Source organism: Lepidochelys kempii, chromosome 6, assembly GCF_965140285.1.
Source record: "Lepidochelys kempii isolate rLepKem1 chromosome 6, rLepKem1.hap1, whole genome shotgun sequence".
Lineage (NCBI taxonomy): Eukaryota > Metazoa > Chordata > Testudines > Cheloniidae > Lepidochelys > Lepidochelys kempii.
The window spans coordinates 116,989,746-117,061,834 of record NC_136385.1 but is presented as its reverse complement, the minus strand read 5'-3'; the positions used below and the strand labels follow the sequence as shown (position 1 = coordinate 117,061,834).

Genomic DNA, 72,089 nt, shown 5'->3' with positions numbered 1-72,089 from the left:
AATTCACTTTTTAAAATATATATATATTATCTATTTGTACCTCGCACCTCCCTAGGAAACCTTTGTATTAGTCCAGTCAACTTTCAACAATAGCCCCACAAATTAAGAGTTCTCCCAGTGAATCCTTTGTAACAAGGATATTCACTTCACCCACCACTGAAACACACCCACTTCTAGGGCTCTATATATCAGCTTTGCATCTTTAAAGCAAAGACCTGAACTGCTTCCTGACCTTAAAATCATCTGTTCGTCACAAGACTTTCTCCAAAGACCAGCGCACTGGGGAATGACCAATACAAATTGCACATCCCTGCCTGAGACAGTCTTTCTGGTGCTGTATTTTTTGAGAATTATGTCAGTAAAACCCTGCCTGTTTCATCCCTATTAAATTCTTTAGGACTGTTCCATAAGGGACACGACAGACAAATGTGATGTTTGTTGTTTTGGTTCTGGGACAGGTTTTTTACTTTAAAATTAAATTGGGGAAGAAACACCATGCAGAGAGACTGCATCTCTAATCATCCAGCATTACATTAGTTCTGCTCTGAGTCCATAAATACGTATTACAAGGTTGGCATCCTCTTCCATTGGGTGTATAGATCTGCCTGCTAGGTTTTTGGTTACATCTCAGTAAGTGTACTCTCTGAGCCGTGTTGCGTGGGCATAGAGAAACACTTGTTAATGCAGTTTACAATATTGAAACCATAAAACAGCCATTCATATGACCAATAACTAGGTTAATAATTTATCACTGGAATTCCCAAAGGTAGAGGAAGCTATGGATGGGTAGGGGAATAGGATGGATGAGAGTTAGGAGCCCTTCAGGTCTCAGGAGGAAAAAGGTGATCTGTTCGGGCTGGGAATGGGGATGTGTCCTTCTCTACATTTGACTGAATCTTGACAAGGTTTTGGGCTGGCTCTGAGTAAGGGCTGATTTTTATTTGCTAAGAACTGCTTCATCTATTTCCCAATGGCAATTGCTTGAATCATGGTCAAGACTGCTATTGAGAGAAGTGACCCAATGTCATCATCATCTAACAATTAATTGCGCAGTGCTCTATGTAAAATGATTTCAATCCACCTTTAAACTGTCCTTTATCCTCATCATAACTGGCTATGGAAAGGGAAGGAGATGGGAAAAATCTCCTTCACTGGGAGGTTTCAAAAAGCGGCCGGATAGCAATCTGTCTTTGATGGGTTAGACACAACAAACCCTGCATCTTGACAGGGGGTTAGACTAGATGACCCTGGTGGTCCCTGCTAACCCTGTGGTTCTATGATTCTATGATGAGAAGAGATGGGTGAGCGCTTATTTCCCTTTCTGGAAATATCCTATAGATCTTAATAGCAATAAAACCAATGGGGTGCTATAAAAGCTATTCAAAAAACCTGAAATCCTAACCCTGTTGAAGTCAATAGAAGGTTTTCCATTGACTTTAGTGGGGCCAGGGTGTCACCAGTAGTATTTAATAAAGAGAGAGGAACAAATCCTTTGGAATTCTACAGGAAATAATCTATAGGGTGGTGCACAAAACTTATCCTTTTCTATTAAGTTCTATAGGATTTTTTCGTTAGAATGAAATCACCAAACCTTGGGTTCAGATTTGGTTTGGACAATCGGTTGGACTAAGCCACTTCTGACCTTTTTCTGGAATTAGTTCTATCGTTCCTGGATGGAGTCGGTTTGGATTAAGGCCAAAACGTGTTGTTAGTGGTTGTATTTTAATTTTAAAAATCCCCAGGGCTCTCTCCTCATTCCTTGTATTTCCCGGATACAGGAGAGGCCCCCTGAAGCTCTGTGTGTGCCAGGGAAGTACTTAGCATCCTAGAAAGTGACATTGGAAGGAGCATCATTTGCAAGCCTAAGAACACCTGAATTAACAAGCTGATCCCTCTGGTGGGTAAGGGTGTGAAACTGGTCCAGGGCCACTTCTGTTGGAGGAAGGCGGAGCAAGCGTGACGGGCAGCTGGATGGAAAGCCTGGATGTGAATCCAAACCTTTTGCTATCTACCTGGGCCTCTCAGCACTAGCCTGTGCATTGTCCTCAGTTCCTGCCTTTTGATTGACAGTGTACGCATGCGTTATTTATTGATAGGGAATGATAGTAGCTCATTTCTGGCTACTACCATGTGTCACTTATACATAGATATATGTGTGGACAGTTTCTGAAGTGGGTGTCTTTTCCCAATAGACATAACAGCTCCTTGAGAGCCATTTTACTTGGTAATTGATTTACTAAGGGATGCTCAGATCAGTCACGGTATCAGTTTCTTTTTTTAATGAGGTGCTGCTGATTTTTCACCCTCATTTTCTGGATGGGTTGATTGAGACAAAAGGAGGTCAGATGCCTTTGGCCTAACGTCCACAGAGTTTTCAAAGTCAGAGTTCTATTTTTTAAACCTTATGCCAAAAGAGATTGAATTGAAGTCAATGAGACTGCACATGTGCTTACAGTTAGGCATGTGCTTAAGTACCTTCCTGAATTGGGGCTTATTTGAGAACCTTGTTCTTCTCTGCAATATGCTGCTTTAACAGTGCAACCCCCCTGACTTCAGACGACTGTCAGACCCACTGCCTATCAAATGAGCTTTGGATGGGTATAAAAAGTTAATCAGTAACCGCTGAGAGGTTTTCTACACTCCATTCTTTTTCCCTTTCCTTTGGGAAATAAAAGAAACCTGAGCTGGCTTTTTTAATGGCCCTCAGGACTACATCAAGGAGACTAAATATAAGGCCAGAATCTCTTTCATATCAACACTATAATAAACCACCGAAAAACAAGAGAGGCCTGATTCTGGTGTCATTTATATGGGTGTCTGAGTAATAATATAATGTTTGTATTACAGCAGGGTCGGGGGGCCCCAGTCATGTGCTAGCTACTGTACAAACTATAAAGCTGGAGTCACACCATAGCATAAAGCCAAAGTATAGCTTCTTTAATCAATGGGATTTTGCTGGTACAAATGAGAACAGAATCAGGCCGGCCAATGGATTTGTTTTTATTTATTTTTATTTTTTTTTACATTTTAACAAACACAGGACTATGAAGCTAAAAGTGGAGGGAAGGTAAGTTTCAAAGACAGATTCATAAACACTGTGCCGTGGACTTGACTTAATGAGAGCATCTCCTGTACTTAGAAGGGGTACCGCAGGGAGGGATTCATACTGTCTGTAGAGCGTTAAATGTTAACTTTTAATGGTGCAAAACCAAGGTCATTCAACAGAGAGAGGCAACAGCATTAAGCATAGCAAAGGGGCCCTGAGTTGCAGCGTTTGCAGACCAGAGAAACGCTTCCAGCTAAAAGAAAAAGCACAGGGTTTGCCTGCCACACTCTGGTGAAACGTGGTATAAGGCCTTCGTTTCACCTCCATCAGGCAGTGCTTGCTGCACCCATCCCTGGAGTGGCAGGAACGGATTAATTAAGTTTAAAGGTCCAGTGGGCTAATGAACTATATAGATTCACTGCAGAAGTGCCCATCAACATCATGGGCATGGAGGCAACGAAGAGCATTGGGGGGGGGAGGGGCGGGGGAGGGAGTGGAGCAATATCTGCATGAAACCCAATAACCATCAATGTCATGTCAAACAAACTTTCTGTAACAGTGTGAAATAACTTTATGGGCCGGATCCTCAGCTGCTGTAAATTGGCACAGGTGTTAGCCCAGCTGAGTAACTGGCTCAATATGTTCCACTGGCTTTTTCCTTCTGTCTTTCCTTTTACTGTTCCTAGCTTCAGCTCTTTTTTCTGTAGCTTAACACTTTCTGGCAACTAACTGTCTCTGTCTCTCTCTTTCTCCCATTCACGCCTCTCCCATCTAAGATCTGGCCAGTTCAGGTTAAAGGCACTGAAAGCGTATTATCATCTTACAGCTGGTTGGTTGCCTCAGTCCACTTCCTAGTGCAGAGGTTCTCGCCCTTTTTCTTTCTGAGATCCCCCGCCCCTGCCAGCGTGCTATAACTCGGGCTGTGATTTGGTCACGGAAGTCACGGAATCCATGACTTCCAAAGACCTCTGTGACTTCAGCTAGTGCTGGCTGGGAGCTGCAGGGGTTCCCTGTTGCCAGGGGGGACCTCCACCACTCCCAGACGCCGCAGGCACCAGAGGGGACCCCCAGAGCTCCAGGCTGCAGTGGGCGGCAGGGGGAGCCCTGCAGCTTGAAGCCACCAGCGGAGGGGGCCCCTGGAGCTCTCAGCCCACCTCCAGCTGACCAGGCTCCCCATTTTGTAATGGATATGTTTAGTAAAAGTCAGGGACATGTCACGGGCTTCCATGAATTTTTCATTATTGCCTGTGACCTGTCTCAGAGTAGCAGCCATGTTAGTCTATATCTGCAAAAAGAAAAGGAGGACTTGTGGCACCTTAGAGACTAACAAATTGACTTTTACTAAAAATGTCCATGACACAATCTTAGCCTTAGCTATAAAAACTCCACCGTCTACCTGTGCCACAACAACTGGTTTTCTGCATATAAAAGCCAGGGCCGGTGTTAGGGGGTAGCAAGCAGGTCAATTTCCTGGAAGCCCATGCCACAGGGCCCCCCACAAACCTACATTGCTCAGGCTTCGGCTTCAGCCCTGGGTGGTGAGGCTTAGAACCCCAGGCTTCACACCCATGTGGTGGGGCTTAAGGTTTCTGCCCTGGGCCCAAGTAAATCTCATCTTGGCCCTGCTTGGCGGACCCCCTGAAACCTGCTCACAGCCCCCGAGGGGGCCTTGGGGCCCTGGTTGAAAACCACTGTTCTAGGGGACATCACCAACCCTGCAATCACTATTGGTACCTGTTGGCTAGGGAACAAAAGAAAATGGAGAGAAATGAGCTATCATTTTGCCCCTAAGATTAACCCTGGGACAAAGCTGAGGCAGTGTGTGTGAGCATGTATCCTGGGTGTGAGTATTGAGCACAATGATGGAGCAGGGTGGGGAGTTTCTACCCTTCGCGTGGGTAAATTCAGGAGTTCAGTCTTGGAGCTGGCGTTTTGTACGAGCCCTGAGGCTGCAATTTTCAAAAGTGCTCAAGTCCCCTAGGCTCTTCTAAAAATCTGAGCCTAAATTCACTTCTAAAAAGCCTGCGAAACACAATGGTCGATATCTAAGAGCGAATTATCCCCAAAAGCGTTAAGGCCTATGTACATTTGCACTGAGGTCAGGGAGAGAGTAAAATAACTCATTCGCCTGACTCACTTAGTTCCTTATCCAAGTCAGCATGAAATTTCCATTGATGCTGCAAAATAACTGTAATCCATCATCCCAAATGTCACCGTGCCGAAGATTTTATGCTCAAGGAGCACCTTAAATAATGGGTGGCCGTATAGAATGCTGGGGATTGCTATTTTTCTTTGGTGATTTTGGGATGAGAAGGAGGAGCAATTAACCAATCCTGAGGTCCCTAAAAAGTCATACTTGTCTGGTAAGGGTCTAATGGAGCACAAGAGATTCCTCAGCCTACATTGGTGGGTCTTAGTCCTTTCTGGACCGTAACCCCATGTTCCAACAGCAACAACGATAATAATAACAAAAAGGCTTTGGGACTTTCTGCCCCCTTACACCCTCAACCATGTAGCCATAAAGAAATACAGGGTGTTTGCAACTCCTAGGTGGAGAGCTTGGGTTCTCTAGGGATTTGAATGGGAAGTAGGAACTCGCTTCTTTCCGACCTGGGCCAATAGTGGGTGGGAGAAACACCTCTGCTCCTTGCTCCTGGGAGGGAAAGTGAGGGTTCCATCTGGTACACTTGGGGCCTTTAGTGAGCCCCACCCACCCACCCACCAGTGAAAGCGCTACTTGTATCCCTGTTACATGACTAAGGGGACATGTAGGTCAGGAAGCCATCCTTTCTGAAGGGCCAGGACTGTGTGGTGTCAGACAGGGTCATTCCCTCGAAGGTGGGGCTCAGAACAGGGGGAACTTGGCCAAAGCTGGGAATATAGGGGTGCCCTCGTCTTAAAGACACACATGCCAAGCACTCACTGGCTTCACAGGGAGCAAGGTTGGGCGGTATGTTAGTGCAAACATTCCCAGTCATGTTGCTTTTTAATATGAGAACCTCTAAATTGCTTCTACCAGCAGCGGGGCAGCCGTTCAGCCGCCGCTGGCTGGGCATGCCTGAATCTGCCTCTTTTGGACACTCTTAGCTAACTCGCTATATCCCTGAGTAACTTCTGAATCGTTTGGATGACGAGTGACCCAGAAAAACTATTCCCGATTGCATAAGATTCACTGGGGCGGGGGTTCTCTCCCCCACCCCCATCCCTTTCAGATCAGTAAATCGCCACTGTCTTTCTGTATCACCTAGAGTTCCTCTGTGTGGAAAGGTGTGGGATGCTTTCCATCATGTAGGAACAAGAACTCTGCATGGGCAACATTCGTTTGAAGATATTTATCAAGGAAGCCAGCCTAGCATAACACACACAAAATGTAAACGAGAGCAGCTTAAACGCTCAGAGAGCGAGCAAGTCTACTCACTTGGCTGCAGGGTCTCTTTAATAAATAACCAGGTAAAAAGTACAAGCCGACTGTCATTCAACAATGAATACCTCTGGTACGCTGCTTCCACCGCTGCACACGGGCTCTTCCCCAGGGGCTTTCTAGGCAGAATTAAGCTGTTTTAGCTTTCAGGTTCCATATCCCGCAAGCCTAACAATAAAAGCAAATTTCTGCTAATGGGGAGAAAAACCTCCTAAGCCTGAGAGAGACACAGCAGCGCAGATCTGCTCAACAAGCCTTCAGTTGACAAAGTGAGGGAGCCCTTTTCTCCCAACTGGTCGCAGAGAGAGAGGGCCTGTATGGGGCCAGACAGCCAGGCAAGCAGTGTACACATGATTTGGTCAGGAATGTATTGCCTTAGTGCCCACAGATTTTGCTAATAGCAATATAAGGGCTGAAGGTGTTTTTCCTTGTGACTGCAAACAAAACAAAACAAAAAAAACGATCCTATTCAGAGTTCCTCTGATAAGATGTATAAGGGCTAGGAAAGGAAGATACTGCAGAGAAGAGAGATCCATCCAGTTAACCCGCAGGGCTGTAAAAACTGGGGCAGGAGATTACAAAAAATATTTCCCCACAAGAATTATTTTGTTAAGCCGAGGACCTTCTCATGATTAATATTTCCATGAATTAACCCTTTTCTCTAGTGCTGGCTTCCCTTGTGAAGCAGCTGCTGAGTTATTACAGAAAATAAAATCACACAACACGCTGGAGACCAAACCAACTGGGCACGGGCTAACCTCAACAAATGGGTCCTGTGTTGTGTCCTGAAGAGTGCGAGAGCTGGGAAGCCAGATCAGAAATGTCCCAACTGTGAGCAGCCCGTGAGACCACAGGGGGGCAAATGAGAAACTCTTCCTATTGTAAAAACAACAAGGAGTCCTTGTGGCACCTTACAGACTAACAAATTTAAGGACTCCTCGTTCTTTTTACTGATACAGACTAACACAGCTACCCCTCTGACTCCCTATTGTGTGGTTCCACAATGTCCCTCTGCTCCCTGGGGCTCTGCCTGGGAAAGGACACTTCTGCATCACCTGCCATGTAGGGCTTAAGAGCCACAGCCATCTTGGCATGTTCTTTGTTAGGTTCCAAAGCAAGGACTTCCCAGCTGATCTTATCTGAGATAAAGAATGAGAGAGAGGTGATTCTACACTTACCAGCCAGGGCACCTACACCTTGAATTGTGGCAGAAGCTACTCCAAAAGCTTCAGCCCCAGTTATGTGCCCCTCAGCAGGCAGGCAGCTGCATTCTCCACTGCAGTTACAGTCTCCTTTCCATGCACAGGGGTGATAAACTCTTATTGCCACTAATTGCTCGTGTTCAGTGCAGAACATGTCTATGACTATTTTGCGAACTAACTTGCAGGCTTAAGTCAACTATTTCTATCCCAAGCTCACTGAATGTCAATGGAGAACAGAACAACTAACCAAGCTGTATGTTGAAATCACTACGTGTTCTTGTTTCCCTTTGGTTGAAGTTTCTCGTGACAGGCCCATACTGACTGAGATAAATCCCCTGCCCTGACTATGAGAGAGGAATTTACGTTAGCAACACTGGTATCATGCAAAACGTTATTTCTAGTCCTTCCTAATCTAATTGCTATAATTGCCAGAGGAGGCTTCTGGCTCTTTAAATGATGTGGCACTGCATTCCGTTTCTGGGGGGAGGACATGTTCAGATTTTGGTGTATTTTTGTTATTTGGTGTTCTCTGTATTAGCTAGGTGCAAATTGAGTTTGTTTTACTGCGGATCATGTCACAAGGCCTGCAGAACTATGGAACCATGTATTGTTGATGGATGAACTTTCACAGAGAAAAACTGCTATTTTGGAGACAACTTGTTCATCTGGTAAATGGCAAAAGGTAGCCATGTCCCCATAGCAAATATAGATTTCATGGCAACACTCCATTTTTGGACATATTCATGAATTACTGCAGGCCAAAATTTGGATGAGTTTCACCAACAAACACAGTTACTTATTCTATTCTATTCTATTAAGTTTCTTATACCGCCCTCAAATCCATAGTAACTGAATACTGACAGTCATGCTCTAAGCAACATGACTAATCTCTGTTTACATATGGTTTGGTCTTTCTCTCACCCTTTCTCCGAAGGGAAGAATTGTGTGGAAGTGTAGTATTTTGGTTTGGTAAGGCTTTGTTTTTCCATTTGAGTGATGTCTTCTTGTGTTGGAAAGGATGTGACTCTGAGTCGGGAAACAACACAGTTATTCACTTGTCTGCATGGAAAATAGCACTATTCTGGACAAGAAACCATGGAGGCTATATGCGCAGAAGTGGTCAGTTTCTCTATTATTGGGGCAGGAAGAATAAAGTATTGTTACCTTGATTATGTGAATCAAAGACAGTGGAACTGTTTTATGACAGAGGGACTCACCATCAACTAAGCAGCACTCGCTAGACAAGGGACATGGGTTCCAAAACCTAGTGAATTGAGAGAGGCTGGGGACAGGCATTTGTACCTGGTGGCGTGTGCTTGTTTTGAGGGCCTGAAACACCAGTTGCACCTCCTCCTCTCTCCACTGTAGACTATCAGAGCTAATTTTGATTCCATTTAGGAGTCTAGTTACAGGCTGCTGAGCTGAATTCACTTTCGGCCAATGGTGCACCGGCACGGAGGCTCCCCTACTACAAGCTGAAATCACGAAGAGCTGAAATCACTGAGTGCTGTGTTAAGTAGTGGGGGGGCCTGAAGATATATTGCTAAGCAGCTGGCGGAGCAGAGCAGTTTGCGGGATGGCTGGAGCGGCTCACAGGATGGCTGGTGGAGCAAAGCAGCTGGCAGAGCAGCTTGCGGGATGGCTGGCAGAGCAGAGTGGCTCATGGGACGGCTGGCGGAGCAGAGTGGAGAGGCTCGCGGCAAAGGCTGCAGCAGAACCCCACAGAGAGGCAGGGCAGTCGGCCTCAGACCACGTAACGTGCCCCTTAACATTTCCACCCAGGCTAAGAGGTAAAACTCTGCAGATAAACTTTTGAACTCTTGGGCTGCACTGACTAGGGACTGCACTTTTGGGTTGTGGGACTTTGGGTGATTTTTGGGTTGCTGTACTCAAGAACCGAAGGGAAAGGACACGGCCCAATTTGCTGGGGTGGGTCTTTGCTCATCGTTTAGTTTATGAACCCTAATTGTGGTGTTTTCCCAATTTAATGCTGATGTCGTTTACCTCATGTTAGTAAAGATTTTCTGCTACACCGAGACTCTGTGCTTGCGAGAGGGGAAGTATTGCCTCTTTGTGGCACTCAGGGGTGTGTGTAAAATTTTCCCAGGTCACTGGGTCGGGGCTCGAGCCAGTTTTGCATTGCGTTGTTGAGAGGGAGCTCCTATGGACTGAACCCGGCCCTTGCTGCTATCAACTCTGCCTGGCAGAAGGGTTACATTTGAAAGCCCAGTTTGAGACACCATGAGCTAGATATTCCCAGGGTGGTGATCTCTGACAGCTCTAATTGACTTCAGCTGGGACTGTGGGTGCTCTTGCTTTCTGAGAATCAGACCCCAGATGTCTCAAGTCAGGCATCCAGAATCACTGGCCACTTATGCAAACTTTGGACCAAATATTTTGTTTCTTATGAAAGCTTCGTAACTTGTAACTGAATGATTGGTGGTGAGAATTTTTTATGTCTTTTTTAACAATAATCCCTAAACCAGGTAATCTGATACTATGAGCAGGGGGGGGATTTTGATTCCACATAATCTCTAGTGATCACATTTTTTTTCTTCCATCTATGTTGAATCCTCTAGAATCTGTGGGCCACCTTCTGCAGATCTCGCATGCCTAACTCCCGTTGAACCATATGCACTAACGGAAGGACTGGGACCTGAATGTTTAAGTAATATGACTTTGTTTCTAAATATTCAGAACCTCCAGAGACTGAATGAAAGAGAGAAAGGGATGTGGCAAAAGCTAGCGTTATTGCCATTTCAATTTCCCAGTGATCCAGACAGGAGAGTGAACCAGGAACTAAGAGGTCATTTTTGTTTTGACTACACTCCGCATTAGTTCCCTATGTTATGAATGTCAAAAATCTTTCTTTTTGCATCATGAAATGCATTTATTTCCATCAGGGTTTTGGAAAGGCTCAGCTGAGCCTAAAGGAAATAATTGTTTATAATTGTTGTGCAAATGATGGAGATGGATTTTTTTTTTTTTTTGGCTCACTGGCTGTTACAAAAAAAATTTTAAATGCTTTAGGTTCAACTCAATGTTTTTGTTTTATTTCCTCTTTTAAACACTTTTGAATTTTTAAAAATAAATTTGAAGGAAATTCAGGAATGACAAATCAAAAGGATTAATTCTGACATTTTCTGAATTTTGCGGGGACGGGAAGATTAATCAGAACAAGTTCGCAAAATCACCATGAATTTGTTAAATGCTTTGGTGGTGCTGAATCTGCATTTTTATTTATTTATTTATTTATTTTGTTCAGGAAAAAACAGTTGGTCTGAAAAATTTTGCTCTGCTATAGTGGGGAGTGTTCATGTCTGCAGCACCCTGCAATATTAATTAACAAGGTTGCAATACCCTGAATAAGCACTAGATGTCCTGCTAGGAAAGATACATTATTTGTTATAAGTTTAACATACTGTCCTAAGATCTCAGTGGTTCAGGAGTCTCATATTTAAGCCCTCCTGCAGGTGTCCCAACTTTTGTTTTAAAATGGGCAAGTTGTCCCATATTTTCTGTTCCCCTCCCCCATCAGTACTGACGGGTCCTGCTGCTGGCTGGATCGTGGCTTGCTAGCTGCTCGCCCACCGGCAGTGAATTGCGGGGCCCAGTGGCCGATGATGGGGTAGGTGTGCAAGGCTGGTGGCAGGCCGAAGATACAGTGCAAGATGCAGATACCGCTGCGTGCCGGCTCTCAGCCAGCAGGGCCCCGCCCCCTGTCCCATTTCTGGCCAGCAGATGCCAGATTTCTCAGATTTATCAGATTTCTGGCACTGTAGGCGCCAGGCGGCGGCCGGTTACATGTCACCTCTTCCGCCCATCCATCAGCTCTTTACGTGCTCCTCCTCTCGCTGTCCTCTCCCTGCCTTGCCCCTTCGTGCCCCCAGCCCCAGCCCCGCTGCGCCTCCATATATCCCGCAGCAGAGCATGTCCCGCTCCCAGTACTGTGTAGAGAACCAGCCCCTGGCCACAGCTCTCAGCTCATGATAGCCTGGCCGGCAGGCTCCTTCCTTTCTTCCCCCACTGCCTCTGGCTGGGCTGGCCCCCCAGGAAAGCCCAAGACCCTCTGGCTGGGGGCGCTGGCCAGGAGGACCCTAGCCCTGCATGTGCCAAAGCCCCAGACAGAGCTGGCACGGGGAAGTCTCTCCTTCCCTCAGCTAAGCTCTGGAGTTGGGGGGGGGGGAAGTGACTTCCAGCCTGTTCACACCCCAAACCTGCAGACACCACAGAAGCCCCTGTGGGAGAGGCTTAGCACCTGCTTCACCTGCCCCTCCCATCCTGGGTCCTGCCCCCAGGGAGCACAGGGCTGCTCCCTCCCCTAGGCACCCTCCGCTGCTGAGCCACATCTCTGGCCAGGTTTACTGAAGCCCCTGCAGTCAGGTTCCCTAGGCCCTGGTGCATAATCCATCCTTAGGGCCTAACCCCTTCCTGACCGTGCTGTAGCTGGGGGAGGGTGAGTTATGTCAGTGGCCAGCAGCAACCTGGAGGTGTTAGATGCCTTTTGACACTCTGCGGGTGGGAAGGGACAAGCTCCTTTCAGCCACAAGGGGTGGGGAGGTGGGGGGGGAGATGAATTTTGCAAAGACATGACCAGGTCATCCCTTCCCTCCCCTGCGGCTGAAAGCAGCTCCCATCCCTTCCCTCCCACACAATGCTGAAAGGCTGCTGCTGGCCACATACTGGTGTGAACCCTGCCAGAAATCTGTGGGGGGGGGGGATGTGACCCTGTGTCCATCCCCCATGTGTTGCCTTGGGAAGACATGGCGCCAGGTACCAGGAGCGGTGGGTCCGTACTGAGGATCCAACCAGGCATGGAGGGCAGAGCGCGCCAGGCAAGGAGAATCTGGTCAGTCCATCACCCCCCTCCCCCCATGTGAGAGAGGTGTATGGGAGTGTGTGTGTGTGTCACCTCTCTGTGTGTGGGGGGGGGAGGTAGGGTGTGTGTGTCACCCCTCCCCGTGTGAACCCTAAAGTCTTAAAGATAAGAAGGTAAATAAAAAGAACCCAAGTTTCCTTTCTGTTTTCTTTTTAACTATTTCTTTTTAACAGGGGCTCAGTCAACTCGATAATTTAAATGTTTGTACTGCATAGTTCTGATTGTCGTTGAACTTGCCTGAATATGAATAATTTTACCAGGTGTCCCGTATTCAGCATAAGGAAATATGGTGACCCTATTCAGGAGCCAAAGCCGTGATCAACATAATCTAAAAGAGCCACAACAGTGTGTGTGTGTGTGTGTCTGTGTGTGTTTGTGTATATAAAATATTATTCTCACAGCTAAATGACTGACTAAATATTATTATTTTATCAACTACAATTGGCTAATAGCATAGTAAAAGCGCCCTGATTTGTTAAAACCTTAGATTAGATTACCTAAATCACAGTCTTTTAATATCACGTGCTGCAAAGAGCCGCAGGAGACACATTAAAGAGCCGCCTGCGGTTCGCAAGCCGCAGTTTGAGTATCACTGCTCAAACACGTATTATGATGCTGAGTTGAGGAGAGATTTGTAATTTCTAGTAAATTAGAAATTACTACTTAACTGTCCCCTTTTAATGAATTGTTTAAAGGCTTGTTTTAATTTTTTCTCCAAAAGAATCAATTCATTCCTAAATTTCCAATTGTAAAACTATCAGAATTTCTATCCCATTTAGTACATTTGCAGATTCTTCCCACTCAGGCAGCAGGCATGGAATAGAACAATTAACTTTGATTAGGATTTTGAGTGGGGGTCACCTGCTTATCTAATACTTGTCCCCTCACCCTCCTTCCCCTGGTCTCCAAGCTCTTCCGACTGTTAACTACTCACACTGCATAAACCCTTTCTCCACAACTCCCTCCCATCAGGTTCTGCCCTCCCTACTCCACCACAGCTGTCCTGACTCACTAAGGTCAGGAATGCCCTAGTTCACTACAAAGTCTTCCTCTGTTTTTCTTCTTGATCCATCTGCTGCTTCCAGCCCACTTGAGCCTTTTCTCCTTAGCTCTTTCTGCTCTATTGGCTACTGAAGCTCTCTCCTGTTTCTCCTCTTACAGCTGCTTCTTTGGCCCATCTTGCAGCAGTACCAGTCATTTCCCACATGTCTGTGTCCGTTAAGGTTCAGTCCTCAGTCCCTTCCTTGACAAATGTCTCTGTATTCCTGATTTCAACCACCACCTCTCTGAGGATGATTCTTAAATCTACCTGATAGGCCTGACTTCTGCTTCCCTGTCTAGTTGGGCATCTAAAGCTTTGCCCTCCTGGATGTCCCAACCCTAACCCCCACCCCAAATGTGATTTTTCACAACCAAACCTGATTCTTCCCCACTACCTCCTTCTCCATCACTAGCGAGGAATCCGCTGTCCTATTTCCCAGCCTCTCCTTCCCCTTCCACCTTCGGTCTTGTTAGCTCCCGACTCTTCAGCCTGTTAAATATCCCTGAAGTGTGGCCATTGTCTTACTCTGCTCACAGTGAAATCCCTCTCCCATGCCTGCTCATCTCTCCCCTTGATTACTATAACAGCTTCCTTTCCTGCCTTCCCCACACCTCCCTTTTTGCCCATCCAAAATGCCACTGCTGAAGAAGTCTCCCATTCCCATCACCCTGTCCTTCAAATCCCTTAACTGACTGCCTGTCTCTTACTGGTTCCTTGTCCTCACTTTCAGGCCCAACATCTCTCTACTGTCTTCTCTTCTTCCTTCCCCACTTGCTCCCTAAGTTTCTCCCAGTTTTCTTCTCTAGGCTTTGCACCTCCTGCCTGGGTCTCTCTGTGCTTGGAATGGTCTCCTGCTTCTTTGGGTCCAATTGTCAATTAACCAGAGGCCCCTTCACACAGCTCTGGTAGTGTAAGAGGGCAGGAGTGGCTCTCTGCACAACAGGGTCTCTGTAACAATGTGGTCTCTGGCGGGACACTACTGAGAGTATCAACTCAGGACACATTGCTATGAGCAGGGCAGTTACAGCCCAAGGCTGGGGTTCCTCCACTACCAGGGCACACCAAACCAGCCAAACAGAGAGGACTTCGGTCTCACCCCACTGGCTAACCAGAAGTCATACAAGCAATTCCCTTAGACACTCCAGTTTCCCAGTATCACCACCAGCGCCACTCCTTATGGGGATGAATGGTTATGAAAACCAATGCTACAGTAAAAGAAAAAAGGTTCTCCCGATCCCAAAGGACCAAGCCCCAGACCCAGGTCAGTATACCAGTCAGACCTTACCCACAAATCACACTGTTGCCAATCCTTTAGAATCTAAAATCTAAAGGTTTATTCATAAAAAGAAAGAAATATGGATGAGAGCTAAAATTGGTTAAATAGAATCAATTACATACAGTAATGGCAAAGTTCTTGGCTCGGGCTTGTAGCAGTGATGGAATAAACTGCTGGCTTAAGTTAAGTTTCTGGAGTACATCTACAACTCAGATGGGTCATTCAGTCCATTGTTCAGAGCTTCAGTTTGTAGCAAAGTTCCTCCAGAGGTAAGAAGCAGGACTGAAGAAAAAATGGAGATGATACAGCTGCCTTTTATAGTCCTTTTGCCATGTGGCTTGTGGTTCCTTTGTTCCAAACACAAGCTACCCAACACATGGCATGGAAAAACCTTAGAGTTCTGTCCATAGGCATGTCCCTGCATGCCTTGCTGAGTGTATCTGCCTTCTCTCAATAGGTCAATTGTATAGCTGATGGGCCATCAAGCAGGCTAGCCAGTGCTGATGCCAAATTATCTGGGGTGTCACCCAGAAGCATAGCACATGTTTGAAATACAGACCGTATAGAGCCAATACTTATAACTTTAAATACAAAAATGATACCTGTATACAGATAGCATAATCATAACCAGCAAATCATAACCTTTTCATAGATATCTTACTTGACCTCCTTTGTTCAAGGTTTGGGGCCTCTATAGGACTGTGGTTGAAACAATGATCTGTACGGTCACAGTTCATGTAAGTAATGTCACTGTCTCCCAACCTGTGTAGGGATGGCAAAAGCTCTACCCACAGGCACCGACTCTGTAGGTGCTCCAGGGCTGGAGAACCCACGGGGGGAAAAATAGTGGGTGCTCAGCAGCCACCGGCAGCTCCCCATATCAGCTTCTCTCCCTCCCTGCAAACATCCCTAGTAATTAAAAAGAGGTGAAGACAGAGAGAAAATAACATGCAGTGTTCTCAACAGAGTATCTTCCAGTGTTTTCCATGAGTTGTCGGTGGCTCTTTCATAATACACTGTGTGATGCTGGCAGACCAGGTTCCAGCTCATGCCAAGGCCATAGGCATCCGCTAAAGACTGAAAAACTCACAGCTCAAAGTCAGGCCAATTCACTCATGTGTCAGTACAGATCAAAGTGATTGTTAAATGCAAAAGAACAAATTTGGTGTTTAAACTTCATGCACATTAATGGGAGGCTGCATTGTTTTCACTTATCCATACCTTAGAACAGTGGTTCTCAACCAGGGGTACGTGTATCCCTGGGGGTAGTCAGAGGTCTTCCACGGGGTACTCAAGTCATCTGGATCAGTGTTTCTCAACCTGAGGTTGCAGCCCCCAGGGTGGTGGGGGTCCACAGTACAGGTTTGGGAATTTGCAAGTGCCAAGCTGTCATTAGGAGGTGGCAAGCAGGGCAAATGCCTGGGGTTCCATGCCACAGGTGGCCCCATGCAGCTAAATTACATGCTTCAGCCCCGCTGCCTGGGGCTTAGGCTTCAGACAAGTCTCACAAATGAAAAACAGGCTCAGGTATCACACTGAAATGTAAGTACAATATTTATATTCCAATCAAGGTATTTTATAATTATATGGTAAAAAGAAGAAAGTAAGAAATTTTTCAGTAATAGTGTGCTGTGACACTTTTGTATTTTTATGTCTGATTTTGTAAGCAAGTATCATAGAATATCAGGGTTGGGGGGGACCTCAGGAGGTCATCCAGTCCATCCCCCTGCTCAAAGCAGGACCAATCCCCAATTTTTGCCCCAGATCCTTAAATGGCTCCCTCAAGGATTGAACTCACAACCCTGGGTTTAAGCAGGCTAATGCTCAAACCACTGAACTATCCGCACCCCCTTTTAAGTGAGGTGAGATGAGATGAGATTTGGGTTATGTAAGACAAATCAGACTCCTGAAAGGGGTACAGTAGTCTGGAAAGTAGTCTGAGCCACTGCCTTAGAATGTAATAGCGAACATTTACAATGTATATAGATACCCCTGTAACTAAATAAGCCATCACATGAGAAAGAATAGTTTTACTTTGTGTAAAAAGAAAAGGAGTACTTGTGGCACCTTAGAGACTAACCAATTTATTTGAGCATGAGCTTTCATGAGCTACAGCTCACTTCATCGGATACATACCGTGGAAACTGCAGCAGACTTTATATAAGCTAGATAAGCTATTACCAGCAGGACAGTGGGGTAGAAGGAGGTATTGTTTCATATTCTCTGTGTATATATAAAGTCTGCTGCAGTTTCCACGGTATGCATCCGATGAAGTGAGCTGTAGCTCACGAAAGCTCATGCTCAAATAAATTGGTTAGTCTCTAAGGTGCCACAAGTACTCCTTTTCTTTTTTCGAATACAGACTAACACGGCTGTTACTCTGAAACCTGTCACTTTACTTTGTGTAATGACCCATCCACTCCCAGTCTTTATTCAAGCCTAAGTTAATTGTATCCAGTTTGCAAATTAATTCCAGTTCAGCAGTCTCTTGTTGGAGTCTGTTTCTGAAGTTTTTTTGTTGAAGAATTGCCACTTTTAGGTCTGTAATCGAGTGACCAAAGAGATTGAAGTGTTCTCCGACTGTTTTTTGAATGTTATAATTCTTGACATCTGATTTGTGTCCATTTATTCTTTTACATAGAGACTGTCCAGTTTGACCAATGTACATGGCAGAGGGGCATTGCTAACACATGATGACATATATCGCATTGGTAGATGTGCAAGTGAACGAGCCTCTGATAGTGTGGCTGATGTGATTAGGTCCTATGATGGTGTCCCCTGAATAGATATGTGGACACAGTTGGCAACGGGCTTTGTTGCAAGGATATGTTCCTGGGTTAGTGATTTTGTTGCGTGGTGTGTGGTTGCTGGTGAGTATTTGCTTCAGGTTGGGGGGCTGTCTGTAAGCAAGGACTGGCCTGTCTCCCAAGATCTGTGAGAGTGATGGGTCGTCCTTCAGGATAGGTTGTAGATCCTTGATGATGCGTTGGAGAGGTTTTAGTTGGGGGCTGAAGGTTTTCTAATAGCATACAGTGGATGGGGGAGCCAGTAATGCAACAGCTTCTTTTCTGTGAGAAGAAGCTATACATATGGACACAACGAAAAGAATACAAACAATCGAGAGATGATGAACTTACAGGACAGAATAACCAATCAAGAAGACAGAGATTCGCAGAGTTACTCTGAGTTGCCTTAAAAGACTTTTGGGAAACTGCCAAAGTACTACAACTTCGCTAGGTTTTGAAATTATCGTCTCTGACTCACATGTACATGTACTTTTACCTGCTTTAACCTCTCAATAACTCTCATTCCTTTTTCTTAGCTCATAAACCTTGAGTTAGTTTACTATAGAACTGGCTGCCAGTGTTGTCTTTGGTGTGAGATACAGAATGCAAATCAACTTGGGTGAGGGACTGGTCTCTTGTGGCTGGGTGTCACCTGGAATATTTGTGATTTTTTTGGTATAAGTGACCATTTATCACTTAGTCCAGCTTACCTGGGTGGCAAAATAGACTGGAGTATATAAGAAGACTGTCTGTGACTCCATTATATTATTCTATTTGCTGTCAGAATAAACACATTTCTATCTTGCAGCTGCCGTATACTATGTTCCTGTATACTGAATGAGACCTAAAAGTTTAGCAGCCTTTCTACTGCAGATAAACTTAGTACAGTACCTCCAGTACCCAGATAATATCAGTCACCCACCAAATCCTTTACACAGCAAACTGATTTACTAACTTGAATGACGTTCAAAATCACTTACTGAAATTCAGTTCACTTGAGGTTGGTGTTTATTTGAAAGTTTATTCACGGCATAATTATGGGGGATTTCCAGATGAAAAAGAATAAGCCAGAAAGCACTCAGAAAACTGGGTTTCTTGAAGAAGAAAAATATGACAGTTCCCTTTCAGAGCTGCTTCTTCAACTGAGTGGGAGGTGGGATGAGACTGGAGTCTGATGAGAAAAGGTTAAAGGAAGTGAGAGTTCTGTTGAATATAAAGAAATAGGGGGACTCCCAACTTGTTAAAAATATACCAGACACTGCTATCATGATGACAGGTCAAAAGAAAATCCCACTTCAGGTTTCCAGCATACAGTTAGACCAGCTCCACAGCTGAGAGTAACTCACTGTAGTTCCACTGTGGTAGCCGGGTTAGTCTGTATCAGCAAAAAGAACGAGGAGTCCTTGTGGCACCTTAGAGACTAACAAATTTATTTGAACATAAGCTTTTATGCATGCATCCGATGAAGTGGGATTTAGCCTACGAAAGCTTATGCTCAAATAAATGTGTTAGTCTCTAAGGTGCCATAAGGACTCCTCGTTCTTTGTAGATCCATTGACTCCTATGGAGCTAGTCTACCAATTTACATCAGTTAAGAACTGGGCACAGTGCAATTACTTTACTTAGGGATTTGGGATATTTACAACTCATATCATATCATAGAATCTTAGAATATCATAGGGTTGGAAGGGACCTCAGGAGGTCATCTAGCTCAAAGCAGAACCAATCCCCAACAAAATCATCCCAGCCAGGGCTTTGTCAAGCCTGACCTTAAAAACTTTTAAGGAAGAAGATTCTACCACCTCCCTAAGTAACGCATTCCAGTGTTTCACCACCCTCCTAGTGAAAAAGTTTTTCCTAACATCCAACCTAAACCTGTCCCACTGCAACTTGAGACCATTACTCCTTGTTCTGTCATCTGCTACCCCTGAGAACAGTCTAGATCCATCCTCTTTCGAACCCCCTTTCAGATAGTTGAAAACAGCTATCAAATCCTCCCTCATTCTTCTCTTCCGCAGACTAAACAATTCCAGTTCCCTCAGCTTCTCCTCATAAGTCATGTGTTCCAGTCCCCTAATCATTTTTGTTGCCCTCCGCTGGACGTTTTCCAATTTTTCCACATCCTTCTTGTAGTATTAAAGAATTAAAAGATAGCAATATAATCATCAGTTGAATCCCATATCAATTTTCCCATTATTTTGCCTATAACTGATATCAGGCGAGCCAGCTTATAATTACACAAGTCATTCCATTTGTCCTTTTTAATATTGGCACAACATTAACACTCTTTCAGTCTTCTAGAATTTCCTTGGTATTCCAAGATTTATGAAAAATGAACATCAGCAGGTCAGAGGTCTCGTCATCCAGCTGTTCTAGGACTTCTGGGTGCAAGTTACTACGACCTGCTGATTTTAAAATGCTTATCCCTAGTAGATACTGTTTAACGTCCTCCTCAGTTACTAACAGACTGGAAAGTACTTCATCATCCTCATGAGTAGGAGTATGTCATCCTGTTTCTTTCCAGATACAGAATAGAAATATTTATTCAACACTTCTGACTTTTCTGCATGATTACTGATAGTGTTAGCATCTCTATCTAGTTATAGGACTATGCCATTTCTAGAATTTCTTTTGTTCCCACTTAAATTCCTTTTTGTCAGCAATGCATTTTCCCAGATGTCTTTAGCTTCCCTTATCAATTTTGAGACATCATAACTTCTAATTTATATTCATTGCTCTCTGCCCTTTTTTCCATTTGTTGTTGATGCTCTTTTATTTATAATTGCCACATTCACTTCACTACTAAAGTAGGGGTGAGCTTTTAATCAAAGTTGTCCTCCTTTTTGATTGTGGAATTGTGACTTTTTGGCCATCTTATAAACTCATTTAAAGAGCTCCCAATTTTATTTCACATTTTCTCTGTACATTTTTCCTCCCAATCAATTTTGCTCATGATTTTCCTCAGCTTTGGGAAGTTAACCTTTTTGAAGAACCATATATATACTGTTGATTGTGACTGTCATCTGTTTGCCCATGTAGAGCATAATCAGGTCATGATCACTGGTCCCTAGGCAACCACCACCTTCCAGTCCAGTGATGAATTCATTTTCATCAATCATAAAGTCTGAAACAGAGTTACCTCCTGTTGGGTACAATAGTTTTTGTGTTAGAAAATAGAAAATCATCATCTATAATTTTCAGAAACTAATGGTGTTTTACTACTGACTGCATGAGACTTTTGGCACAAGTCCCCATAATACCATATTTTTCTTTCCACACATTACAGACAAGTGCTTCAGGTATAATTCATCCTGTTCTCTGGTTTGCTTCAGTGGTCTAAAACATACCTCCACCAGCACCTCCTCCTGAACTTTGTTACTTAGCACACTGATCCACATATATGCAAGATCCTGTGCATGAGTCGTCTAATAAAGTAATGATGTCATTAACCTAGAGCACCATCCTCTCCACACGCTACCCCACACCTCTTTTAACCACACTATCCTTCCTGAATGGGTTATAAACCAGAGATTTTAACTTTCTAGTCATGCAACTTATCTCACCAGCAATGCCAATAGTATCAAATTTTGTCACATCAGTGACAATTTCCAATTCCTTTTGCATGTTACGCAGACTCCTAGCGTTGTGATATAAGCAAATTAAACATTTCTTTTCTTCACTTTCTTTGTCACATTGGTTCAATTTGCTCACAAGACACTAAATTTGTACTCTATTTGCCTTTTTAGCGCCCTTCCCCTTGTGTTGTTCATTTAATGTCCTCCTGACTTCTCCAGCTAGTCTCCAACCAAGATATTAGCCCCTCTTCCTGTGCGATTCAGGCTGTCTCATTCAGACAGCGCCCCCTTCCACTCTACTATAACCCAGTATTCCACAAAACTAAAGCCTTCATTTCACACCACTTGAACAGCCAACACTTCTCCAATATATTCTGCCTACTTTCACTTGTGGGATGTAGGCAATGCCATAATACAAGTAATAAATGATAACCCTTCTTATGCTGTCTAGGCTCAAAAGCGTGGGTGCCAACCTGAGGGCAGACTGTCAGAAAACAGGGCACAAACCCCAAATTGGCTGTGGCTTCTATAACTTAGATTTCAAACTCCTCAGGCACTTTAACAGCCTAAATATGGAGTCACAGACAGTTCCTTGGGAACGCCGATCTATCTTGTCTTCCAGGTGAGTGTACCTTTGTGACAGATGTCCCCTTATCCCAAAGATCAGAGCAATATTCAGTTACTTCCAGTCGCAAAGGACCAGTCACTCACTCCAGGTCAATTTGCACTTTAGATCTCAAACCAAAGACAACGCTTGTAGCTAATCCTATAATAAATTATCTAAAATATTTATTATATAGGAAAAGGAAATGAGAGTTATTTACAAGGTTAAAGCAGGTAAGCATACGTACAAACAAAGGAGTTACAATGTGAAGTTTCAAGAAGTAATAGAAGATTCTATAATAAGCAAGCTCTATATGTCCTTAAGGGCTAACCCAAACTAAATTCTGGGGATCTCGTGCTTATGCCTAGAACCTTCGCCCCCCCCACAGAGTCCAAGCAGCACAGAGATACGGTCCTTCTTTGTTAGGGCATTTTATTCCTTCCCCGCTTCTGCTTCAAGTTGCAAACTTAGCTGATGGGTAGAATTCACTTGCATGTCTCCTGTTCATGGAGGACAGCAATCAACAAAATATTTTGTCCTCTGATGTTCCACAATAGTTTATCTGGTGTCAATGGGCTTTTTTTTTCTTTCTTTTTTTTTTTTTTGTGGGGCAGCAGATAAGAAGTGCTAAATGACCTTTTTGTTTCAGTTTTCACCAGAAAGGTTAGTAGCGATTGGACATCTAACATAGTGAATGCCAGTGAACATGAGGTAGGATCAGAGTCTAAAATAGGGATAGAACAAGTTAAAATTTATGTAGACAAGTTAGATGTCTTCAGGTCACCAGGGCCTGATGAAGTACACCCTAGAATACACAAGGAGCTGACTGAGGAGATATCTGAGCCATTAGTGATTATCTCTGAAAAGTCATGGAAGACGGGAGAGATTTCTGAGGACTGGAAAGGGCAAATATAATCCCCATCTTTTAAATAAAAGGGAAATGAGGACAACAAGGGGAAATACAGATAAGTCAGCTTAACTTCAAATACCCAGAAAAATAATGGAGCAAATAATTAAGCAATCAATTTGCAAAACCTAGAAAATAATAAGGTGATATGTAACAGTCAGCATGGATGTGTCAAGAACAAATCATGTCAAACCAACCTAATAGCTTTCTTTGACAGGGTGACAAGACCTTGTGGATAGGGGGGAAGCAGTAGATGTGGTATATCTTGAATTAGTAAGGCTTTTGATACTTTTTACATGACCTGCTCATAAACAAACTAGGGAAATACAACCTAGATGAAGCTACTATAAGGTGGGTGCATAACTGGTTGTAAAACCATTTCCAGAGAGTAATTATCAGTAGTTCACAGTCAAGCTGGAAGGGCATATCACATGGGGTCCCACAGGAATCAGTCCTGGATCTGGTTCTGTTCAGTATCTTCATAAATGATTTAGATAATGGCATAGAGAGTACACTTATAAAGTTTGCGGATGATACCAAGCTGGGAGGGGTTACAAGTGCAAGAGGACAGGATTAAAATTCAGAATGATCTGGACAAACTGGAGGAATGGTCTGAAGTAAATAGGATGAAATTCAATAGGGACAAATGCAAAGTACTCCATTTAGGAAGGAACAGTCAGTCAGTTGCACACATACAAAAAGAAAAATGACTGCCAAGGAAGGAGTATTGCAGAAAGGGATCTGGGGATCATAGTGGATCACAAGCTAAGTATGAGTCAACAGTGTAACTCTGTTGTAAACATAGCAAACATAATTCTGGGATGTATTAGCAGGAGTATTGTAAGCAAGGCATGTGAAGTAATTCTTCTGCTCTATTCCGTGCTGATAAAGCCTCAGCTGGAGTACTGTGTCTAGTTCTGGGCGCCGCATTTCAGGAAAGATGTGGACAAACTGGAGAAAGTCCAGAGGAGAGTAACAAAAATGATTAAAGGTCTAGAAACTATGACCTAGAAAGACAGATTGAAAAAACTGGGTTTGTGTAGTCTGGAGAAATGGGGGACATGATAACAGTTTTCAAGTACATAAAAGCTTGTTATAAGGAGGAGGGTGAAAAATTGTCATTTTTGACCTCTAGGGATAGGACAAGAAGCAGGGGGTTGAAATTGCAGCAAGGGAGGTTTAGGTTGGACATTAGGAAAAACTTCCGAACTATCAGGGTAGTTAAGCACTGGAACAAATTGCCAAGGGAGGTTGTAGAATCTATGTCATTGGAGGTTTTTAAGAACAGGTTAGACAAACGTATGTTAGGAATCATCTAGTTATTAGTCCTGCCTTGAGTGCAGGGGACCTAGATGACCTTCCAGTCCTATACTTCTACAATTAATGCATGAAGCAATTTGCAGGCATTCAATAAACCCTGAACACTAAGCATATTCTTTTTAACTCTAATACCTATTTTACCACTACTAACACATGATTGATTCCAGCTACGTGTTTGTCAGTATTGAAATGAGGCATGGGGACCTTAGAATATGCTGTCACCTTAGCCAGAATCACAGTCATAAATATTACTCTAATACATGCACGTCTAGAGTCTGACTGGGACTGGAAGTGAAAGCTGTAACCCAAATGCAACATGAGAAACTTGTTCTTTTTCACGTTATATCTCACCTTATCAGAAGCAGGAAGGACCAGTAGTACATGGGAAGTTGAACTATTCTCATGAGCTTTCAAGCCTAATTTTGCAAACCCACGTAGTTCAAATTAGCATCCAGATATTGCATGGGAACTGAGCCATTTGCGGTTTACCCATCACTATTATTTTTATCAAAATGAAACCTGAAATGAACGTACCACTTTGCAAACATTGAATAAGGCACATTTCCTGCCCCAAATATTTTACCTTGTATTTTGGGAGACACAAGACAAACTTGGTAAGAGACCTGGGAAAACTGCTCAGGGAAGTGAGAGTGAAGAAAGACCAGCGGTGTGGGGAAGCAGAAAGAAGTGTGTCTTAAGCAAGGATTTAAAGATGGGAAGGGAGAGAGCGAGCATGTGCGTGTGTGTGCTTGAGAAACCGAGATCCTTATTCCCACTTCCTATATTCCTATGCCCACATCAGAGGCACCATCTTTCTGAATTGCCAGGGGGTGCTCGACACCTGCTCTGCCCCAGGCCCTACCCCAAACTCCACCCTTTCCCCCAGGTCCCGCTCCCACTCCACTCCTTCCCACCCCTGCCCCGCCTCTTCCGGCCCTATTCCACCCCCTCCCTCAAGCGCATCCCATCCTTGCTCCACCCCCTCTCCCCCAGTGCCTCCTGCACGTCGCTGAACAGCTGATCCGCAGCAGGCGAGAGGCACTAGGAGGGAGGAGGAGGAGCTGATCAGCAGGGCCAAAGAACTCAACACAACAGGATTAGCTGAAGTTCCCATGGCTGAGGGTCCAGCCAGTTTTTGCAGACAAAAACAGTATTTTAAAAAATATCCTGACACATGCTAATAAGGGCCACCATGGAATTCCCATTTTGTTTTCTTAGACCAGGGAGCCACTTTTTACAGCAGCTCACATAAAACTCCTTAGCGAAGGCCTTGCACTAAGGCCCTAGTTCAGCAAAGCACTTAAGCACATGCCCTGCTTAAGGTGGACCTAAGAATTTACTTAAGTGCTTTGCTGTATTGGGGCCCAAAGAATTTTTGCATCTTTGAGGCAGAGACTGCTTTATGTTCTGTGTTTGGACAGTGCCTCGCACAATGGGGCTCTGGTCTGGGACTAGGGCTCCCAGATGCTACCATGATATAATGCATAATGATGGTGTGTCATATAACAATAATTGGACCTTAAAAGAGACCTAGGCGCTATCTCAGCCTTTAGTAGGTCAGCTGAAGGGCAAGTCTGCCTAGAGCTGCAATCACCAGTGGCTGTAAACCCAAAGCACGTTAGCATGTGAGAAACAGGATATTTTGTGGGGTGAATGATATGTCAATGGTTAATACTGATCTCTGTAGCTGCAGCTTTCTCTGAGCCTAATGGGATGTCTACACTAGAGCTAGATGTGTAAATCCCACCATAGACATTGACTCCATGGGTGCTCCGGGGCTGGAGCACCCACAGGAAGAAAATAGTGGGTGCTCCGCAACCACTGGTGGCCCTGCTGATCAGCTCCTCCCCCCCACCAGTGCCACCTGCCCACAGCGATCAACTGTTCAGCGGCGGGCAGGAGGCGCTGCGGGGGAGGAGGGAGCAAGGATGGGTCACGCTTGGGGAAGGAGCAGGGGTGGGAAGAGGCAGGGCGGGGGTGGGGCCTTGGGGGAAGGGGTTGAGTGGGGGCAGGGTCTGGGGCTGAGCGAGGGTCGAGCACCCCCCTGGGGAAATGACAAAGTTGGCGCCTGTGAATTCCACCTCGAGTAGACATCCCCATGCTAGCTCTGATCAAGCTGGCACACTAAAATTAGCTATGTAGCTGTGGCTGCACTGGCAGGGGGACAGGGGGGCTGTTCTGAGTCTGGACCTATTTTTAGACACAATCGTACCTGGGACAGCTAGTCAATCCCACTGCCCATGCAGCCACGGCTACACTGCTATTTTTAGCATGTTAGCTCAGTCAGAACTACCCTGGGTGTATCTCCCGAGCTGGAAGTGACCTCCAGCTTCAGTGAAGCCATATCCTAAGTCTAGAGCAACGTCATTGCCTGGCTGTAGTAGACTTAATGTATTTTCAAAAGGTGCTTGACCATGTGCCTGCAATATTAGTGGCTGCGCCTCTTTACACATGCTCACATTTCTACACCCAAACATAGACCCTGGGCGTGCGTAATGGGGGTCCACATTGTTAGAGGCCCTTTGATATCTGGGCCTATCAACTCTATATCAATTTAAAAAAATAACCTTCCAGTGACTTTCTCAGTGCTTCCAATTGGACTTCAAACAAAGGTTCTGCAGTGTTCCCCCTCCCAGTGAGGATGGGCAGAAGTCCCTCTTAGCATGGGAAAAATCCTAATTCTTTTTTCTTTTAATTAGGCTCCCAAGAGCCATATGACCAAGGGAAGAAACAAACACAGTTTTGACTTGTCTGTTGTATGCATCAACATAGGTTGAAATCGTAGGGAGCTCTCAGATTGGCTCACAATTTTCTGCTCACATTGTAATGTACATTTGTGAAATGGGCATGCTAAAAGACTGGACTGGATTGGCTAATAGGTTCTGATTGTATGGCTACCTGAGATAGACACTCAGGACAAGACTCTATGATATTTTAGCCCTACTGAAGTCAGTGGAAATCTTGTCATTGACTGCAGTGGAGCCTGGATTTCACCCCATGTTTATTACTCCAATATTAAAAAATATATATTAACATATACCTCTTATATAGCACTAGTCATATCAAAACATTTTACAAAGGGAACCAGTATCGTTCTCCCCATTTAACAGATGGGGAAACTGAGGCACGGGGAGGGAAGTGACTTGCACAAGGTCACCCAGCAGGGCTGTGGTAGAGCTAGGAGCTAAACCCATGTCTCCCTGTGCCCCAGTTAGTGTTCTGTCCACTAGGCCCCACATTCTACATAGTCTGTTACACTATCAGATACTTGCATTTCTCAAGATGTGATAGGCACTTAGGGTATGTCTACACTACGAAATTAGGTCGAATTTATAGCAGTCGGTTTTTTAGAAATTGGTTTTATATATTCGAGTGATTCTATGATTCTATGATTCTATGAGTGTGTGTGTCCCCACAGAAAATGCTCTAAGTGCATTAAGTGCATTAACTCGGCGGAGCGCTTCCACAGTACCTAGGCTAGAGTCGACTTCCGGAGTGTTGCACTGTGGGTAGCTATCCCACAGTTCCCGCAGTCTCCGCTGCCCATTGGAATTCTGGGTTGAGATCCCAATGCCTGATGGGGCTAAAACATTGTTGCGGGTGGTTCTGGGTACATATCGTCAGGCCCCCTTTCCCTCCCTCCTTCCGTGAAAGCAAGGGCAGACAATCGTTTCGCGTCTTTTTTCCTGAGTTACCTGTGCAGACGCCATACTACGGCAAGCATGGAGCCCGCTCAGGTAACCATCACCATATGTCTCCTGGGTGCTGGCAGACGTGGTACTGCATTGCTACACAGCAGCATCAACCCATTGCCTTGTGGCAGCAGACGGTACAGTACGACTGGTAGCCGTCATTGTCATGTCCGAGGTGCTCCTGGCCACGTCGGCCAGGAGCGCCTGGGCAGACATATGCGCAGGGACTAAATTTAGAGTGACTTGACCAGGTCATTCTCTTTAGTCCTGCAGTCAGTCCTATTGAACCATCTTATGGTGAGCAGGCAGGTGATACGGATTGCTAGCAGTCCTACTGTACCATCTTCTGCCAGGCAGGCAAGAGATGAGGATGGCTAGCAGTCTTACTGCACCGTCTTCTGCTGAGCAGCCATGAGATGTGGATGGTTTGCAGTCCTTCTGCACCATCTGCTGTCAGCCAAAGATGTAAAAGATAGATGGAGTGGATCAAAACAAGAAATAGACCAGATTTGTTTTGTACTCATTTGCTTCCACCCATCTCCCCCCATCCCCCCGTCTAGGGAACTCATTCCTCTAGGTCACACTGAAGTCACTCACAGAGAAGGTGCAGCGAGGTAAATCTAGCCATGTATCAATCAGAGGCCAGACCAACCTGCTTGTTCCAATAAGAACAATTACTTAGGTGCACCATTTCTTATTGGAACCCTCCGTGAAGTCCTGCCTGAAATACTCATTGATGTAAAGCCACCCCCTTTGTTGATTTTAATTCCCTGTAAGCCAACCCTGTAAGCCATGTCGTCAGTCGCCCCTCCCTCCGTCAGAGCAATGGCAGACAATTGTTCTGCGCCTTTTTTCTGTGCAGACGCCATACCAAGGCAAGCATGGAGGCCGCTCAGCTCACTTTGGCAATTAGGAGCACATTAAACACCACACGCATTATCCAGCAGAATATGCAGCACCAGAACCTGGCAGAGCGATACCAGGCGAGGAGGCGACATCAGTGCGGTCACGTGAGTGATCAGGACATGGACACAGATTTCTCTGAAAGCATGGGCCCTGCCAATGCATGCATCATGGTGCTAATGGGGTAGGTTCATGCTGTGGAACGCCGATTCTGGGCTCGGGAAACAAGCACAGACTGGTGGGACCGCATAGTGTTGCAGGTCTGGGACGATTCCCAGTGGCTGCGAAACTTTCGCATGCGTAAGGGCACTTTCATGAACTTTGTGACTTGCTTTCCCCTGCCATGAAGCACATGAATACCAAGATGAGAGCAGCCCTCACAGTTGAGAAGCAAGTGGCGATAGTCCTGTGGAAGCTTGCAATGCCAGACAGCTACCGGTCAGTTGGGAATCAATTTGGAGTGGGCAAATATACTGTGGGGGCTGCTGTGATGCAAGTAGCCCACACAATCAAAGATCTGCTGATATCAAGGGTAGTGACCGTGGGAAATGTGCAGGTCATAGTGGATGGCTTTGCTGCAATGGGATTCCCTAACTGTGGTGGGGCCATAGACGGAACCCATATCCCTATCTTGGCACCGGAGCACCAAGCCGGCGAGTACATAAACCGCAAGGGGAACTTTTCAGTAGTGCTGCAAGCTCTGGTGGATCACAAGGGACATTTCACCAACATCAACATGGGATGGCCGGGAAAAGTACATGACACTCGCATCTTCAGGAACTCTGGTATGTTTCAAAAGCTGCAGGAAGGGACTTTATTCCCAGACCAGAAAATAACTTTTGGGGATGTTGAAATGCCTATAGTTATCCTTCGGGACCCAGCCTACCCCTTAATGCCATGGCTCATGAAGCCGTACACAGGCAGCCTGGACAGTAGTCAGGAGCTGTTCAACTACAGGCTGAGCAAGTGCAGAATGGTGGTAGAATGTGCATTTGGACGTTTAAAGGCACGCTGGCGCAGTTTACTGACTCGCTTAGACCTCAGCGAAACCAATATTCCCACTGTTATTACTGCTTGCTGTGTGCTCCACAATATCTGTGAGAGTAAGGGGGAGATGTTTATGGCGGGGTGGGAGGTTGAGGCAAATCGCCTGGCTGCTGGTTACGCGCAGCCAGACACCAGGGTGGTTATAAGAGCTCAGGAGGGCGTGGTACGCATCAGAGAAGCTTTGAAAACCAGTTTCATGACTGGCCAGGCTACGGTGTGAAAGTTCTGTTTGTTTCTCCTTGATGAAACCCGCCACCCCTTGGTTCACTCTACTTCCCTGTAAGCTAACCACCCTCCCCTCCTCCCTTCGATCACCACTTGCAGAGGCAATAAAGTCATTGTTGCTTCACATTCATGCATTCTTTATTCATTCATCACATAAATAGGGGGATGACTACCAAGGTAGCCCAGGAGGGTGGTGGAGGAGGGAAGGAAAATGCCACACAGCATTTAAAAGTTTACAACTTTAAAATTTATTGAATGCCAGCCTTCTGTTTTTTGGGCAATCCTCTGTGGTGGAGTGGCTGGGTGACCGGAGGCGCCCTCACCGCGTTCTTGGACGTCTGGGTGTGGAGGCTATGGAACTTGGGGAGGAGGACGGTTGGTTACACAGGGGCTGTAGTGGCAGTCTGTTTTGTTCCAGCTGCCTTTGCTGCAGCTCAACCATGCACTGGAGCATACTGGTTTGATCCTCCAGCAGCCTCAGCATTGAATCCTGCCTCCTCTCATCACGCTGCCGCCACATTTGAGCTTCAGCCCTGTCTTCAGCCCACCACTTACTCTCTTCAGCCCGCCACCTCTCCTCCCGGTCATTTTGTGCTTTCCTGCACTCTGACATTATTTGCCTCCACGCATTCGTCTGTGCTCTGTCAGTGTGGGAGGACAGCATGAGCTCAGAAAACATTTCATCACGAGTGCAGTTTTTTTTCTTTCTAATCTTCACTAGCCTCTGGGAAGGAGAAGATCCTGTGATCATTGAAACTCATGCAGCTGGTGGAGAAAAAAAAGGGACAGCGGTATTTTAAAAGACACATTTTATAAAACAGTGGTAAACCTTGCTGTTAACATTACATACATAGCACATGTGCTTTCGTTACAAGGTCGCATTTTGCCTCCCCCCACCACGTGGCTACCCCCTCAACCCTCCCCCCTCCCCGTGGCTAACAGCAGGGAACATTTCTGTTCAGCCACAGGCAAACAGCCCATCAGGAACAGGCACCTCTGAGTGTCCCCTGAAGAAAAGCACCCTATTTCAACCAGGTGACCATGAATGATATCTCACTCTCCTGAGAATAACACAGAGAGATAAAGAATGGATGTTGTTTGAACGCCAGTAAACATACACTGCAATGCTTTGTTGTACAATGATTCCCAAGTACGTGTTACTGGCCTGGAGTGGTAAAGTGTCCTACCATGGAGGACGCAATAAGGCTGCCCTCCCCAGAAACCTTTTGCAAAGGCTTTGGGAGTACATCCAGGAGAGCCGCGAATGCCAGGGCAAAGTAATCCTTTCACATGATTGCTTTTAAACCATGTATAGTATTTTAAAAGGTACACTCACCGGAGGTCCCTTCTCTGCCCGCCGGGTCCAGGAGGCAGCCTTGGGTGGGTTCGGGGGGTACTGGCTCCAGGTCCAGGGTGAGAAACAGTTCCTGGCTGTCGGGAAAACCGGTTTCTCCGCTTGCTTGCTGTGAGCTATCTACAACCTCATCACCAAAACCTGCTTCCGTGTTGCCTCCATCTCCATTGAAGGAGTCAAACAACACGGCTGGGGTAGTGGTGGCTGAACCCCCTAAAATGGCATGCAGCTCATCATAGAAGCGGCATGTTTGGGGCTCTGACCCGGAGCGGCCGTTCACCTCTCTGGTTTTCTGGTAGGCTTGCCTCAGCTCCTTAAGTTTCGTGCGGCACTGCTTCGGGTCCCTGTTATGGCCTCTGTCCTTCATGCCCTGGGAGATTTTGACAAAGGTTTTGGCATTTCGAAAACTGGAACGGAGTTCTGATAGCACGGATTCCTCTCCCCATACAGCGATCAGATCCCGTACCTCCCGTTTAGTCCATGCTGGAGCTCTTTTGCAATTCTGGGACTCCATCATGGTCACCTCTGCTGATAAGCTCTGCATGGTCACCTGTAGCTTGCCACGCTGGCCAAACAGGAAATGAGATTCAAAAGTTCGTGGTTCTTTTCCTGTCTACCTGGCCAGTGCATCTGAGTTGAGAGTGCTGTCCAGAGCGGTCACAATGGAGCACTCTGGGATAGCTCCCGGAGGCCAATACTGTCGAATTGTGTCCACAATACCCCAAATTCGACCCGGAAAGGCCTATTTAAGTGCTAATCCACTTGTCAGGGGTGGAGTAAGGAAATCTATTTTAAGAGCCCTTTAAGTCGAAATAAAGGGCTTCATCGTGTGGACGAGTGCAGGTTTACATCGATTTAATGCTGCTAAATTCTACCTAAAGTCCTAGTGTAGACCAAAGCTTAGTCTCCACCTTTGTGTTTTAAAATGCACCATGTAAAGCTACACTTTATAACCCATTGTGGGGTCACTGTTTACAGAACTAATAGAATTGTTAGTGTCAGTAGAGCATGGAATGAAACAGTTATTTTTAATACAAGAATAAAGAATCTTTCTGCTTAAAAAAGTTCTTTCCCAAATGTCCTCAAAAATATCTCTCTAGCAGGTCATAATAGCACTATTTGGAAACTGGGACTGTAACTTGCATTTCCAGCATTGTTTAAAAGAATTGTGGTGAATACATGGAAGTAAGCCATAATTCCAAATTTCTGATAAGAAGGCCAGCGTTGCTAATCACACTGTGAGAAAATTATTCCTGGGCTCAAATCACAGCATTTGTAAGGATGATTGCAAAAGATATTTTTGAAAAATCGTACTTGTGTCCCGATCCCTTTTGATGGCTAAAGAAGCCCTACAAAATTGGGGGGTTATTTTGAAATATTTTTCCCTGCTTGTTTTTCTTTAGAAAATCAAGAAAATTAACATTGGTTTTCCTTGGCTGCTTTGGGGGATTAGTTTGGGGAAGGGATAGGGAATGGTCTCAAGAGAATGCATACCATTGACTTTCTCACTTGATCTAGATTGGGGCTTTGTCTGCACCAGCACTCTCGTCGGCAACACTTTTGTCAGCCAGGGGTGTGAAAAAACTGCATCCCTGACCAACATAAGTGTCACCGACAAAAGTGCCGGTGTGGACAGTGCTATATTGTCAGGAGACGCTCTCCCGCTGACATAGCTACCACCGCTCCTTGGGGTGGTTTAATTATGCCAGCAGGAGAGCATAGAACGGCTACACAGGAGCCCTTAAGTGGCACAGCTGCAGCCTTACAGCTCTGCCGCTCTAAGTTCTGTAGTGCCGACATAGCCCTAGTCAGATTTTTTTTCCGAAGTCCTGTGACGTTCCCCCTGGTGTTGTCTGGACCAGTGATCTGCTAGGCCACTCCAATCCTTGACTCTGGGAGCTAGCCTTACCCTGCTCTGCTGTGAGAACCCCCACTCCCGGGCTGTTCACACACAGCCTCTGGCATGTAAGCCTCTCTCAGCTACTTGCAAGTGAATGACACTAGCCAATATCTCCGGTCCCAGACACAACCCTAGGAACCTCCATCTTGCAGTGTCCAGTTATGCCCCCTGGACACTGCAAGCTTATATGAGTTCGTCAATTTAACAAAGAACTTGATATGTTCCAGGCTTGTTATCCTAAAGGGAGTCTCTGACACACTTCAAACCAAACGCACTGCTTCAGGTAGACTAAACAAACATTTATTAACTATAAAGGTAGATTTAAGTAATTATAAGTTAAAGCATATCAAGTCAGATTTGGTCAAATGAAATAAAAGCAAAACGCATTCTAAGCTGATCTTAACACTTTCAATGTCCTTAAAAACTTAGATGCTTCTCAACACAGGCTGGCTGGTTATTTTTCAGTCAGGCTCTCCCCTTTGATCAGCGTTTCAGTCGCTTGGTGGTGGTGGTGTCTGTAGATGTAGGTGGAAGAGAGAGAGCATGGCAAAATGTCTCTCCCTTTTATCAGGTCCTTTCTCTCCTCTTGGCTTTGCCCTCCCACCTCTTGGCTTTGCCCTCCTTTAGAGACAGGTGAGCATTACCTCATCGCAGTCCCAAAGGAAGGGGGTGACTCCCTCGAGGGTCGAACAGATTCTTTTGTTGCTGCCTAAGCCAGTGTCCATTGTTCCTGTGAGGCTGGGCTGGGTTTGTCCCATCCACGCCCTGATGCAGTGTGAACTGCCTCTCTGTTCTTGGAGAGTTTTTGAATGGGCTTGCTTTAAACCATGATACATTTTCAGCATCATAACTATATACATGAAATTATAACCTATAACCTTACTATAACATTACTGTAACAATCAGTCACTATAACAACCATGCTCAGTGCATTATGAGCCTTCCGAAGACTCCCAACATGACAAACTTTGCATTGGATACCACACAACTATTTTATAAAGATGAACATGGGGGTGTCGGGTGTTCCTCCGAGGTACAGAGCATCACAAGTTCACTAAAGATTATGAATCAAGGGGAAAATGCTGCATTTAAAATATGGGATTTACTAGTATGACTTGTACTAACACACAGGAAATCTCTTATTCTTTGGCATTCAGGAGTCCTCAGATATGTTTCCCATGCACTGTTGGGGTTTTTTGGTAGTGAATGTAATACTCATGAAAAGTGCCAAGGTGACAGCTGGTGTCAGTTTCCTGTGTGTATCATGGGCTCCAGAAATGCATGTTTCCACACTGCCCCTGATCTGCTTCACATGCTTTGAGCAAGAGGAGATGTCTCTAGGGGCGAGAGGGTTAGTCGGCCTCCAGCCCATTTGATCCTTGTCTGCTTTTGCTATGACTGCCAAAGACAGCTACTAATTCCTGCCTGTTCACCTTGGCTTTTAAAGATGATGTAATAGTGGAGATTATCTGAACTCTGAGTGATTTAAATTACAGAGCAAGTGAGAGTGGATCCCCAGACCCTTCCTCGCTGCAGACACCTGAATGATCAAAAACTGTAGCACTGCAAAGTCATATGACATACATTGCTTTGGAGAGAGGACCCCAGTATTTAAGTCCAGCCCCTAATTAAACTTTGCTGCTCTGAACTCCTAATTTCCTTCCCCTCCCCTTGCTTCCTGTTTCTCTTTCCTGAGGCTGTTGAAGGGCTGGTTCTGTGCATATGAATAAGTGGATCAAACCATTTACAGACTTATTTTCCATTTTATCTGGGATTTGCAGAACATTTCCTGCTTTCCAACCAAAAGCATTCTCCTGCGTGCATTACAACAATAAGCACCCAGAGCTCTGGTAATCTAAGATGCAGGCTGTTCTTGCGGTTACTGCAGTTCCTCCAAACATGGCACAGGATTTTGAAAGCTACACACACCCCTTTTGTACAGCACAAACTTTCCCTTACCATAATAATAATAATAATTTCTTCTGGCTTTTGAACAAGGACAATATGTACCAGTGTTTCTTTAAGGCCTGGATTTAATACAGCTGTTTAGTGACTGTCTTGTTGCCAATCAGCTCTGGAGAGTAACTGCTATGTAATCACAGCAGAAGGCTCCCTGACCATACTCAGGGGAATTGATGCAACATATGCACTAGTGGCCCTTTGTAACTATGCTACACATCTAGTGGCCATTTGTCAAGCGCAGACAGACCCATGGGGAAGACAGTACAGGGCTACAATTTCCAAATGATGCAGCTGCACTGTATGGTAAAAAGGCAGGATGGTCTTGTGTTAAAGCAGCAGGCTAGGATACAGGCGCTCTGGGTTCAATTCCTGGCTCTTCCATAGACTTCACATGAAGCATTTAAGCCGTCTGTACTTCAGTGCCCTGTTTAGAAAATGGGATCTCCTTATGAGGTTGCTCAGCCTTTGATTAAAAGGGGGAGAGGCATTTTGAATCCTTAACACGTGCCTCTTTTCTTTCAATGGCTTATAGGTGGCATGAATTAAACTGGCATATAACAAAGAGTTTTGGACAGTCAGAATAAAAGGCACTTCCCCTCTCAACTGATCAAGCTCCCCTTGGTTGGTGTTTGCAATGGTATAGTCTGATTAGTTCTCCAGCTCTGCATGGAGTCTTCTGGGAAAAATAAGGTAGGTTAAACTTGGATTTATAAAGTAAAGGAAAAAAGGCAGCTGACTTGAGTCTGTTTACAAACAGGAATGAATGAGCTTCCTTACGAGTTCAGGCCACCCAAGAAATGCAGGATCAGCTCTCCAGTACAGGGGTTCTCAAACTGGGGGTTGGGAGGTAATTACATGGGGGGTTGTGAGCTGTCAGCCTCCACCACAAACCGTGCTTTGCCTCCAGCATTTATAATGGTGTTAAATGTATGAAAAAGTGTTTTTAATTTATATGGGGGGGTGGCACTCAGAGGCTTGCTATGTGAAAGGGGTCACCAATACAAAAGTTTGAGACACTGCTCTAGTAGGAGTTTGGCTCGCAGTCCTTCCGGCAACACCTCTCGCCTGAGTAGTCCAGATTCTTTCATTTCAAAAATTAAAGTGTTGCACACTACATTTCTTGTTTTACAATGCATGTAGGCAATTTCTTGAAACTGTGCCCTTTTGACCTGCGGTGCTACTTTTGCCCCGTAATGGGTGGGGAGCAGGAGGGAGGTTGTTTTTTGTTTCGTTTTGTTTTTTTAAAAAGAACCACACGTGTTTCTCACTGGCAAAGTTCTTCACATCAGTACGGGAAGGCAGTGCACAGCTTTGAACTCATGCGGCTAGACAACCTTGGTTGATGGCCTGTGAGCTGCAAGTTCGATCTGACACTGCCTTATTTTGCAAGTGGAGCAAACTGTCCCTTTGACAGCAGTTCATCCTGTGGAAATAACAGTATAAATTGATATGCATGCCTGGGGACGTGTTGTTACCCGGGGTTCTTTCAACCCAAAGCTCTTGGTAACTTTTACTCTGTGCGAGGTGGTGTCAGGAAATAAATCAGGGGAGACACGGCTGTCCGAGCGATAGGTGGCTGGCACAAACAGGACAACACAAGAGTGCTTTCACTTAAAGCTAAACTTTACTTAGTCTCATGCACTAACACACTTCTGCAAAAGGTTAGTAAAATACCCGCAACCCTTGATAATTACCAAAGCTGAGTGTGGCTCTCGAGTGGCACAGAGGCAGGCTTCCGGTGGCCAAATCTTCCGTCTGCCGGTGGGGACTGCAAGATGTATCCAGAGGGAGAGTCCAAAAAAAAGTCCCACAACCTCAAACTTTTCCCCCTTATTTATACATTAGTAATAGAATGACATGTCCCTTAAAGGAAACTTGTTAAGTAAGCAGTTTCAATAGTCAAGCAAGAGGTTCCTTCTGTTTTTCAATTAACCAGGTGTGGGTTTTTCCAGAGTTTGCAGCCTTGAGGCCCCAATAGACATTCCTGGGGCACATCCTGCTCTTCGAAAATGCATGTATCAGCCACTTCAACACAAGTCTTATCAGGAAGGAGGAGGGGTCAAGCTGCCCTTTCTGTGACACCCAAACCCCCCCCCCACCACCACCACCACCACTCCTGCCTTGGTCAGACTGAGAGTGCTGAATGGCCAATTTACAGCCTGCTGACTTGGCTGCTTTTAGCAATAAGCCATAGTGGTTTCAGGCACTTTACTGGTTTGCCAAAGTCTCCCAGTACAGTGTCCTTTCATGAATGGGAAACAGGGAGCCCAATGAATTCCAAATAACATTAGTTAATTTGACCCAGGCTGTTTGTGACTCACATTTTGATCTCAGACGTAATACGTATCACACTACTGTCACAGCCTTACTATTAGTTTATTATTATTTGTACTGTGGTAGCACCTACGAGCCTCTGTCATGGATCAAAATCCCACGGTGCTAGGTGCTGTGCAAACACAGAAGAAGGTCCTCACCCCAAACAGCTTCCTGTCTGAGTAAGATTCTGGATGCCTCACAAGGACTAGGTAACAACCAAAGAATACTCTAGCCCAGGAGAATCCTTCCCAGATGATACATTAATCCCAGTGCATGCTGGGATAGGATTTAGGAAGTTGAACTGAGTAGGAAATTCTTCTTTGTGTGCAGAAGGAAGAATTTCACCCAGTGCAGACAGGATTAACTCTCCACTCTCAGTGCTTTGATTTAAGGAATTCCTTGTCCCTGGGGACAGAAACCATCTCATTCCTAGGGTGACATTGGTTGAAGTTCCACGTGTCTTTACGAAGGTCAAAGGCAAAATGAGTTCTGAAGCGCCTATGTGCGATGAATGATACTGTTTTAATCTGACAAATATTTGTGCACAAGTGTAATAATCTTACATAGTAGACCTTGGACAGGCTCACCTGTTAATTCAGTGGGAACGTAATAGACATTGCATTAAAATACCAGTGCATTTAAAATCTACGCATTTGTACCTCTCATTCTGTTTCACCGCCATGAGCAGCAGGAGCACAGTAGTAATGGCACTAGGTCCGACCAGCTCCTCCTGCAGAAAAACCTGTGGGAGGGAGCTGACAGGAGGAGCCCACTGTGAGCATTTCCTCTTAGAGATTTTGAACCAGTTGTTCTACCATGGGGCAACACTTGCCTGCCTCCCTCCACTCCCTCCACACCTGACCTGGCCACAGGGTGCTCCCACAGATGCGGCAGACCCTGGAGAAGGCCATTGCCATCTGCACAGAAGCCTTTGGCTTTTTTTGGCAGCTCTAATGGAGCTACATTAACAGCGCTCCTGTCCAGGTAGGATGACCCTATGTCCCGTTTCAGCAGGGACAGTCCCTTTTGTAAGCTCTGTCCCGGCCGTCCCTACTTTTTTGGCAAGAGTGGGTATTTGTCCCGTTTGCTTTTGCCAACTTCATCCATTGGCAAGAGCAAACAGGACAAAATGCCCACTTTTATCAAAAAAAGTGGAGTGGGGAGGAATGTATGGGGGGGGGCAAGCAGCAATGCCAGTCCCACACAGCGGGATAGGCGGGGCTCGAGCCAGGGGCAGGCAGGTAGGGTTGCCAACTTTCTAATCGCACAAAACCGAACATCCCTGCCCCACTCCTTCCCCAAGGCCCTGCCCTGTCCCATCCCTTCTCTGAGGCCCCATCCCCCGACCTCCCACTCCATCCCCACTCACTCTGTCACTCGGTCTCCCACACGTCACTCACTTTCACTGGGCTGGGGTAGGGGTTGGGCTGTGGAAGGGGGTGTGGGCTCCATCTGGGGATGTGGGCTATGGGGTGCGGCCAGGGATGAGGGGTTTGGGGTTCAGGAGGGGGCTCAGGGCTGGGGCAGGGTGTTGAGGTGTGGGAGAGGGTGTGGGGTGCAGGCTCCAGGAGGGAATTAGGGTGCAGGAGGGGGTTCCAAGATGGGGCGGGCTCCAGCTGGCCAGTGCTTACCTCAGGTGGTTCCCAGTCGGTGGCACAGCAGGGCTAAATCAGGCTCCCTGCCTGCCCTGGCTCTGCACAGCCCCCAGAAGCGGCCGCCATGTTCGGCTCTTAGGCGCAGGGGTGGCCAGGCGGCTCTGTGTGGTGCACGCTGCCCTTGCCTGCAGGCACCATCCCCACAGCTCCCATTGGCCACAGTTCCTGGCCAATGGGAGCTGCGGAGCTGGTACTTGGGGCGGCGCCAGCATGTGGATCCTCACTGGCCACCCCTGCGCCTATGAGCCGGACATGGCAGCTGCTTCTGGGAGCCGCACAAAGCGAGGGCAGGCAGGCAGGGAGCCTGCCTTAGCCCTGCTGACCAGATTTTTAATGTCCCAGTCAGCAGTGCTGACCAGAGCCGCCAGTGTCCCTTTTCAACTGGGTGTTCTGGTCGAAAACCGGATGCCTGGCAACCCTACAGGCAGGGCTCAGGCAAGCAGCAATGCCATGAGGGGGCAGGGCACAGGTGAGCGTCTCAGGCCAGCCCCTTGAGGGGAGCATGAGTGGGGCTCGGATGAGTGGCTCATGCGAGCCCTGCTTGAAGGTGGGGGGAGGCGGTTTGGGCTAGCCCCATGTGGTATCCCATTTTCCCTTTTTGAGAAATATGGTCACCCTATATCCAGGCCTTGACCCAATACCCACTGTTAATGGAGCAGCTCCCACTGATGTCAGTGGGCTTGGATTGTGCCTGTAGAGATTCACATAGAAACAATTTTCCACCTGTCACGCTGTAGGGCTGATGAGTGAACAAGGACATGTTCTGACCCTCCCTAGCCCTGCTACAATCACTGCCCTGGTGGAGAGCTCTCTACATGGTCCAGGAGAAGACAGGATGCTGGTGAGGATATGGTTACGCCCCCTTCCTGTCTTGCCTTTATTTAAGACATTCTCACCTGGGATCCCAGGCTATCTCATCAGTGTCTCCATGACGTATGTTAGCTCCGGATTGGTCTGCTGCTGAAATCTTGTTTAATGTCCTGCCAAATGACTAAAAAGGAAACGGGGCAATCTGTTCTTTCCTATCAAACCCATATTTTTGGAATGAGTCATCCTCATCTCTTAAGAGTAGTAAAACTCTGAGTGAGTCTACAGACTCCTCGGTTTCCTCACTTTAAAGTTATCAGGCATGTTTGTGCAGGGACTGTATCTTTGTGTGTAGTATGCAGGACACACTAACAAAGGAGTCAAAGTCCTCTCCTTTGCACCAGGATAAATCTGGTGCAGAATTTTAGCCTAAGAGCTGTCCTTCCGCATTTCTTTTTCGGGAAAATTATTTTTGATTCGTTTGTTTATTAGTTACAAATTCTTCAATGCCATTCTTCTCCAAAAGCTTTGGTTTTCTAAGAAAAATTTGCATCAGCCACAGACTGTTTTCAGAATGACTGGCTGTGGCCTGCAGAGAAGTACCATTGATCTAATTAGGTCATTATAGGGGACAGCTGCACAGTGGGGTATATGTGTATCTGCCAGTTGGAAAAACTAGGAAGTGGAGCCATTCTGATGCCCTTCTGAAGATATAAGTGCAAAAAGACTCTAAATCCGCCAAAAGATTAACATTGGGTGAGACACGCATCTAAAATAAGAACCAACTTGCAGCTCCTTGCAAAACATGCACCAAACCTGAGCCTTTTCTGAAGTCTGACTAAAAAAATAACTATGTCAAAAAACTCCCCCCAACACCGTTTTATGTTTATTTTTGCATGTCTCTGAACTTCTTGATTTTAGCCACAGATAGAAATAGAAAAACAACAAAAAAAACCAACAAGAAAAGCCGTTTATTGTGGCATTTCCCGCCTGACCAGAATAGGTAAGTACCAAAACTCCTGCAGAATTTCTAGATCAGAAAGGCACACAGAGCTAACACCACATGGAAGCCTTCTGAGGGTTTCGTCCCCTGCTAACCTCTAACGGCAATCTCTGGCTTCCTGTCAGTGGCACCCAAGGATTTTCCCTTTGTGTGCTGTGAAAATCACATGGATTCTTTGATTCTGTATAGCAGAAGAAACATAGCTTTTGGGGTCCCTGGCTCTTTTCTCTTATCATTTTGGCAGCTGCTGCACTCTAGTAAGCAACTTGCAGAAGAGAGTCTAGAAAGGGACATCCCTACAGACCTGTTTAACTAGTATGTCTTTTATACATGTTGTATTTCAAAGGCACTTACATGATATTTAAACACTGCACAACAATTAAAGGTAGCCCTAAATGCCAGTATTCTTGCAGGGCCTGATTCAAAGCCCATTGAAATCAATGGGAATCTTTCCATTGACTGCAGTGGGCTTTGGACCAAGGCCAGAATCTCCCTGGTTCCTGAATGTCTCCCTAATTGGTCTGTTCTGCCTGGATACCATATCCAGGGTAGGTATGAAATATTTCTGCATGTATTATATTTTTTAAGCGCCAATTAAACTGCTTTGTTCAGTTTTGCACACAATGGAAACACTCCTAATTAAAGAACAACTAAGTTTAGCCCTGCTTTTTCCTGCAGTCCTGGAAAAGTTGCCAATTGTAAAAAGAGCCCTGTCAATATCCTCTGAACGCGTCTGACAAATTTGACTCTCAGCATTTGGGTCTGTGACGTCAAGAACAATACCTATTTGTGGTGTCAGTCTGGGATTCATTGGAAGGGGAAGTGGTCAGAAGCAGGGGCTGGTTGATCACAATGCCATAACGTGACCTTTCCAGAGCCGGTCGGAATGTCCTAGGGGTACCAGTGAGGTTTGTTCCTTGAGCTCTGAGACACACTATTTTTTTCCATCTCTCTCACCAAACATACAGATGCGTCCATTGGTGCATGGTAAACCACACATCTGTGTGTGCAAGTGACCACTAGCACGTGCACAGTCAGGCACGTATGAGACTGTATAGTTGAGAATGTGCATGTGACTTTTAGCCCTGTGCAGTGACTTGATGCCCGGATACATCCTGCAGGTGAGACTGTCGAAGTTTATGGAAAATTTAGTCCTTGGTGACAGGAATCATTGGCCCGCATGGCCCCTCTGCCCCCAGAGCTGTATTCAGAGGGGACCCTGTGCCCTTGAATAGCCTGCATGGAAATGGGGCTCAGCCAGCCACCTGTACTGCACCATTCTTCCCCCTCCCTACCCTGCACTGCAGTGTCCTCAATAGGTCTGGTGCCTGGGCGAGGGTAGTATGGAGACTAGGAAGGGCAGATGGAGCAGTGCCCAGACTGGGACAGGGCTGATGCATGAGGTCTCCTCTTTGCCCCTGCCAATATCCACAGCCAGGAGCCAGAGCTGATGCAGAGACACAAGGCCTCATCTGAATAGCCCAGGCCTCCTACACTGTCCTGGAATCTGCCCCAACATCCTATTCCACAGTCTCCCACTTCCCCAGTAGGACAATAGGGGGGACTCAGGGAGGCAACAGTGATACCTGCAGACAGATCCTTTCCCAGAAACTTCTCCCACAGCTGAGCTGAACCCAAAGCTCTGTCTCTATCCCACTGTGAAAGCATCTGGCAAACACTACTTTTATTTTTTAAAGGGAACATTTTATTTTCATCACAACAATAAAAATATACTTGGAAACACAGTTATCTACCTAGCTTGGATACTTATTCAGCCTCCCTCCTTATTCGTAGCTGAGCATCTCGCAGGCATTAGCATGCTTATCCTCGCAACATACCTATAGAGTTTAAGGCCAGAAGGGACCACTAGATCATCTAGTCTGATCTCCTGTATATCACAGGCCACCAGCACCACCCAGTATCCACACACTAAACCCCACAACTGAAACAAGACCAAAATATTACAGCCCAGTATTACAAACAGAGAGTAGGAGGGACTCAGGTGCACCAGTGCTCAAGGCCCCTGCAATGGCAGGGAACACCACTCTAAGGCAGGGCAGTGCTGTTATCCCCAATTTACTGAGGGGGAACAGATAGCGGAGATGCTAAGCGTCTTTCATAGAGTCGAAAGCCAGAAGGGACCATTGTGAGTCTGGTCTCCTGAATGGCACAGGCCATAGAACTTCCCCAGAATAATTCCTAGAACAGATCTTTTAGAAAAACATCAAGTCTTGATTTAAAAATGGTCAGTGATGGAGAATCTATCACGACTCTTGGTAAATTGTTCAACGGCTAATTAATCTTGATGTTAAAAGTTTATGCCTTATTTCCAGTCTGAATTTATCTAACTTCAACAGCCAGCCATTGGATTGTGTTATACCTTTCTCTGCTAGATTGAAGAGCCCATTATTAAATATTTGTTCCCCGTGTAGGTCCTTACAGACTGCAATCAAGTCACCTCTTAACTTTCTCTTTCTTAAGCTAAATAGATTGAGCTCCTTCAGTCCCATCTTTATAAGGCAGGTTTTCTAACCCTTTAATCATTCTCATGGCTCCTTGAACCCTCTCCAGTGTATTAACATCGTTCTTAAATTGTGCACCAGAACTGGATGCAGTATTCATGCAGCGTTTGCACCAGTGCCACGTAGAGGTAAAATAACCTCTCTCCTCTTACTCAAGATTCCTGTTTATGCATCCCAGTGTTAGGATATAGATATTCAGGCCTGTCGGTAAAGGCCTGTACTCGAAGAATTTAGGTGTATTCTTATCACTTGGCTAGAGGTATAAAAGAAAGAATCAAAATCACTGTCTGCCGGTGTAAGGGTCTTCTCTTACTGTGACAGTCTGAGGCCCTGTGCTTAGGCTGAGGCCTTTGGCTAAGCAGCAGAGGCAGCCATAAGCTGGGAAGAGAACGGTCACATCCTCACATTCCAAACTAGTCACATTGAAATAAGGTGCTATTGGGCTGTTAGGAATACAATCCTGTCCTGATAATACCTATCGCCTCCAGAGAAAGGGAAGTGCCTAGAAGATGTAAAAGGAAACTTAGTTTGATAGCATCCTGTCTGGCAAGAACTCACTTATCAATAGCTGGGATGTGAAATCCTCATTTCTGTATTGTTTTGTCATTATAGTTCCCACTTTACTATTGTTTGTCTGTATAATCGCTGTCTGGTTCTGTGATTGTTCCTGTCTGCTGTATAAGTAATTTTGCTGGGTGTAAACTAATTAAGGTGGTGGGATAGAATTGGTTACATAATCATGTTACAATATGTTAGGATTGGTTAGTTAAATTTCAGGAAAATTATTGGTTAAGGTATAGCTAAGCAGAACTCAAGTTTTACTATATAGTCTGCAGTCAATCAGGAAGTGGGTGGGTGTGTGGGTGCGGGAGATGGGAACAGAGAATGGGGGTAAGAAAATTGGAATCATGTTTTGCTAAAGGGGGAAATGGGAACAGGGAATAGGAGTGGGGAAATTGGAATCATGTTTGGCTAAGGGCAGGAATGGGAACAGGAACACAGGTGTAAGGCTCTGTGGTGTCAGAGCTGGGAAGGAGGACACTAAGGAAGGAAACTGGAATCATGCTTGCTGGAAGTTCACCCCAATAAACATCGAATTGTTTGCACTTTTGGACTTCGGGTATTGTTGCTCTCTGTTCATACGAGAAGGACCAGGGAAGTAAGTGGGTGAAGGAATAAGCCCCCTAACACACCCAGGATCTGATTAGCTCTTTTGGCCACAGTGTCACATTGGGTGCACCTGTTCAGCTGATTATCCAGCATGACCCCCAAATCTTTTCAGTCACTGCTGCCCAGGATAGAGTCCTCCAGTCTGTAAATATGGCCTGCACAGGGCCGTCCCTAGCTATCCTGGGTCCCTTCGCAGGCCCCTCGCCTCCACGGGGGTGGGGGAGGGCTGACTTGGGGGACAGAGGGGAACCACCCCCCAGCACTCACGGCGGCGCGCCTGGGGCCGGGCCGCTGCATTTCCTGCCACCAGTGAGTGCAAGGCCAGCCCTGCTGCACTCCTCAGTGGCGGGTCTGGGGCAGGAAGAGGGGGGGCAGGGGCGGGGCTTTGGGGAAGGGATGGAGTGGGGCGGGGCTGGGGCGGAGCAGGGGTGGGTGGGAAGAGGTGGAGCTGGAGCAGCACGCAGTTGCGCAGGGCACCAGGAAATTTGGTGCCCCAAATTTCCGGGTGCCCTACCCAGTTGCATACTTTGCTTATGGGTAAGGACGGCCCTGGGCCTACGTTCTTTGTTCCCTTATATATACATTTCCATTTAGCCGTATTAAAAGGCATATTGTTTGCTTGTGCCCAGTTTACCAAGTGATCTAGATTGCTCAGAATTAGCGGCCTGCCCACTTCATTATTAACCACTCCCCCAGTTTTTGGGTCATCTGAAAACTTTATAGACTTGCTCTGGGACATGCAGGGAATCCATATTGAAGCAGGGAACCCAGCTTCTCATGAGTGCTATGCTAGTGCCCTGTAGGGCGCCAGGGTGGCTTCCCTCCGAACCAGAGGGTAAAGAGCCACCCTCTCAGCCTGAGTGGACGGGGCCAGACCAAGCTTACTCCAATCCCCGGACGAGGAGGGGTGGAACCGGAAGTACAAAGGGCGGGGCCCTTTGCCCAGTGAGGGCAGCACCAGGGAGGGAGACAGACACAGGCTGCTCCCTCCAGACCCTGCTGCTGAGCAAGGGGAGGGCCTGGGCCAGGAGAAACCTGACCTGGAGGAAGGACTGGGGCTACCAGGACTGCCAGCCGCCAAGTACCTGGAGGAACTGGAGAAGCCAGACAGTAACCTGGGCCAGCGTGAGCCTGACGAGCTGGAGGGACCAGAGGGACCTGCTTGAGAGACCGGGTAGGAAGTAGCCCAGGGGCAGAACCGCACAGTGCGGTGTGGTCAGCGTGGCGCGGATGGTTCCCTGCTGACCCAGTGGCGGGACCCTATGCTCCCGCCACTGTCAGGGCCCTGGGCTGGAACGCAGTGGAGTTGGGTGGGCCTGCGTTCTCCTACCCCGGCCAACCCGCCTTGGGTAGCAGAATCCCGACAATGCCACGGACTCTGGCCGGCGCTCCCCCGCCTGAGGGGCGCGCCACTGACTCTGGCCAGCACACCTCCCTCCACTAATTCCCTAGTGACAGAAAGGTGTGACCAAGGCCTGCCGGTGAGGCAGTAGCTCCCCACCGCCCCCCAGCAGCTCAGTGGACCAACTGAAACCTATCACATGCCCCAATCTCTGGCCCATCCTTCCTCTCTTACATCATTAAAAAGCTGCAGGAATGTGGGTCAGTGGTCTTATGAAATACCACATGCCCCGTTCCTCTGAATCACCACAGATGTTATCTTATTCCTACACGTAGATAACTGTGTAGGCATCCTCCTCCCACCATGCAGTGCAGTCCCCTAGGCACCTACTTCTTGAACCACTGTCCCACACCACAGCCACATGGGTAGGAAGGTCAGCTGGGATAGAAGTTTCCTTCTGCTCCAGTGGTATTTCCCAGTGCTGTGATACCAAGAAATGGCTGGAAACAGCCTTACAGGAGACACCAGAGCATAGCATATGGGTAGGGCTCTTTGTTTTCAGTTTTTATTTTGTTCGAAATTTTCTGGGAAATTGTAATTAGCGTTTATTACAAAAATTAAAAAACGATGCAAAAAAATTAACATTCTGGTTTTGGGGTAAATATCACTCTTCGGGGGGTTTTTAACTTTCATAGTCGTCTCACGTTCTGAAACATAGTTGAATATGGTTTTTCATGTTTGACTCATTTTTGTCAAAAAAGGAGTTTGCTAACTCATGTTTGCTGTGAATGCTGCAGAGATAGTTACATGAAATGCTGGCAATGTGGATTTGGTAGGCGTGGGACTGACGTGTACACCAGTGTTTGGTCATTCCAGTCCTTCTGACTCAGCTTCCCACTCCAGAAGAAAAGATAGCAGCTTGGTAACTGGGGCCATCCAGGTTACCGAGCTGCCATCTCACCTTTTGAAGCAGGGATCTGGGCCTGGGAAGTACTAGCACTTCCAAAGTGTGGGTGAAAAATAGCAAAAAACGAACAATGGCTTTTGTATGTAAGCAGAGTCTGAATGAGCTCTCCCCTGATAGCTAGTGGTGAGCTGTGAAAAGGACTTCAGGAGCTGATCTTGTTTGCATGGAAACACCCTCCCTGCCTAGGTGCTCAGCATGATGGGATTGCTTGCCTAAATGGTCACTTTTGGCTGGTGTGGGATCCCTAGTCTCCTTGTCATTGGGGCAGGAATAATAAAGTATTGTCATCCTTGTTGTGTGAATCAAGGACAGCAGAACTGTACTTGACATTTTCTGATTGAGGGACTCACCCTCAACTAAATGGCACTCCCTAGGCAGGGGACATGGGTTCCAAAGTCCAGTGAGTTGAGAGAGGGTGGTAATAGGTACTTCTACCTGGCAGTGTGGGTTTTGCCTAATGGTCCTAGACTCCATTTGACCCTTTCTCTCGGTAAGCAGAGTCAGGATGAGCTCTACCCTGACATCTGGTGGTGGGTTGTGGAAAAGAACTTCAGGGGCTGATCTCATTTGCATAGGCACACCCAGGGCAGGTGCAACCACTAGGCGGGGTTGCCTACGGTGCCAAGTGGTTGGGGGTGGCCAAAAGTGCACTCTGGGGAGGCGGTGGAGCGGAGGTGAGCTGAGGCAGGGGGGTGCGGGGAGGACCACCTGAAGCAAGTAATGGGGCAGGGAGCAGTTCGCGGGACGGCTCGTGGAGTGGCTCAAGGGACGGCTGGCGGAGTGGAGCAGTTTGTGGGACAGCGGCTTGCAGGACGGCTGGTGGAGTGGCTGGCAGAGCAGAGCAATTCGTTGGACGGCTGGTGGAGCAGAGCGGAGCCCCACGGAAAGGTGGGGCAGTCGGCTTTGGACCACGTAAGGTGCCCCTTAACCCCCCTCCGTCACCCCCATTTCCACCCAGGTTGGGAGGTAAAGCTCTGCAGATAAACTTTCAAACTCTGGGGCTGCACTGACCAGGGACAGAGACTTTTGGGTTGTTGGACTTTTGGGACTTTGGGTGACTTTTGAGTTGCTGGATTCAAGAACCAAAGGGAAAGGACACGGCCCAATTTGCTTGGGGTGGGGTTTGGCTCATGGGTTGTGTTATGACTCCTGTTGGTGGTGTTTCCCCAACATAATGCCACATTGTTTCTCTCTGTTACACTCAGACTCTGTTCTTGAGAAAGGGGAAGTATTGCCTCTTACAGGAGCTCAGCGGGGGTGGTATATATTTGTCCCAGATCACTGCGTGGGGGCTCGAGCAGGTTTTGCATTGTGTTATTGGAATGGAACCCCTAGATACTGAACCCGGCCCTTGTTGCTGCCAACTCTGATGGGCAAAAGGGTTACATTATGATAGAGGGACTCGCACTCAGCTAAGTAGCACTCGCTAGGCAAGGGACATGGGTTCCAAAACTCAGTGAATAGAGAGAGGCTGGGGACAGGCATTTGTACTTTGTGGTATGGGCCCCTTGTAAGGGCCCTAAATGCCAACTTCACCTTCTTCTCTCTCCACTGTGTAATAGCAGAGCTAATTTTGATTCCATTAGGAGTCTGGTTACAGATTGCAGAGCTGAATTCATTTTGGGCTAATGGTGCACCAGCACTGGGCCTACCCTACTATGAGCTGAAATCACTGAGTACTGTGTTAAGTAGTAGGGGGCCTGAAGATATATTGGTGAGCGACTCGCAGGACGGCTACCGGAGAGAAGTAGATGGCAGAGTGGTTTGCAGGATGGCTACTGGGGAGGAACAGCTGGTGGAGAGGAGTGGCTGGTGGTGAAGGCTGCAGCAGAAACCCACGGAGAGGCTGGGCAGTCGGCTGTCGGAGCATGTAAGGTGCCCCTTTACTTCTCCCCATTTCCACACAGGCTGGGGGGGTTAAAGCTCTGCAGATGAACTTTTGAACTCTGGACTCACCAAGGACAGAGACCAAGACTTTGGGGTTGTTGGACTCTGTGCTTGCAAGAGGGGAAGTATTGCCTCTTAGAGGCGCCCCAGGGGGGTTGTATATATTTGTCCCAGGTCACTGGGTGGGGACTCGAGCCGGTTTTGCATTGTTATTGGAATGGAACCCCTAGATACTGAACCCTGCCCTTGTTGCTGCCAACTCTGACGGGCAGAAGGGTTACATGTAAAACCCGGGAAAAATTTTTGGTAAAAACCGACAACCAAGGGCTTTCCATATGGGCTGATACATGCATGAGAGGAAGGCTTCCCCAGAGATAAATGGTGGGGCCTGACACAGTCCAAAGGCACCAGCCAATGTTCATTTGTGACTGGTGGGAGAGTCGTCATTCTCACATACCTCTCCTCCCCACAGTGTGACCATAATTTTAGACTCATGGCTCACTGTAAAAGGCAGTGGCAGTGCAAAGGGAATCTACCCCATTTTCCCCTATCAGGGCACCAACCCCTGTTCTGGAGGGTCAAGCAGTTTCAGTGAGTGAGAGCAGTTTAATCTCTGGAAGCCATGCATGGCACAGCAATCCATGAAGATAACCCAGGCACCTGAAATTCAAGGGGGTTTGGGGACACTGACACGGAAACTCAGATTTTCCTGTCCCCTAGGCATGTTGTTTCTGCACTGAGCACACTAGGATTATCAGGCACTACTGCTCTGGGCTGGATTCAGAACACTGGCATAGTGGTACAAGATTCTGTATCCCTCAAAGTGGTCAGTTCCCCCTGCACCTTTCTTGTTGAAACTACATTTTCCTATGGAAATATTGATAATCTTTCCTTTTTTCTATACTGCCGAATAGATTTAGGTTGGCTGTTCTCATTTACTCTATTACTAGCATTTTTTTGAACACTGATATACTTCCAGGCGCAATCCTTGGTGTCGGTAATGCAGAAATTTCCTGCTGCAGGTGTTTCAATTAGTGTCCTCTATTTTAGTAATAATAAAGCCTGAGGCTTTCAAAATACAGGTGCCCAGATTAGTCTCCTAAATCCATATTTAGCCATCTAAATGAGTAATTTGTTCTTCAAAAGTGCCAAGTGCCCACTTGCTGTAGGCAATGGAACTAACGAGGAGCAAGGTGCTGCGTAGCATAAGTAAAGGCAACAGAATCAAAGGCTTTGTGCATAGCCATAAATTAACTCATTCTTCCTGTTGAACTTGCCATTTGATTTACTCCATAGAGAGGCTGCACTCTTGGTGGTTACTTCCTGGAGTTGGTTCCTCACACTCGATAAGCTAGTCAATGCTAGTGCAGTCAGCTTCACAGCACCTTAATGTTCCTCCAAGAAAGAACATCAAGAAGGACAGAAATAAGATTGACTTCTGACAGCAAGGCAAGTGATTAGTTTTATTTAAAGGGATTTGTGTTTTGTTTTTGTTTCCAATTCTCCACGCTTTATATTTAAATGTAGCCAGCCACGCGTCAGCCCACATGTGCTAATGCTAGACAGGCTCTTTTTACATAAGGCTGCAAAGTAGAACTCCTCTGTAAAATCTAGTTTGACAGGTACTAAGACCACAAAAAGTGGTCAGTACTATGTTAATTAGAGATCCTAGCAATTGATGGGGGTGCTTATGATCTCTTTTCTTAAGAATAACATACTCTTTACTGTAGGAAACGTATTTCTTCATTGAAAAGAACACACCTCTATGAGAATGAAAGCATGAATGATGATTAATAGTACATGGGATAAAAATACTGCCTGGTTCTGGGTTGGCTGTGGGACTCGGTTTAAGCTTCAGTGCAGAGACTTTAAATCTGATGAAATCATAGTTGAACACAAGAAGGCAGGTTCTGTCAGCTGAAGCCACGCTGCCTGAATAATCTTGAGAACAGATTTCCACGCCAAACCGTCTCCCTTCTCAATGTGCTGGAGTAGTATTTTATAAGCAAAACAACGTTTCACTGGCAGCACAGTAGCTACTGACTTGGCACCTAGGTTTCTCCTCTATTCCCATCTTTATCTCATTGCAATGTTGCCAACCTCAAACATTTGAAAAGTAGGAGGCAGCCCCAGAAAACCGGGAGACTGGCTTAAGAATCATGAAGTGGGGGTGGGGGGGTGTTTGGTTTGGTTTGGTTTGGTTTTTTTTTAAATGCGTTTTGCCTTCATTTTATTTGCCTTCTGGTTTTTAAGTATTTAGGACACAGGTCCTATTTTAAATTTTCCCTTTTCCCTTCAACCAGGAGGGTTCTGAACTTATTTTTCCTTTTAAATGAAAACTGAGATTCTTGTGCAATTGCTTAATTTAGCAGCTGGGACTTAAAGAATAACACCAAATATTGCGAGTCTCATGATAAAAGTGTGAGTTGCGAACGCATTGGGCAGAATTAATCCATTTATGCCACTCTCCTCTTCGTTTTTTCATATTTAAAAACCCTGGTTGTGGTGGCAAGGGCTTCTGATATCCGAGAGGAACTCTTCTTTGCCTGTCAGAATGCAATGGAGTGCAACACCATTTCCCCCATAACAAGAAGTCAAATTGAATGCAGCAGCTTTCTGAATTTCACTTCTCATACTCTTGTCCTCTTCAGGTGTGGCTGTTGTTTTTTTGCTTTATACAGCTCCCTGCTGTTTCCTTTCCCAGCTGTGTTTACAGCCTGCTACTGGAGCCACTCTGGGTGGTAGCTAGCGAACACTTCCCTTTAGATTTAGACCTAGATTTGCTGCTGTGCCCAATATCACCAGGGTGCAGCTGAGGGTGGGTCAGAAACATGGGAGGCAGGTGAACTCCTGCTTCAGGGAGGCTAGCTCCCTGGCCCTGACCCTCCACCCCAGCCCACTGCCTGCCTGCCAGAACCCCAATTGCCCTCCCCCGTGACCAGAGGAGTCCCATGCCAACTGGTCCAACCTGCAGGCTGGCCTGAGCACCAGCCTGTGTCGCCCCTGGCAGCTCCAGCCCTGGCTGCCGGCCCAAGCCCCGAGCTCCAGGCCACTGGCTGAAGCTGAGACCCCACTGGCTTCAGGGGAGAGGCGGAGCAAGGGCAGGGCACCAGGGCAGAGCATGAGCGGGACCATGACCTGGGTTATGGGAGGCATAGCCTCCCCTGGCCTTCAATACCCACCGCTCATGGTCATAAAAAACCTGGTTGTATCTCTGCACATCTAGGGCTAGTTTTCTTCTAACCCAGCCCCTGATGTGATTTATATAGTATCCTCAGGCTGCTCTAAATTATGCCAATGTGCTGTGGTACCTAGGGGCCAATACACTAGCAAGGGATTACTGGAAATCAGCTGCACTCCAGCCAGGTTCCTTTCTCTTAGCCTAGCCCGCTATGCTGGACCCTTCAAGAAGAAATGTTGGAAGAGGTAGTTGGAAATTCCCCCAATACTGGGGAAGTCCTCAGATGGACAGATCTGCCTGCTTTATGGCTCCTTTGTGTCAATCTGCTGACCCAAGGAATCTGGCCCGGAGACTGTCACTGCTTTGACATTTCCAGCCCTGCTGACTCAAGTTTGTTTCTAAACTCAGGGATTTGGAGCAGATGTATGTTGACTGCATTGCCAGTGCAAACTTAGGGGCAAATTTGGGGATTGGTCCTGCTTTGAGCAGGGGGTTAGACTAGATGACCTCCTGAGGTCCCTTCCAACCCTGATATTCTATGAAATATCACTGATTTTTTTTTTTTAATGTTGACACAATACATGATGAGATCTTTGTCCCAGCCTTCTGTGTAAATACCCCCGACCTCGATTTCAGCAAATGTAATGGACGAAATATAAACTCACAGAATCAAGCACAACTGTCCAAATATTAGGATATTTCATTCCATGAACAGGCATGATCTTTCCAAAGGATGGAGGACTGAAAAGAGTGTCGTTGCCTTTATAGTGGCCCTCTATGGAGGAGAAGAAGAAGAACATTGTGATCTTGGTATCGGCAAGGGAAGGGTTCATTGGAAATCACTGGTAGTTGGGATTTGAAATTACTAGCTTTATTGTAAAAAGAAAAGGAGTGCTAGTGGCACCTTAAAGACTAACCAATTTATTTGAGCATGAGCTTTCGTGAGCTGCAGCTCACTTCATCGGATGCATGCCGTGGAAAATACAGTGAGGAGATTTATATACACACAGAACATGAAAAAATGTGTGTTATCATACACACTGTAAGTGCCTAAAGGCTCCAGTCATGAATCAGGGCCCCATAGTATTCAGCACTGTACAAATAAGTAACACAAAGACTCAGTGCCGGGTTTACAATGGCTCCAGTGGCTCCATGGAGCTGGGCCCATGCTCAGAAGGGGCCCCGACCTGCTCCGCTTGTACTGTGCCCGGAGACCACACTGGCTTCACCCACCCACCACTTGCTCCTCTCGGCCTGCTCCCCCAGCTCCTCTTCGCCCCCTGCCTCCTTGCTCCTCTCAGCCCCCGGCCAGACCCCAGTGCACCTCCAGCTCCGGGCAGTCTCTGCTTCCCTCCACCTGTGGGGCCCCACCTGTCTCCCCGGGGCTGAGCCGCCTGGGACTGGTGCAGAAGCCTGGTCTGTCTCAGCCAGAGGTGTGTGTGTGGGTGGGTGGGGCGGGAACAGTGTCGAGGGCTGGCTGGGTCCCTCCAGGCAAATGTATCTTGAGGGACCCTGGCCGGGGCAGGTCCTGGCCTGGCTGATCGTGCCACTCCCAAGGGGACAGAGTGATTCCTGGCCCTGGGACCAGCCCTGGCTGTGCTGCCAGACACAGTCACCTCCCAGCAGGGCTGGTGAGTACGGCCGGGAGGCAGGGCTTTCAGGAGTGGGTCTGTGGGGAGTATGGGGGTGTGCTGGGCTGTGAAGGGGCGGGGAGGATCTGTGTGTGCAGTTTCACATTTTCAGAGCAATATTCATTACCTAGCACCCCCATACCCATCATGACTGCTTTGTAGGAGCAGGGCCTCAGTGCTTGACCTGATGACCTCTGATAGGTCTTTCAGAGATGCTAGATGTTTGGCTGATGGAACACCACATGTTGAGTTCTTTGCTAGACTTTGTGGTCCAAGAATGAGCTGAGGAGGTGATACCTAGAATTTTGCTATCAAGTCCTGCTTGATAGATTTACAGACGCCTTATCTGCAGGAAATTATTAGCATATTCTCAACTGTCAAGACTCTCATTAGAGGTACATGAGAACTTTAAGAAGGCATCTAAGCATGAAAGCCTGCAAATTTCTTTGCACCTAAGGAGGGTGTGGTTCAATAGTATGATGTTGTCAAACCGTAGGAGCCTATGTTTGGCACAGTATGTTAGGTTTTCCTCACTTTTGCTACTTTGACCCATTCAGATGCTTTGCTTTCCTTAACCCATTAACTTCCCTGGTTTCAAACTTCAGTCTGCAGCCAAGGATGACACTGCAGGGACTCCTGGTTACTTTCCTGACTGCAAAGTCTCTCTCCTCATGTTGCAACGTATTCTCTAGACTAGTGGTTTTCAAACTATTGTACTGGTGACCCCTTTCACATAGGAAGCCTCTGAGTGCGACCCCCCCCTTAGAAATTAAAAACACTTACCTATTTAGCACCATTATGAATGCTGGAGGCAAAGCGGGGTTTGGGGTGGAGACTGACAGCTCGCGACTCCCCATGTAATAACCTCACGACCCCCAGTTTGGGAACCTCTGCTTTTGACAACCTTTTAGGCACAAACAATCAGATTAGCCCCTGCTTTCCCACAGCCAGAAAATTGCCAAGTCCTCTGATGCTTTTTATGAGCTCTCGAAGAAGGACACTGTATTGCCAACTACAATGGTATAAAATGATGTTAGACAAATCATGATTTTTAAAAAATGATTGTGGGGTTTTTATCTGTCTTGATTTTTGACATCCCCTCCCTGGCTACCCCCAGTGTGTAACAATTATGTTGTCAACTCTTCTACAGTTATCAAGGTGATTTTGGTCCCCAGTGTAGGAGGTCTCATCCCTACGTTTGCTTGTCCCCCTGCCCAGCAATGAATTCTGCTCCAACTCCTACATCAATCCTGTCCCCTAGCCCCACATCAGCTCTGTCCCCATATCCATTCTGTCTTCCCCTCCCCCCAGCCTCATTTCTGCTCCTCCAGGGGGTCTTCACCCCCATTCCAGGAAAGATGGTGCAGGGAGGGCACAGAAGCAGAGGAACTGTCCCCTTGCTCTATAGAAGGGGGAGGGAGCAGAGACAATCTGAGATGCTCACTGCTTTCTGTCTCCTCGCTCCCCTCCTGTGGGAATAGTGTTGGCTCCTGATGAGAGGGAGAGAGAGATCTGCCTGCTTCCTGCAGCAGCCCAGATTGGCTGCTCTTCCCCAGGAGTGGGGCACGTGGGAAAGGCAGCCAGTCGAGGGGGCTTCCCCCAGGCAGGGCTGAAATCCGCTATTGGGCTGGAACCAGGATTCAGAAAAGGCACAGAATGCAAGTGACTCTGCTTTGCTAGCATCACTGTCATTATTCCAGACAGAACACAGGAATTCAGGAATTGCTATATTGCATCAGCCCACTCATCTGTCTAGTTAGATGACCTGTCTCTGATGCTGGTTGGTACCAGCTGCTTTAGAAAAAGATGCAAGAAACCTCAAAGGGGAAACTACCCCTCTCCGTCTTGAGCTAGTTTGGCTTTTGCCTTGAAGCCTGAGGATTTAAATCCTTTCCAAATGTTTGGTGGTGGGTTTTTATCCTAACCACTGTAGCAGTGGATGTTTTATGTGCCATATAAATATCCCAAATTCGCTGTTCCCAATGGCAGCCTTTCACATGTAGGGATGATTAGGAAGCAGGAATAAATAAAATACATCCCTCTTAACCATATGCAGTGTTGTGGTAGCCATGTTGGTCCCCGGATATTGGAGAGGCAAGGCGGGTGAGGTGATACCTTTTATTGGACCAACTTTTGTGGTCCCAATCAGCTACCCCCTAAGGTCGCCACCTTTGTTAACAGAAGTTGGATCAGTAAAAGCTATCACCTCTCCCAGCTTGTCTCTCTAATATCCTGGGACCAACCCGGCTATCACAGCACTGCATACAGCAATGGAAGATATCAAATTTTGCCATCTGAACTGTCCACTTCCCAACATGAAGCAAAACTTAGCAGCGACCTCTGCTAAAACAGAAATAGGTCCACGAAAGGATATTAGCTCTCCCGCCCTGTCTCTCCCCTTAACTCTTACACAGATTTGAGTCCGCTCACAGTACTGAGCTCAGGCTGTGTCTACTCTTGGAGCGGGGGAGGGGTGATTCCCAGCTCACGCTAGCTCTCATCAAGCTAGCGTGCTAAAAGTCATAGGGTAGCCATGGTACCATGGCAAGCAGCGGCACAGGCTATCCGCCCCAAGTATGTACACACAGGATCCAGGCAGTTTGTACTCAACCAGGGGGCTAGCCCATGTTGCTGCTCGCTGTTGCCTGTGCCACCCGAACTAAACTACTAGCTTTCTTGTGCTAGCTCAAAGGGAGCTGGGAATCAGCCCCCTAGCTCCAAGTGTAGATGTATCTTTACCGTGTCTTTTTTTCTCTTCTCTCCTTCCTCCTCGCCAAATGAGTCCATCCAAAGACTTTCAGGTCAGTACCTTGTTCCACTGTGGTGCACCCTCCTAACTCTTCCGGTAGCGTACAGTGCCTGCAGCTTCTTTTGCTTTTTGTAACAGGATCTATTTTTGTAACCCACTCCCTTTTCCTCTACAGATCAAAACAGTTGTCTCACATGAGAGAGGTTTGGAAATCTAATGAATGACAGCTACAAATAAAATAGATCATCTTTTTAAACCATTTCCCTCTGGGTTTAGGTTCTCTTTCTTAATCAGATGTGAGCTGATGCAAAATGCTTGTGGCAGTGAATAAGTTGTGAAATACTGGTGGCAAGTTCACAGATGGTCGGCTGAGAGACGGCCGCTCTCAGTTAAGTCAATCAGAGCTGTGGTTGCTCAACCTCTCAAAATGAAACCATGAACCTCTTCTCTGTTCTTTGTAAAAAGCAACATTTCAAAATGAGAGTCTCAGAGTCTCAGTATGAACTCGAGTGAAATCAATTGTGAAGTACTTGGAGTACCATATCTGAGGTATCACCCTCACCCTACACCGGCACAAAGCTGTGAATGCTGATTACTGAATCTGATCTATGAATTAAATCCAGAATGCTCTGCACAGTCCCAAGGACTCCCTATAAGGACCAAGGTCCCAGAACATGGACACACTTTATTTTGAGCACATGGAATAGGATTACTCAACTGCCTGAGCTTAAGCACATTCTTAAATGCTCTGTTGAATCATGGCCAAGGTGAGCATCTCAGCAAGTCTCACCAAAAGGGTAGGAACCTATGTGTGCTCCTCTGGTTTGAGTGGTATGCAGTAGACCCAAGGGAATAGAGAAGTGCAGCTACATTCACCGGAAGCTGCTGAAGCACTGTCAAGCAGACAGGCTACTGCTGTAGTGGCCCATCTATGGCTAAAGGGAATCTCCTGAGAAACAGCAATGATTACCTCACCAAAGACGATTTTAGACGCTTAGCCAGGCTTCCAGTGCTTCTGAGGTTCACGCATCACTGCCAGAAATTTCAAATGAAAAGACGGGGAGGAAGCTGCTAGATGCCATGTAAACAACTGATCTTATGTAACAGCTCACTTTTCTATCGCTGGATCTTGAAGCGCCTTCAAGTAACACCTTCACATCACGGCTCACCTGTAACCCTTATAAATGCGTCACAATGCTGATGGGCAGTCAAACTGCCTCTCTGGTCTGCACTACAGTGTGGCTCTCCACTGGCTGTTTTGTACTTGTTCCGTATGCAGAATGCTCACTGAGAGAACCAAGTGAAAAATTCATAGTCAATCATTTAGTCAACACGTGTAGGCTTTTCTTAGCTGCAGGAGTTATCCCAGAGCTGCTGCTGACTTTCTTGAATTTATTCATTATTCTGAATTATTTGTCAAATGCTTCTATAAAAAACAATGTAAGGAGAGTGGTCACTTTGGATAAGCTATTACCAGCAGGAAAGTGAGTTTGTGTGTGTGTGGGGGGTGTGTGAGAAAACCTGGATTTGTGCTGGAAATGGCCCACCTTGATTATCATACACATTGTAAGGAGAGTGATCACTTTAGATAAGCTATTACCAGCAGGAGAGTGGGGTGGGAGGAGGTATTTTTTCATGCTTTTTGTGTGTATATAATAAGATCTTCTACACTTTCCACAGCATGCATCTGATGAAGTGAGCTGTAGCTCACGAAAGCTCATGCTCAAATAAATTGGTTAGTCTCTAAGGTGCCACAAGTACTCCTTTTCTTTTTATAAAAAACTCTGGTGCTCCATCTTGTTTACAGCTTGTGTGAGTATTTTGAAATCTGAGCTGTCTAGTTCATTTTGAGTGGTTACGTAGGTTGCATGCATCTGATGAAGTGAGCTGTAGCTCGCAAAAGCTTATGCTCAAATAAATTTGTTAGTCTCTAAGGTGCCACAAGTCCTCCTGTTCTTTTTGTGGATACAGATTAACATGGCTGCTACTCTGAAAACTAGATCACATGGTATGTTTTTGTTTTCCTGATTGGATGGGCATCACTCTTAGGAACATGATTCTGATGCAAATACTCATGTTTACAAGTTTAAAGCTCACTGCCTCTGAAAAATCTCTACCATTTATTCAAAATTCAACCATTTGCATTAACACTGCTGCTGATAAACTTGCTCATTAGACTATTCGCAGGAAGTAAATATGAAAAAAGTGCAAACACAACTCAAATAGGTCATTTTTTTTTATTTGAAAGAATAGTCTAGGAACATTTTTTTGAGATATTTGCCTACTCTACTCAGTGATATAAACGTGAGTGCTGGATATGGCACAAGTGCAGAATAATAATTGTATTTACATAGTGACAGGAGAAGATTGCTTGTGGGAAACAATTTCCCCTTCAGACTTGACTATAAGGTTCTGAAACATGGCCACCTTAGACCCATTTGGTGACACACCACTAGTGCTTTGAAAGGCTTATTTCTAAAGGTACACTGTTTGTGAAAAGAATGTCCAGGGTGGACCCAAACTGCAAAATGACATCCAAGATCATGGCCCAGAACCATAAGGGTATTTAGGCTCCATTGAATGCCTTTGAGGATCTGGGCCTGTCTCTCCAGAAGAGGCTTTTAATGGCTCGTTTTTCTTAGCCTGCTTCTATACCAGCGCCAACAACTGTCCTTTCTTACCACCTTAGATTTTCTCGTGGACATCTGACAGTCGTTTAAGGAGAACGTTTATTGACATCCGCCTTTTTGTTTCAACATTATGCCCAAGGCCAAAAAATAAGCACATCACTCTCTGCAGAGACCTAAATAGACTCAAAGAAATAGTACCCATCTCATTCCTGGGCCCAGCCACAACATTCCCAAAACAGCTGGGCGGTACGGGGAGGAGCCAGGGCAGTGATTCTCCCTCAATGGCTGACCAAGGAGGGGAAGAGAGCAGCTCACCCCTTCTTAGGAAAGTCAGGCTGCTCCAGGGGCCATTGAGGAACAATGATTCCTGATGGTCTCATAGAGAATGGATGACTCTGCACTGACCTCTACTGAAGGCTTACCTAGCCCTGATTGTTGCCTTATGGCTTATTTTCAGCAATATCTTGTCCATCAGATCAATAGGGCACCATCTACTGTAACCACTTCCTTCCGGCTTCTACCTTGCTGCTGATTTCTCTGCTATACTGCAGGTACTCTTGGGCAGAAATGCATCCTTTCAGTGACTAGCAGCAGGTGCGCGTAGGCAGTGCAGAAAGGTGACATTAAATAAACAACAGTTACTTCAACAAATGTGCAAAAAAAAATGCTGTTTTTTGCATTGTTCTAACTTTAAAACGGTCAAACGGGCAATGACTAGATTAGTGACCACTGTGAGTATGCGATACACTGGTTTCTCCTGCTAGCTTGTCCCATGCTTTGTAGTTTATGCATCGGCTACATGTTGTCTTGGATTATGAGCTCTCTAGGACAGAACTGGTTTTGTTGTGTTTGTACAGTGCCTGGCACACCAGGACCTGCTACTTTATTGTGGTCATTGTGTGCTGCCATACTAACAATAATAGACTCTTTTCTTTTTTATAAAAAGAAAAGGAGTACTTGTGGCACCTTAGAGACTCACCAATTTATTTGAGCATAAGCTTTCGTGAGCTTATCACTACAAAAGGTTTTCTCTCCCCCCACTCCACTCTTCTGCTGGTAATAGCTTATCTAAAGTGATCACTCTTCTTACAATGTGTATGATAATCAAGGTGGGCCATTACCAGCAGGAGAGTGGGGTGGGGGGAGAGAAAACCTTTTGTAGTGATAAACACCCATTTTTTCATGGTCTGTGTGTATAAAAACATCTCCTGTATTTTCCACAATATTCATCCAATGAAGTGAGCTGTAGCTCACGAAAGCTCACGCTCAAATAAATTGGTGAGTCTCTAAGGTGCCACAAGTCCTCCTTTTCTTTTTGCGAATACAGACTAACACGGCTGTTACTCTGAAACCTCTTTTTTTATAAGTTTATCATACAGCATTTGTTCTGAGGTTGAGACCTTCTATGTCAACTTTCAGGCAAGTGTATGTTTGGGACTTGGTCATAAATCACTAGCAATGCCACAGTCATAAATTAAACCTAAATAATTAAACATAAAGTTTACCTGGGCATGAAGAATTCAGCACCTAGGAAACTCCAGCTAGTACAGAATGCTGCAGCCCATCTCCTTAGCTACACGGGCTACCACAAGCACATCACACCTCTCCGACGCTCTCTGCATTGGCTTCCCAAAGAATTTTAAATCGAAGTCATGATCTCGGTCCTTATCTTCAAGGCGATCCATGGCCTGGGACCAGGTATCTAAAAGACCACCTAAAGCTTGGGGATAAAGACCATGGTCAACAACTCTTCTCCTCGTGCACAGTGGAGCTCTCTAGAATAAGGGTAAAGCTCATCTGAGCAGGAGACAGGGCTTTCCCGGAGGCACTCCCAGACTGTGCAGTGTACTCCCCCAGGAACTAAGGCCCATCACTAACCTCACCACCTTTCGCTCCAAGTGCAAGGCACATTTCTTTGACCTGCCTCCTTTAATATAAATATATAGCCACAGTTTTAAAAATATACCCTGAAACCCTACCAAAACAAGACCCTCCACGGCGCACATCTCACCCCCCAGGGAGAGGGGGAGAGAACAAATAACACCTGACAGATGTCAGTCACATTGTGCTTAACGCACTACTGGAAGGTTCTCAGATGTTATGCTGATTAGCACAATATAAGAACCTATATAGAACAGTTTTGACAGCCTCAAAACAGTTGCTTAGTTGTCGGTAGATTCCCTCACAGAAATCACCATTGCTTCATTGTCGAGTCATTCTGATGCTTGATGTTCAAAAAAAAAAAAAAAGAAAAGGAGTACTTGTGGCACCTTAGAGACTAACCAATTTATTTGAGCATAAGCTTTCGTGCGCTACAGCTCACTTCATCGGATGCATAAAGTTTTTTTTTCCACTTTATGCATCTGATGAAGTGAGCTGTAGCTCACGAAAGCTTATGCTCAAATAAATTGGTTAGTCTCTAAGGTGCCACAAGTACTCCTTTTCTTTTTGTGGATACAGACTAACACGGCTGTTACTCTGAAACCTGTCAAAAAAAAAAAAGGAATTTTAAATCCCCCTTGAGCGTATCTGGATCAACACACTGGGAACAGGAAGGTTCCATTCTCCAGCAAAGAAACATGAGGCATTGTGGCCCCTGCTAGGGGCAGAGGTTAATCAACCTGATTAATGTAGTGGCCCCTGGCTCCTAATACCTATTCTGTGGGGCATGGTGTGCAACAAAAGGAGATGCAGAGAACTCAGCCAGCTCAGTTAGTTTGTTTCCTTTGCACAGAGCTGATTCTTTAATTCCTCTACAAACACACAGCCAGATTCTGATCCCCGCGCTCCCACTAAGTAGCACCTTACCCCTCCACCAGTGCCAGGATTACTCTAGGAGCAAGGCATTTAGGAGTGAGGGTGTCAGAAACTGGCACACAAGTTCCTTCCTGTACTTTGCCCACTCATTTGTCATGACTGGAAATTCGTCTTCACTCAGACACTCCTGACAGCAAGCAAACCTCTGCTTGTGGTGAGCAACGCAGAGCTATATATATATACACACACCGACTTACATTCCTGTAAAACCTCTATTACTATTTATATAGTGCTATAGATGCATGTAGAGCTTTGCTACCCCAAGTAGCTTACCATCTAAGGGCCTAATCTATCCAGAGTGCTTCTACGGGTCCCATTACCATTGTATCAGAGTCCTTGTAATGTATTTATCCTCACCACATCCCGTAAGGTAGGGCAGTGCTGTTATCCCCCTTTTATGGCTGTGGCACAGAGAGACTAAATGACTTGCCCGTGGTCACACACGAAGTCTGTGGCAGAGCAAGGAATTGCACTCTGGGCTCTCAAGTCCCAGACTAGCTCCCTAACCACTGGACCACCCATAGTCTATGGCAGCATTTACACACATAGCCCAGTGAAGTAAACTTCTTTGTGTGTGTAAGTGTTTACAGGGTCAGGAGCCAGATGCAACACAGTAGATGGGAGGTGACCTAACAATGCCAGCTCATAAGGGAAGCTTGTGTTACTTCTGCAACTTGTCCACATACTTTTTTTAAAAATGCTCATTTGCTTTTATCTCAGCTTTTAAAAATGTTGCAAAAGTGGGGTGGATTCTGCCCTCTTAGACATCATTCCAGTGGCATATAGGGGCCACAAAGGAGCCACTGTAGAACTTACCTCCCGCACATGAGTAGTGTAGCGATGTGCTGCTTCCCTTCTCAGGCCCCAGTGTAGTTGGTGGGGGCACGCTTGTAGTGCCTGACATGATGGGGGGATTCTGGGCTGTGGAGTAGTCAATAGGCAGCCTGGGGAAGGCTGCCATAGTTAGCCCAGCCCCTGAGGCTGCTCTAACTTATCCTGAAGGATGCTTCAGCCACCTTTGCTCTCTTGGGCTGTGCTTTCTGTGCTACAGCTCTCTCTGGAGACATAGCACAGAATCGAGCCCCGTGCCTGGAGTGGAGGTCAGACTACTCCACATTTGCCTGGTTTAAGTGTAATTTCAAGCTCATAGCAGGTACTTTGGAAGAGGGCTTAAGATTCACGAACCTTTTGAGTGAATGCGCCGCAGTTCTGAGCGGACCTGGTTGTTCTATGATATTGCTTTGAAACTATGTGACATTAATCAAACAAAATCAAGTGACACTCAGTAGCTGTGGTTGTGTTTTGCTTTGAGATTTTGGCTCAGTTTGAACCTGAGTCTTGGGACGTGACTGCATGTGGATTAGCATCAAACACCATGAGAACCTACTGAGCAACACCATAGCCCTTCGCACTCGCCTGATTATGAGTGACGATTGTTAAACCTTCCCAAAACAATGACACTGCAACAACAGCCTTTGCTTTTGTTTGTATGAATTAAAAAAAAATCCATGGAGAAAAAACCTATAGGCCAGATTGTGCCTGATCCTTATAGTGGTGTAGAGTCAGAGAAAACCCAGGAGTAAAGGGAACCTGCCCAAACCAATTGTGCATCCCACAGAAAGGCCAGGATAGAGCTGTTTAAAAAGAAAACAAAATAGTTCAAAAAATGAGCATTTTACTGGGTTGGGTTGGGTGGGGTGGCGGGGGGGTTATAATTTTTGTTAAATTTTGACTGTTTTCAAACCTCTCAGCATTTTCTCTAGAGATCCTGATGAAGATTTTTGTCAGTCCTTTCCATTGGTTTCTTTTCTCCTCATCATAATTTTATGAAAAAATGTAGTGAAAAATTTTTAAAAATTATCGCCTCTTAGAGCCAGGCAAAACAACAGTCCCTGCATGAGGGGAGTGCAGGGGCTTCTCTGTGCCTAAACCCTAGGGGTGAAGGATGCCCCAAAGGGGCAAGGGAATGGCAGGGAGGAGATGGGGCCCTGTTCCTGACAAGCCCTCGTGCACTGAGCTGCAGAGCAAGCCAGCTGAGTAGGGGGCAGTTAGCTGCAAGCTGTAAAGGAGCAGAGCAGTAAGTATGCTACCTGTACATGCCCAGGAGCTCCAGGTGGCCAAATCTAACTGCACTTTGAATCCTCTCCACATCCCCTTACACTGGGCTGTGTCTAGGTAGACAGATGGAATGCTATAGGCCAGCCTTTCCCTCACTCACCTGGGCCAGGGTGGTTAACACTGATGACGTGCCCCATGTCTAGTTTTTGTCATTAGTGGCCCCACGGGGGTGCTTAGCCCTCCTGTTCAGAGTACTTGGCTTTTCTTCCTTTCCTTGGCCTCCGCTTCCGACATTTGTTTACGTTCTTCTCTTTGTTCTCGGGTCTTTAACTTATTTATAAAAGCGAGGGCCATTTGCACTGTGACTTCCTGTTGTTTCCAAGAAGTGTCAGACAGGTGCTACTCACGTTCTGATGAAGAGCCTGACTAGCTCCCTTACTCGCCTGAAGTGCTACCTCACTTCACTGAAATGATTGGCTTCTCCAGGTGAGTAGCTGGGAACGGAGGGTAGAATCCAAGCTCTAAGTGAGAGCAACAACAGTGCATTAAAGGGCAGCAGTATCTGTAATGGGTCAAATTCTGATCCCCTCCTGGTGAGTCACACCTTCTCTATGAGTACCGCTGTTGACTCCATTGAGCAAGGGGACCACAGGCTGGCCCTACATGATGGCTACTTTCAGGAATCTGCCTCTGCGGTCCCCACTAGCACCTGGAGTTTTGCTTGTGCCTTTGCTCTTCAGTTTGATGGGGAGCATTTGATGCTCTCAGTCTATGGAAAGGGGGATGCTGAGTGTGTCGATTTTCTGCATTCATCGTGGTGGTGGCTTTGGGACTGAGCAGTGGCTTTGTTTTATTAAAGAGGCAACATGGTTTAGGGCCAGCTTATGATGCCCTCCCACAGTGAGATATGCTAGGCTGTGCTGAAGTCAGTGAGATTTCTTGTGGAGGATTGTGCTCTTCCCCAGGAGTGAGGGAACCAGAATCTGGGTCCCAGCGAACAAGGCACAAGGCTGGCAGGTAGAAGATCTGGGCTTTACCCCATCTCAGACACGAGCTTCCAGTGCAACTTGGGGCACTTCACCTCCCTGTGCCTTATTTTTCCCTCTCTGATACTTACCTGCCTCAGTGGGATGTTATGAGAGTTAATTAGTTAGGATCAAGTTCTGCTTGGCACATTGTGGGGAGGGCAAGGACTGGGCAGAAGGAACCTCCCCTCCCCTTGCATAGGTCACATAAAGGCCAAACTATAATGATGCTGCCTTTGGTGGGACACTACTGAGAGTATCTATTCAGGACAAATTGCTTTTTTGCACCGACAAACAGCTATTTCCCACCAGGTTAGAGTCCCCCTCCCCCTGGTCATAGCATAATGGGTTAAACACAGAGTAATATAGCATACCAACATTGCTATAAACTGGACTTTCAAGATGATACAGTTTCTGCTGTTCTTCCATTGCTTTTTTGACTTGGAGCTTAAGTCTGGCAGTTTCTTGTTGCTTCTGGCGAACCCTCTCCTCAGCTGCCAGCCATTCCACGTGCCTTCTATGAGCTCTTTCCTCTCTCTCAGAAGCTTCTCTTTCCAATTCAGCCACTCTTTCTTTAGCTTCTCTCTGTCTTTCAGCAGCTTCCTTCTATCTTTCAGTTGCTGCTTCTTCCAGCCTTCTTCCAAGGCTTGCTTCTCTCTCATTCGAATTTCTGCCAGTTTTTGTTCCAATTTCAGGCTCTCTCTCAGGGCTTGCAGTTTCATTGCTTCTGCTGATGCTTTCTGGCTCATGATCACTGATCTTTAACCAACACAACTCTCAATACCAAAATTCCAATTTGGATAGCGTGGGGTTCTGATCCAAAGCTTAATTGACCTGGTTCTGTGGATCCTAACATGACTACGCCACTGTAACAAAGCTGCATGTGGCGGGACACTACTGAGAGTATCAATTCAGGACAAATTGCTTAGAGCAGGGCAGTTACAGCCCAAAGCTGGAGCTCCTTTACTATTAAGGCACGCCGAACCAGCCAAACAGAGAGGACTTCGGTTTTACCCCACTGGCTAACCAGAAGTCATACAAGCAATTACCTGAGATATTCCAGTTCCCTTGTATCACCACCAGTACCACTCCTTATGGGGATGAATGGTTATGAAAACCAATGCCCCAGTAAAAGAAAAAAGGACCAAGCCCCAGACCTAGGTCAATATACCAGTCAGATCTTACCCACAAATCACGCTGTCGCCAATCCTTTAGAATCTAAATCTAAAGGTTTATTCATAAAAAGAAATATAGATGAGAGCTAAACTTTGTTAAAGGAATCAATGACATACAGTAATGGCAAAGTTCTTGGTTCAGGCTTGTAGCAGTGATGGAATAAGCTGCAGGCTCCAATCAAGGCTCTGGAGTACATCCACAGCTTGGATGGGTTATTCAGTCCTTTGTTCAGAGCTTCAGTGTAGCAAAGTTCCTCCAGAGGTAAGAAGCAGGATTGAAGAAAAGTGGAGGGGTTTCTAGGGCCTTTTATATTCTCTGCCATGTGGAAGGACACCTTTGTTCTTACTGTGGAAAATCACGGCAGCAAGTGGAGTTTGGAGTCACCTGGACTAAGCATGACTTAGTTCTTTTCAGATAGAGCAGCCATTGCTCATGTGCTGCCTTGAATGTTCCCAGGGAGGCTCCTCATATGTGGATTGGAGCCTCCAAAGGTCCATTGTCAGTTAAGTGTTTCTTGATTAGGCACTTAATCTGAAGATTCCTTTCTCAAGAAGCTGACTAAATGCTTCACTAATGCTACTTAGAATCAAACACATTGAGATACAAGTACATAGACAATATTCATAACTTCAAATACAAAAATGATACACACATACAGACAGCATAATCATAACCAGCAAATCATAACCTTTTCATAGACACCTTACTTGACCTCCTTCATGCAAGATTTGGTGCCACTATAGGACCTTGGCTGCAACAACGATCTATATGGTCACAGTGTGTATTAATAATGTCACGCAATAGACTGCTAATCCGCTTGTCTCTCTGAACGTGGACCATCAAAGAGATACGGGGTGGGTGGGGAAGTGGTGGAGCTATGGCTCTTCCCCCTTACATACCAGCTTCTGGAGTGGGCCTGGCATGCTGGAGGAAGCTGGCTGCATCCCATCACAGGTCTAGAAGTGGGTGCGGTACTCGTGCACACCCACGAGCTCCAAGGCACAGTCTCTCATGTGATAGTGCAGCTCCTCACCATGCCCAATGTGCAACGGAGCCCTTAAAGTTTGTGAAGTGTTTGGAGCACCTCCAATGGAGAGAAGCGTTCCTATTCCTTATTGAACTAAAACGGTCCAGGTTGTACTATGCACAGTGAACACCACGCTTCAGGGATTTTTTTAAAATAATGTGGCTAATTGAGAAACAGTGTGAAAATTAATCCTGTGTTATACATAACTGGGAAAATGACTGGTGCTCAGTGTGGCCCTGTGTTGGCAATCAGTCCCCTAAACCTCCTGCTTTCTCTGACGCTTCTTCCTCCATAGGACATGGGTACCATTTTTTTCCCATATCTCCCTACCAAAGCACTGGGACAGCAGGCAGCAACCGAAAAGCTTAAACAGGTTGTTAACCTACAGATCCCCTAGGGTTTGAAATCAGAAGTCGGGTGTATAGGCAAAGAGTTGAGGGGGGGAGAAAGGGGGGAGTCTGTTAAGCATTTGGCACTACTCATGCTGCCTGTGGTAGATCTGTGGGAAGTGGGGAAAGAAACCTGATCACAAAAACAGGCAATTAGAAAAAGGCAGAATCTCATTTATGTCACAGATCTCTGATTTATGTACTAGGTCAGTCACAAAAGAGTAGTTCTCCAGTGGGCCCTGTGGAAAGAGAGTGTAAACTCACTTAGACTGTAAGCTCTTTGGGGCTGGGCCCGTCCATTTGTTCTGTGTTTGTACAGCGCCTAGCACAATGCGGTCCCTGGTCTACGATTGAGGCTCCTAGGCACCCCTGCAATACAAACAGTAAGAAGTCACAAACTCAATGTGCCTGAACCTCCATTTAGTTACACCAGTTTTGACTTCAGTGGAGTAGCTCTGGTTTAAAACCACCTGCAACATGGCAGCCTCCACAAACTCCCTATGGGCTAGCTTGTGCAACTGTCCTGGTGAGCACCCACTCACATAAGCAGTGCCAGTGAAATCAAGGTGAGGAAGGGCTGCACAATCTAGCCCTGTGTTATCAGACCATTACCTTTACTGTCACATTTTTAACAGTCTTTTACGGCTGCTAACTTTGCATCGTGTCTTTTGATTCACAGGAACACAAATCGGGAAAAGCTATCCTGGGGTTTCTGCACACCGCTGTGTCCCCATAATGAATGAATCCAAGCTGGAATGCCCATCAATGCCCTATGAGGACAGCAGGATACTGCTGGTTGTGTGCTACAGTATTGTTTTTGCCTTAGGTTTTCCAGCAAATTGCTTTACTACATGGCTAACATTTGTACAGATCCGAAGAAAGAACGTTCTTGCCATCTACATTTTTGGCTTATCGCTGTGCGAGCTGATGTACTTGAGTACCCTGCCCCTCTGGACTACCTATGTACAAAACAAACACAAATGGGAGATGGGGTCAGTGGTTTGCAAGCTAACAGGATATATCTTTTTCTGCAACATATATATCAGCATTCTGCTCTTGTGTTGCATTTCTATTGATCGCTATGTAGCAGTGGTGTATGCTTTGGAATCCAAGGGAGTGAGGCATCAGAGAACTGCAATCTTCATCACATCCATTCTCTTTTCTGCGGTTTTAGTAATCCACTGCCCAGTATTTATTTTACCAGATGGCGAGCAGACTTCAAACCGTACAACCTGCTTTGAGACTTTACCACTCAACTTACAATTGGCTTATTTCAACCTTGCCAGGTTCCTAGCTGGATTTGCCATTCCTTGCACAATCCTCATTTTCACAAACTACAAAATTTTCCAAAGTACCGAAACAAGCAGCAGCTTGGGCAAACGCCAAAAAGCCAAAGTGAAGTACTTGGCTATGGCCATCATCACCATTTTTCTGATCTGCTTTGCTCCCTACCATTTGGTGCTCCTGATAAGATCCATAAACTTTCTTTTGCATCAGAACGGCTCATGTGCATTTGAACTTCGCATATATTCTACTTCTGCTGCCTTTCTGTGCTTATCCACTGCTAACAGCGTTGCTGATCCAATCATCTATGTCTTGGCTAGTGAACATGTTAGAAAAGATTTCTACGAGAGTATGACAAAATGGAGATATCAGTCATCCATCAATGCCAGCCTCAAGTTGAAAAATTCAAAAGAATCACAGGAAGTAGCACAGACATTGGAAAATCAAAATTTACCATAATCGCCACACTTTGAAAGGAACCGTAGAGATGTCAACCATCAACAGTGTCTTAATAAGGGTTCTGCTAGCAGTGTTTAAGGTGCCCCCCAAAAGAGATGGTGGTCACGTGTTTGGGGCATCACAACATGGGGATATTGACCCAACATTTTGATGTGGCTTTGTCACAATGCATGGCCCCAGCACTAAGTTCCTGGAGGCTATGTCGGAGGAGTGTGAATGCCTATCAGACGAGGGATCTGATGTCTGCCTCCCAACTTACTTAAACCACAGCCCACCAGTATTTTCATTCTAAACCATGCTTTGCAAGGAGCAGCTACAGTCAATTGACTGGTTTCCTTCAAGTCAAACTAAAACTTGACAAATTTGTTCTCAGGCTCAATCTTTTTCTCGTACACTTTCATCTTCGAAGGGGACTCTGTGGGGTCTAATAGAGATGGAACATCCCAGGGTTTGCATGCATACATGCAGTAGTATTTGGGGTTAAACACTGGAAATGGTAGACCCAAATTAAAGCCCTGTAAATATTTCTAATAAGCTTTAGACATTTGGTTTTAATTTACCTGACATCCTCAGCGGAAGGCAGAAATCAAGAAGAGTTCCTTGCGTTCAGAGTTACCATAAGTGACCAGCTTAGAGCATACAGACAAAACCCCTGCATCAAGCTATTGTACAGGTCTGGAATTCATGGAATCATCTATTTCAAATGTTTGATTCTTTGTTCAAATCTTGTACTGTACTTGATAAATCTTGCAAGACGTTGTAGCATCTAGTACATTTATGACTATTTTTTATGATTCCTCTACAGTTTGAACTTGAACCTTATATCTGAAGGGTTTGGCTTGCCATCAATCCCTTGCAAATAGAACTGCAGGGTCTAATTTGGGAGCTGATCCTTCAGTATTAGTGTTTGGTCCAGATCCTAGCAGATAAGAGTCCACAGCACAGTTGGCTGCCTTATTAACAGCAAGGTATTGAGACGCAGAGGCTGATCTACCTTCTGGCACTAGTTAAGAGCTCCCCAGGACATGATAGCGGTATACGGGTGAGACAGTGCTGAGAAACTTTCATTACTGCTGGCTACACTGTACCTGCGAATAAATGGAGATATGTAGTGTCCAGTGCCTTCAACCCAGCATATCTCATAAGGACAAATTAAAAACAAACAAAAAACTAAAACAAGTAATTGTCAGATGGCAGCACATGGTCTGCAATAAGATCTCATGCCTTTCAGACTCCTACAGTCCATACGTAAAGTGGGCAAAAGATGACATGAAATCTTATCTTGAAACATTCTTGGTATTTCTTTATTTAAATTAGACTTTCAATGTTCTTCTAAAATACAGTAATGTCATTGTAATTTATTTGTACTGTTGCTCCCGTATTTCTTTTACTTAATTAATGTTACCTTCTGGACTAAACCAGAATCAGATATGACTGTATATCTACTGTAATGTTTATTGTAACTTTTATTGCAATTTAAATGTATCATTCTCTATTCTTTTTTACATTTTGAAAAAGATATCTTTGAGCTTGTTATACCAATAAAATAAAAACCAGCAGGATCTTATTAAAGGGGAAAAGGCAAACTACCACATTTATTGTGAATACAGAAAATCATAGTAAGCAGTTAGTTATAGCTATAACATTCCATTCAACCTTATATTTATTCACACATTCATTCATACACACACACACACACAGAGGTTCTGCTATGTTGTTATCATAGTTACTAGCCTTAGAGTTGCTCATGCCAAGCCACTGGTCAGGTGGTCTGGACATGAGGAGGGAGCAGGGCCTTGTCAGATGCACATCTGATGCTCCTGGAAGTTGGTTTGCAGAATCAGACCCCAAAGTTCTTACTTTCTAGAGTCCATTTTTATAGGAATTTCTTCCTATGCCAGTCTATGGGAATTGCTTCATCATGCTGTTGCTGAATCAATCAGCAGATGTCACATTCCTGACGGCTCCGTGCTGCCAGATGTTATCTTGTTCTTTGGTTCTCCCATTCTTGAGGCTGTTGGGTGGATTCCAGTCTACCCTCCGGGGGGGGGGGGGGGGAGGGGTCCTCTGGCTATTTCCACTTGACACCTTCTTCAGCCGATGGACACTGCATTCTTAGGCTGGCACCTCCCTGATCATTTAGTTATTATCCACACCAAGCATCCATCCACATACATCCTCTATCTCTATTTTAATCACAATTGTTAACAAAGCGAGATGAATACAACAAAAGGGCGGGGAGTTTCTGGGTGTTGTTTCTACTGTTACAGAGTATTGCTTTGAGTTTCTCTCTGTGTGAGTAGTTGTTGCTACAAAGAATTGCTTTGAGAACAGACTCTGACTTAGAATGTGCTAACACAATTAGCAGCTTGCAAGTTTCACACATAGAGGGAGAGAAACAGTACCAAAAACCAAGAGACCTCTTAATTAGTAATACCCTGGAATTTAAACTATGGGGAATCAAACTCATTTGTGATTTTAATACAGAACTTCTTTAATATGATCCAACAAGCCAGGAGGACTTTACCTGAATTTAGTATATTTATTTAATGTTTATTATTTCTATTAGCTATTTCATTTATCTCTGGTGCCTATCCTCAAAATGTCTGTCTCCCAAAAATATTTAGGAGAAGGCTGAGTGCCGTTTGGGGATTGTTTCTGAAGATAATTATATCTTTGAAGTTTGGAATTGTTACCAGCTTTGCCCATTACTTTGGGGTATGCTCATTTATTAGGGTTACTCTTCTGGGGAGATGGGGGGAGGTTCTGTACTTCTATCAATGTACTGCTTGAGTCACTTAAGTTTTCATATAGAGCTCTAGTTCTCCCTGTTGCAAGTTCCCACCCACTGGA

At 46.0% G+C, this 72,089-nt stretch overlaps 1 protein-coding gene across 2 annotated transcripts; it reads left to right on the top strand.

Annotated features, from left to right (window-relative positions):
- Positions 1-48,671: 48,671 nt before the first annotated feature.
- GPR132 (G protein-coupled receptor 132) lies at positions 48,672-70,790 on the top strand. Of its 2 annotated transcripts, none has more exons than XM_073350733.2 (2): positions 48,672-48,793; positions 68,173-70,790. In XM_073350733.2, the coding sequence occupies exon 2, from the start codon at positions 68,229-68,231 to the stop codon at positions 69,234-69,236; it is 1,008 nt and encodes a 335-aa protein (XP_073206834.1). In that variant the 5' UTR covers positions 48,672-48,793; positions 68,173-68,228; the 3' UTR covers positions 69,237-70,790. The 2 variants fall into 2 exon arrangements, with proteins under 2 accessions (XP_073206834.1, XP_073206833.1); XM_073350732.2 differs by lacking the exon at positions 48,672-48,793 and adding an exon at positions 50,156-50,259.
- The last annotated feature ends 1,299 nt before the right edge of the window (positions 70,791-72,089 follow it).

What these genes read in the sequence shown, in the direction of transcription:
- GPR132 (XM_073350733.2), top strand. Translation starts at nt 68,229, where the DNA reads ATGAATGAATCCAAGCTGGAATGCCCATCAATGCCCTATGAGGACAGC.